The 70,909-nt window shown below is 30.3% G+C and overlaps 7 protein-coding genes across 9 annotated transcripts; 4 read left to right on the top strand and 3 right to left on the bottom strand.

Moving 5' to 3' along the window:
- Nucleotides 1-2,009: 2,009 nt before the first annotated feature.
- Nucleotides 2,010-23,594, bottom strand: LOC108563141 (protein hunchback). Its single transcript, XM_017921735.1, has 5 exons — nucleotides 23,482-23,594; nucleotides 4,228-4,570; nucleotides 4,097-4,149; nucleotides 3,839-4,006; nucleotides 2,010-3,764 (listed from the first exon to the last, which is right to left on the bottom strand). The coding sequence occupies exons 4-5, from the start codon at nucleotides 3,980-3,982 to the stop codon at nucleotides 2,256-2,258; spliced, it is 1,653 nt and encodes a 550-aa protein (XP_017777224.1). The 5' UTR covers nucleotides 3,983-4,006; nucleotides 4,097-4,149; nucleotides 4,228-4,570; nucleotides 23,482-23,594; the 3' UTR covers nucleotides 2,010-2,255.
- A 25,416-nt stretch (nucleotides 23,595-49,010) lies between these two features.
- On the top strand, nucleotides 49,011-53,669 carry LOC108563138. Its single transcript, XM_017921731.1, has 6 exons — nucleotides 49,011-49,053; nucleotides 49,120-49,208; nucleotides 52,395-52,733; nucleotides 52,787-52,960; nucleotides 53,017-53,232; nucleotides 53,293-53,669. The coding sequence occupies exons 1-6, from the start codon at nucleotides 49,011-49,013 to the stop codon at nucleotides 53,593-53,595; spliced, it is 1,164 nt and encodes a 387-aa protein (XP_017777220.1). The 3' UTR covers nucleotides 53,596-53,669.
- A 61-nt stretch (nucleotides 53,670-53,730) lies between these two features.
- LOC108563144 (O-glucosyltransferase rumi homolog) lies at nucleotides 53,731-55,587 on the bottom strand. The gene is made up of 4 exons (XM_017921738.1): nucleotides 55,354-55,587; nucleotides 54,862-55,030; nucleotides 54,516-54,802; nucleotides 53,731-54,460 (listed from the first exon to the last, which is right to left on the bottom strand). The coding sequence occupies exons 1-4, from the start codon at nucleotides 55,487-55,489 to the stop codon at nucleotides 53,841-53,843; spliced, it is 1,212 nt and encodes a 403-aa protein (XP_017777227.1). The 5' UTR covers nucleotides 55,490-55,587; the 3' UTR covers nucleotides 53,731-53,840.
- Nucleotides 55,588-55,621: 34 nt separating this feature from the next.
- LOC108563145 (transmembrane protein 43 homolog) lies at nucleotides 55,622-57,078 on the bottom strand. Its single transcript, XM_017921739.1, has 4 exons — nucleotides 56,954-57,078; nucleotides 56,297-56,893; nucleotides 55,946-56,165; nucleotides 55,622-55,884 (listed from the first exon to the last, which is right to left on the bottom strand). Exons 1-4 carry the CDS (start codon nucleotides 57,053-57,055, stop codon nucleotides 55,664-55,666), a joined length of 1,140 nt encoding a protein of 379 aa, XP_017777228.1. The 5' UTR covers nucleotides 57,056-57,078; the 3' UTR covers nucleotides 55,622-55,663.
- A 48-nt stretch (nucleotides 57,079-57,126) lies between these two features.
- Nucleotides 57,127-59,217, top strand: LOC108563142 (beta-galactoside alpha-2,6-sialyltransferase 1). 2 transcript variants are annotated; one of them, XM_017921737.1, is made up of 4 exons: nucleotides 57,127-57,200; nucleotides 57,728-58,421; nucleotides 58,475-58,849; nucleotides 58,902-59,217. In XM_017921737.1, exons 2-4 carry the CDS (start codon nucleotides 57,731-57,733, stop codon nucleotides 59,141-59,143), a joined length of 1,308 nt encoding a protein of 435 aa, XP_017777226.1. In that variant the 5' UTR covers nucleotides 57,127-57,200; nucleotides 57,728-57,730; the 3' UTR covers nucleotides 59,144-59,217. The 2 variants fall into 2 exon arrangements, with proteins under 2 accessions (XP_017777226.1, XP_017777225.1); XM_017921736.1 differs by having other exon boundaries at nucleotides 57,130-57,200; nucleotides 57,712-58,421.
- An 835-nt stretch (nucleotides 59,218-60,052) lies between these two features.
- LOC108563140 (matrilysin-like) lies at nucleotides 60,053-61,755 on the top strand. Of its 2 annotated transcripts, none has more exons than XM_017921733.1 (5): nucleotides 60,053-60,264; nucleotides 60,317-60,434; nucleotides 60,487-60,806; nucleotides 60,866-61,388; nucleotides 61,441-61,755. In XM_017921733.1, the coding sequence occupies exons 1-5, from the start codon at nucleotides 60,178-60,180 to the stop codon at nucleotides 61,659-61,661; spliced, it is 1,269 nt and encodes a 422-aa protein (XP_017777222.1). In that variant the 5' UTR covers nucleotides 60,053-60,177; the 3' UTR covers nucleotides 61,662-61,755. The 2 variants fall into 2 exon arrangements, with proteins under 2 accessions (XP_017777222.1, XP_017777223.1); XM_017921734.1 differs by having other exon boundaries at nucleotides 60,193-60,264; nucleotides 60,345-60,434.
- Nucleotides 61,756-61,926: 171 nt separating this feature from the next.
- LOC108563139 (neutrophil collagenase) lies at nucleotides 61,927-63,679 on the top strand. Its single transcript, XM_017921732.1, has 5 exons — nucleotides 61,927-62,044; nucleotides 62,149-62,236; nucleotides 62,295-62,378; nucleotides 62,431-63,270; nucleotides 63,322-63,679. Exons 1-5 carry the CDS (start codon nucleotides 61,967-61,969, stop codon nucleotides 63,534-63,536), a joined length of 1,305 nt encoding a protein of 434 aa, XP_017777221.1. The 5' UTR covers nucleotides 61,927-61,966; the 3' UTR covers nucleotides 63,537-63,679.
- Nucleotides 63,680-70,909: the final 7,230 nt, after the last annotated feature.

The raw sequence follows: 70,909 nt of genomic DNA, 5'->3' as shown, positions 1-70,909 counted from the left end.
TTCACAATTTTAAATAGTTAACTTTAAATAATTTAACATGTAAGAATTTCAAAACATTTGAAAAAAAAATCTTGTTATTTTATAAATTTCAGAATTCACAATTTTAAATAGTTAACTTTAAATAATTTAACATGTAAGAATTTTTCTGAAATTTATAAAATAACAATTTACAAAAATTTTTCAAATTTTTTGTAAATTGACTGATGTTAATTTTTTTGCTTTCAAAAAGGGTGAAAATATGCTATGTAAAGAAACTTCGGCTTTGTTGAATCCCATGTATTTTTTTGCAAATGAGGAAGGCCGACGTTGCCTCAACTTTTATTATCCTTTCCAGAAATTTGGTTAAAAGTCACTTTTCAAACATCTCCCCTTTTTTCTTCATGTTATTCATCCTACAATCCGTGTCTTCGTAACGTAATTTACATGTTTCCATGAAGGCCCTAGCTGCCATAAATTATACTTTTAAAGAGCATAACAAAAAACATTAGTAATGTCTGTGGAATAGAAAAAAAGTCAATTTTGCATAGAATCTTTCAAAATGTATTGTGTAATATCAATCAATATGCTCATGTTTTTTTTGATGCACATGCAAATTACTAGTGATATGATATGATTCGAATGAAACTGGTACATTTGACGTTGACAGTTTGACAGGTATAGGGTGTGCGAAAAGGCAAAAGTTAATGCATAAAACCCTTGCACATTTCATTCTGCGCGTTTTATTGCGTAACAAATTTGCGTATATATCGGGGTTCGTAAAATTCATGGCACCCAGAAGCTCGACAATATTTGTTGTAATTTTTACTGCCAAAAAGTAGTCCATCCATTGTAAAATGTTTTCAGGATTTACCCTTTTATTGGGACGGTTTCGTTGGAAGAGGTTATAATTTACATTTTGACGGTTATCCCTCCTTGACTACACAAGCTGTTTAGACGTGCAACGTGTATTGTTACGTAAGCGTATGCATGTAAATGCGAAATAATTGTTCATCCCCTAATGTATGTGTGGTGTTGCCAAGGGGACGCAACGAGCACGCGTCGAAGGGTCGGCCATTTTGTGCGTAAGCGAATCAAAACATTTGCATTGTATGCGAATTGCCTTCTTCGGGGATAAGGGAAGATGATGATGATGAAGCGCGCACGTGGTTCGAACTTGGGGAGGAAATTAAAATATACGCACACGTGCGGCTTTGGTTAAGAGGTTGAAAGTCAACAGGAGGACGCCCTTAACTATTTCCTTAATTGCCTTCAGAAAAGAGCAAGCCGCTCTTTGATTCCAAGCAGTTTTCCTTTTTTTGTATATTTTAAATTGCGTGGAGGAAGTTGTGGTTTTTCGGTAGTAAAATAATGAAAGATTGATTGTTATTTTTTAATATTAAATATAGATTTATTAAAATTTTGGTAAATCGTCACAGCTAGTAAATAGAAGAAGAAAAAAAAACAAATAAATACGATGACTAAAAATGTTACATATACACGCACACTTTCGCTCACCCATACATACTAACAAATTAATATCATCATTCCTTTATGAAATGATAACGTATATATTTTTTTTTTTTGATTAAATCGCTCGAAAGCCTCGATTGTTGCGTTGAGCAACGATCGAGAAGTGATTATTAATAATAATAATAATAGTAATAAAAACTACGAGAATTACGTACTAGATTACATTAAAATTTATTTACATCAGTCTTTGAGATATGGACCCAGAATTCTATACAAAAAATATTAATAATTAAAGGACCGATCACTAAAAACACACTATATATATATAAATTCTTCTTAACGTATAAAAATCTCTTTTATTTCTCTTCTCCGGTGTATCGAATATAAAAAAAAGCGTATGTACATATTTCGTGGTAATCGTTTGAAATGCTTCTAATTCAATTTCATTACATTCGAAGCAAATTCGCAAGCAGGGAATGTAATAAAATTGCAATTTTACATTGAGCTGTGATGAAATCTTTGATTTTTTTTTTGTATAATTGAACATTGATTCAGTTTGAAATAAATAAATATGTTTCTTTTACAAACAAACAATTTCTTTTTTTTTTTATAAAATAATTGCACTACTATCATTTCTGTTCTTTGACTAGCTTTCTGTATGAATACTTACATAATTAACTTGCCGCTGCGGATATTCGCGCGAGATATTCGAACAGAAATGCGGATGGGCGAATATTTCGTGAGGGAATCCGGAACGAAAACGAGTAATCGTAAGGAAATGCTTCTGTTTGGACAGAGACGTCTTCTTACGCGTGCTGCTTCCTGGCAATGTGGTTGTTGAATGATAACCTGTCGTTGCATTGGTCTCCGCACATGTTACAGGTGAACGGATCCTTGAATCCGTGATATCCCATGTGCATGGTGTGAAGGACGGCATCACCGAAGGACATCAGGCAGAATTTGCATCTGAGGTCTTCCTCCGGTTGTGGCTGCGGTTGCACTCTTTCAACTTCCTTGGGTGGATTGGGTACCACCACTGCAGGAGCAACTGGTTCCGGGACTTCCTCGCTATCGCTCTGTCCGTTGTAATGCTGAAGAGCCGCGCGGTCCAGCTTGAAAGCTTTACCTTTCCTGCGGTTCTTCGTTGTAGAAATTTGTTTGCTCAAGTCCAATATTTTTAACGGATTCGATTTGATTTGCTGCTGTTCTTCCATCTTTTCATCATCCTCTTTAATATCCTCCTCGTCCACATCATCCACTGATGACTGTTCAGCCATTTGCGGAGGTAGCTTCGTGAACAAATTGTTGAATGTCGGAGGAATGAATGGGTATGGGAATGGAATAATTTGCTGGCCGAATCCGTTCATTATGGGCGTACTTGGTAGATTCTGTTGTTGTGGACTGACTTGCTGATTATTATTATTTATTTGATGTTGTAATTGCGGCTCCATCATAGTCGGCATCATTGATGTCTTTTGCTTCGGACCACGACGCGTTCCGTAAACATCGATTATCGGAAGAGGATTTGGTGTTCCGTCAGCGTTCAGCACCATAGCGGGTTGATGAAGATACTTTCTCAGATGCAGCTTGAGAGAATGACAGTATTTGGATACGTAATTACAATCGGCGCATCTGTATTGGTACACATTCGAATGCGACTTCTTGTGCGAGTTCAGCATTGATTTGTTGACACATGAATAGTCGCATTCGTTGCACTTGAAAGGCTTCGATCCGGTATGGTTCCTCATGTGATACTCCAGGTGATGTTTGTATTCGGTAACGAATGGACACTTGGTGCACTCGAGGCGTCTATCACTTTTAATGTGCTCGCCACTGTGCGTCCAGAAGCTCAACTTTGTGGTAGCAACGAAATCGCATTGCTTGCATTTGTATTTCTTGACCTTTCCGTGGGAATTCATTTTCGGTGTTTTGATATCTTCCTCCAGGTCATCGACAGGTTCATTTTCTGTCATATTGAGGCTCTTCGGAGACATGAAATTGTTCTTCTCCATAGCACGTTCCAATTTACTCAAATGATCCTGATTGGGTTCTTCCGCGGAGTTCGGAGTCTTCGGTTCTCCTGATGAAGACGACGAAGTTGGACTGGGCTGCGGTGTCATCACCATGTTGGGAGCATTTTGTAACATATTTTGATGCTCGGGATTTGGCGATGAAGATATAGGGAAGCTCATGTTGTAGGCGTATTTAGGCATCTGAGAGTAGAAAGGCGGGTGAACCTGTTCTTGGCTTCGATCGCTTCCTGGGGACGAATTAAATCCAGAATCGTTACGGTCTTCGTCCATAGGTTCTTGTTTCTGCAAAATCAAATAAAATTTAGATTTCTATTCAAATTTAAGAACCACTAATTAATTGGTTTGTATTTAATTACCGGTATAAGATGTGGTTGCCAGGCTTGCGACGGAGAATTTGGCATCATCATATGCGCGTTGCTATATCCAGCAGATGCTATCATTGGGTACGGATGACTTCCTTGAACATATGAAGAAGACACGTCCATACCACCACCTCTCATCGTCTTGTATCAAAGCAATAAAATCTGCAATGGAAATGATCACGTTAATAATCACGATTACAAGGAAATCTACAATCACTGATGTTCCAATGGGACTGAAGACACGAAACTTACCAATTAAATTTGTGTTAAATAATCCAATATTCTAGTATCCACAAAACAAAGCACTAAAAATGTCAAAACTGGTAAGTGTCACTAGTATATTCTCTCTCTCTTTCTCTCTCAATATTATCATCGATGTTCACCTTAGCTATGAGTTGGTTCGACTGCAGAGCTTAAGAAGTGTCCGGTCCTTTTCACGGCGAGCTTCAATTATAGACCGCCCCCCACCACTCCGACGCGGACCAATCGTGGGCCTCACTTTGTGCTGCACTCGCCAATATCATCTCGACCACAAAAAAAGTGCACCGACAATTATAAAATTTCCCAATTTCAGAGCCATTAGGAAACTTATTACCATCGGTCGATTATTATTATCGGCACTTTCTTGTTTCTAATGTAATCTCAGTATTGTTTGCTCTTCGTGTTCGGGTTTCGAAAAAAAAAATAATAACGTGACGACGTATGCCATCACTTGCATCTGAAACACTTAAAGCAAACACAAACAAGAAAAAAAAATTGTTAAATCTAAAGATTATTATGTAACATAAATTTATTTATTTATAAATGGAAATAATGAAAAAAAAATGTAAGATTTTAATAAATAAATAATTTCATGTTTATTATTAGAATAATAACAAAAATATTTATAATTCATATTTTCGCTCAAAAACAAATATTTCTTAACTATAATCATTTTATAATAACAATATAACATATTTTCTATATTAATTAGATTTTGTTAAAAATTACATTTAAAAATGAAGTTATTAAATAAAAACGCTTTAATCTTTCAATTTATATTAATTATTGAAAAAAATAATGTTTTAAATAAATTATAATTATTTTGTTCGGTTAATGAAATTTTTATATACAAAAATTTTAAATAAAGTGCTAAAATTGTAGTACTTTTCTAGTAGGAGAAAATTCAGAATTTAAAGTATTACCTGAAATAATATTGATAATAAAATAATCAAAATTTGTCGCTTATTTTTTCATAACAAAAAAAAGTAGATATCGGCGGAATCATCAAACTATAGAAAAGGGTAAAGATCGTAAAGGTTTATGACAAAAATTTCTTTGTCGGCTCATTTTATAAGAGGCGCAATAGTTAGGTATATAATAGTTATTACATACAAGGACCAAAATATTATGTTTAAAAATATTTCTTTAATTGAATATTTTTACTGATTTTAATTGTTGATTGCTACTGTTTAATAACATGCAGTAAAATTTCCAATTTTAAAGAATCTACCTGAAAATTCATGATTTAAAAAAAATATTTGATGATTATTCAATAATATATTTGGATATAAGCAATTATATAATTGTTATCTTATGTAATAAAATAATCACTTTATAATTCTGTGTTTATCATCAATTAAGTTATAAAAAAAAATGATGTTGATTTTTTGATGGTTTGAAAATGTAGATTCTTGGAAATACGAAAAGGTGGCAGAAATTCCGTCATCGAGTTAAATTCTATCGATTTTGAGTAGAATTAGGTAAAAAGGGTTTTTTCTTTATCCACTTCATCCGTCTGTCATCCGAACGGGTGCATCTGCGAAATGTATCAATAATTTCCCTCTTTTTTTTTTCGTATGTGTTGTGCGTTTTTGCATCAAAACACACCAGATTTTGGGGTGGTTCCATTGTGTCCGCCCCCGTCGCTGCAAGTTTTTGCATAGAGCAGCTGCATACTATAGGGTTACAATCTTTTAACTGACCATCGATTCCGTTTTCGGCCAGAAAGGATGGTAAAAAGGGTAAATATTATAATAAAAATCCTTTACCTACGCCGAAAACCGAAGGTGTACGTTTTTTTCCTTACGCTCATAATTCGGATAGGTTTCAACCAGTTTATAGCACTACGTAAAAACAAGCAAAAAAAATATATTCTTATTTTTTTTTCTGTTAGAATTAGAAACGTACGTATTATTGAAAATTGTTCATTAAAAATTATATTAATACAAGAAATATCAATATTATTGTAGATAATCTGCAAATATTTTTAACTTTGTTATTATGAGATAAAAGCTAACAAATAAACAGTCTTTATTAGTTCTCAAATAAATACAAATTACCCATCGACCGTAGTCATTATGAGAACACAATTTTTTAATTGTTTTTTTTTAATACCTCGAATAGTGCGGATTCGATCATTGTACGGTTTGAAAATTTCAAAACAAACTATTATAAATTTTAATTGACAAAATGAATTCTGAAAAATGAGTCCCTTTTTGTACTGTTTTAATGACCTCGGTTAGTCCGATTTCAAAGAGTGCGGACAAAACCGGGCACTACACGAGATATTACTGTATACATTTTTTGTATCTACATAATAATGATTGATGAACATTTTGATTATCTAACTAATAATATCATGATTATTTTTTTTCAACAATTTTTTTTCTAATTAAAAAAATCTGAAAAATTGATTTATTTCAGTAAATAATTATAAAATTTAGTTAATTAAAATCTATATAATTATTTATTAATTCAATCAATATTTGTATTGAAAATCTGATAAACATCATATGTATTTTTTTTAAATTCGTAGTAAACGATTTACCAAAGTTTCCTATAATCAATAGAAAGCAAGGCAAGAAAAAAATAATAATTCGATGGAAATCGCCACGTTTTTAATAGAAAATTAATTACATTTTAGTGTGTCTCGGTCTCAATTAAACAAAAAAACAGTAACCTTCGAGTATTTTCCTTAACTTCTTATATCAAACTTTTTACCACACAAAATGCAGAAAATTTTTGGTTTTCAATCAATGAAAAGTTTTTTTCTTCCCGATTTAACCTAACAATTATTTTCTCATTTGTAACTAGCTTACATTCATTTAACATTTTTTATGCAGACTTTGTCATGTTTCCTAACTTTATGAAATAAACACAATTTATTTTATATTTATTGAAAAATTTATAATTATTTTTTTTTAATTTTGCCGATTTTAAAATGTTATAGAAAGAAACCTGACTTTTTGTCTAATAATATTTTATGTCTCATAATGATTTAACGTCTACAGTCTGAAATGTAAAGGGTTTTTAATTTTTTCAAAATTATTTTTAAATATCTCCTTTCTTTATCGCCCTTAAACTCTCGTTAACTTTTGGTGTGACTCTCAGAAAGTATTAGTATTTTTTTTTTGTTGAAAATTTCTCTTTTCTTTTCCGTTTTATGGCGCCAGAAAACGGTATGAACATTTATTAATATCATATGATGATTTTTGGACATCGCTTGGTTCTTTTATCTTAAAAAGTTGGTAACCAATTTTGGTAATTCCATGGAATCATTAAGATTGTTTTTCGCAAGTAAACACGATAAAAGAATTATATGATAACCGTTAAAATATGTGATTACAAATGATAAGTAACCATGGAAACGAAAGCATCATTAGAAAAGTTTACTAAATATTAATATGTTCAAGGACAAAGTTTTTCTCATTAAAAATATCTTTTCTAATATTTAGATTAAATTTGTTAAACTTCACTAAAATAAAAAAAGAAATGTTCAGTTATTTCGCAAATTACATAAAAACTTGACTAAAATAAGAATTTTTGTATAAGAAAATAAATCAGACATTTCAAATATAATCATGAAAAAAAATGTTTGTTGAAAGTAATTTCAAAATTTGTTGATCTTTGTCACCAAATTGTTCAAATATTTCATAAATTTTATAAAAACATCACTAAAATAAGATTTTTCGTACAAATAAAAAATTTCAGACATTTCAAATATTTTCATGAAAAAAATTGTCTGTTTAAAGGAATTACAAAATGTATTGATCTTTGCCAACAAATTGTCCAAATATTTAACAAATTTTATAAAAATATCACTAAAATAAAAATTTTGAACAAAAAAAAATTCAGATATTTCAAATATTTTCATGAAAAACTTTGTCTATTAAAAGGAATTACAAAATTTGTTGTTCTTTGCCACCAAATTTCATAAAAACTTCAATAAAATAAGAATTTCTGTACAGGAAAAAAAAATTTCAGACATTTTAAATATTTTATGAAAAAAAAATGTCTGTTGAATCAAATTCATAAATAAATATTTCATAAATTTGATAAAACTTTTTAATGCTTCAAATTTCATTAAGTTTATAAGTTTATATAACATATTAAGTAATAATTAAAAAAATAAATATAATTTCTGAACAATTTGTTTCTTTCTTATTAATAAATCAAAAGAGTTTGCACTAAATACACATTGTCATAAGATGTAAAAGTTCAATGAAAATAATAGCATTAATTGAAAAAGTTATGAAACTTTATGGAAGTTTTCCGTTGAGTTTGGCTGTGTTTTTGTCGGGGGGAGGGAAGAGGAGAATCCTGTAGTATTGATTCTGTGCGATTTTGTTGAAGTGATGAGTGGGCAAGTTTGTTTTTTTTTTAAGAGGGTCGGTGGGTTCTGGAAAAGGCGAAAATAACGCCAAAAATACAGACGCACACACGTACATAAAAGGGTGGTCGGACGGCTGTGGGGTGGCCAATGGAAAACATGCGAGGGTGGAAACGCATTTCAAGGGGGTGAATGCGAATTGCGAGAATGCTAGAGCGTGGAAAGAGAGAGAGAGAGAGAGCTGTTTTAATATATATTTGAGATAGGGGAAAATGAAAATCTATCCCTTCGCTGGCGGCAAAGAGAAAAAAAAGGGGGAGAGAGGAAAAAAAAAAGGGATAAATAGTGGAAACGAGAGACGGAAAAAGCAAATAAATTCTGGTGGGTTTCGAGTATATTACTGCAGGAATAAACAAATAGATGGGATATGGGAAAATGCAGGAGGTTTTGGAATGATACGTAAACAATAGTTAAACACCATGATTGTAATAATAATCAATGAGTTTGTAGAAAAAAGAATATTATTGGATAATAAGACATATTCGAAATACAACAAGTTGTTGACAATTTTTGATATTTTTCATTTTAAATTATTGTTTTTTTTTGGTGCAATTTCTAATATTTACCAAGATTAAACAATAATCATATTTACAATACATTTTGCGAAAAGTTTGAATTTAATAGTGGTATAAAAATTTAGTTAACAAATTTATATGTTTTTGATGTAAAATCTGAATCCATTTTCATAATAAAAAATAACGTAAAATGTATAGAATTTGTCAAATTCATGCATAATATCGTATACAAAAACAAGTCAGTAATTCTTTTTATATAAGAATCAAAATTGTAAAGTAATATTTATAAATTAATCAAATATGTTTCTTACAATTTTTATATTTTTTTTAAAGTTTTTAACATTATAAAAAAATTATAATTGAAAGTGATAAAACATATTTTAATTTCAAAATTAGCAAATTATTGAAAACTGTTGCAACCCTTATGTGAGTTCAAAAAATTGTGCCTTTTGTGTGAAATTTTTTTGACAAAAAAACTCATATAAGATTATTTTTTATTAAATATGACAATTTTACAATAATAAATTATAAATTCACATAATAATTACTAGTTATTAGCAACACATATACAGTGCTACTTTATTTGTTCGGAAACCGAATTTGCATTAACAAAAATGATGTTTCAATGATAGACCGATAGACAAAATCGATGTTAAACTTACGGAAATGCATTATTTTTTAAATACTTGTTATTTGTATATATTGATGGTTTATTTGTTCGAAAACCGAATTTGCATTAAAAAAAATGATATTTCAATAATTATATAGACAAAATCGGTATTAAACTTACCGAAATGCATTATTTTTAAAATACTTGTTATTTGTATATATTGATGATTTATTTGTTCTAAAACCGAATTTGCATTAAAAAAATGATATTTAAATAATTATATAGTTTGGAGAAGATCAGTTATATGGATTGGAGAGGAAAGATCGTAGATTAACTTCCACAATGGCGGCGTTCACAAGTCTCTTTATTCGGATCACGGTCCACCGAGAGAGAGCGAGATACAGGTTACAAGAGAGAGTTACAGGCTGGAGTAGGGCGTACCGTACCGGGTTGGTACGTGACATCATATCCGGGCTGAAGTCAGCGCCACAATAGACAAAATCGGTGTTAAACTTACTGAAATGCATTATTTTTTTAAATACTTGTTATTTGTATATATTGATGGTTTATTTGTTCGGAAACCGAATTTGCATTAAAAAAGTAAACAATTTAAAGAAAAAATATAAATAAAAAGAAACTATTTTTTTTTACTATTTACAATAATTATTGTAAAAATAATTAGAATTACTATTAATTATCATTTCTAAACAATTTGTGACCTACTGAAAAAAGCCACGAATCTGTAAAAAAAAATTGCCCGATATTAGCGAATCCCATAAAAAAAATGTAAAAAGTCAGAGCTACCTGTAGTCAGCACCCTCCCCAAATATGTATGTATAGTACAAAACAGATTCTTTTTTTATATGCGCACCACCCTAAAAAAAGCCACAATAACCTGCTCTTTTTTAAATGAAACGCATCCCCCTCGATCACGAGCAAAACGACAACAACCTGCAAAGATATTTATTTTTTAACGAGGGGTCGTGGTCTCCTTTTTTTTGTGCGGCGTGTAAAACGTTTAGTAAGCTACTTATTTGGGTGTTTTTCTTTCATGCACCCCTCACGAGTTCAGGCATGTATTTTTAGCAGCCCCCGTTTACGGATTTAGATTTAAAAACTTTGTTCGAGGGATGAATTCAGACTGCTTCAATTCTATTCCCAAAACAGAATGAAAACGTCAAGTGAATTTTTCTATAAGAAAAATAGAAGAAAAAAAAAACGTAATTGATTGGTTTGGCGATATTTACGACATTTCCCACATGAAATTACAAGATTTTGTAAAAAAACATTTGGGATTATTCGATTTTACGAAACAAATTTATGAATAGAAATAAATAATAAAGTGTGAATATATTTGGTATAAAAAAAACTAAGAAATTGAACTAATTTTAAGTTGCAGCAAATGCAATAGTCCAGTTATTATGCTTTTCTCACGTGTTTTTGCTTTAAAAATAGTAATCTTATCGAGACAGGAAGATGGTCTTCTTGTTTACGTGAATTATCGCGGTGCCTCTGCTACATTATTATATCTATGTAACTTTGCGAAAGACAGAAAAAAACATATTTGTTATTGGAATAATAATGAGATAGAAGAACAGAAAAAAGAAATAAACGAAGAAATTGATTGCGGGTTGTGTTGTGTCATCTGACGGATTCGTAAACCATAGACAAGTGCAATTAGGAACCACGTGGTTAGGTCCTGAGCACGTGCTGATGAGATCTTGCACGCAGCCTCTTCGAGACTTTCGGTTTCTATTTGGGGCCTCCGGGGGCTTCCGTAAATAAGATTAGACTACTTCAATGTGGGCTTCATTAGATACGCCTACTACAAGTCGTTAAGAAACTGACCTAAGATGATGATCCTCCGGAAAGAGAATACGAAAATATTTTGATACCTTCAACACAACACATCGATAAGATTATCACACATAGTTATATCAAAATCAATTCAAATTTATTAGAAATATTTATATTTTACTTATTTTTTTTTTAATAATATTATTTTTACATTTTATTTTTATTGTAACCGCAATAAATCTTCATGATAAAATAATATGTGGTTTATTTACTGATAAAATTTGGATAAATAAATGCAATAATAAAAGATATCTATTATCAAAGTATTTGCATTTTTTTAAATTTTTTACACAATTTTTTAAATTGGACATTCTGTGTAATAATCAATGATAATAAATTATTATTCATATGTGTATGGACTCTTAAAAGTGATAATAAAAGCACAACACTTGCAAGTACATGTATTCGATATCTATGACAAGTGGTATGCAAAGTAACTTAAAGTGTCAACGCACTATGAGGTACTTGTCTAATAAGATGTCAAGTACATGTAAAGTGCAGCAACAATCACAATTATACCATTAACTATAACATACATGAAAACTTTGACAAGTGTCCTTGGTATGCAAACTAAGTTAAGGTGTCAATGCAATATGGTGTATATGTCAAATAAGATAACAAGTAAATGTAAAGTGTTTTGTGGTATGCAAAATATCTTAAGGTGTCAACGCACTATGAGATACTTGTCAAATAAGATGTCAAGTGCTTATAAAGTGCAGCGATGGAGAACAATGGTATTGTTAAATATCAAACATACTACTGGTCAAGTAACATAATAAGTACATGTATTTGGAAACTTTGACAAGTGTATGGCATGCAAAATAACTTAAGGTGTAAACGCACTATGAGGTACTTTAAGTACATGTAATGTGCAGCAACAATGACAATTTTACCATTAACTATAACATACATGAAAACTTTGACAAGTATGCAAACTAAGTTAAGGTGTCAATGCAGTATGGTGTACATGTCAAATAAGATATCAAGTACATGTGAAATAACAAGTATTTTATGGTATGCAAAATATCTTAATGTGTTAACGCACTATGAGATACTTGTCAAATAAGATGTCAAGTGCTTATAAAGTGCAGCCATGGAGAACAATGGTATTGTTAAATATCAAATATGCTACTGGTCAAGTAATCATAACGAGTACATGTATTTGGAAACTTTGACAAGTGTATGGTATGCAAAATAACTTAAGGTGTAAACGTACTATGAGGTACTTCAAGTACATGTAATGTGCAGCAACAAAGACAATTTTACCATTAACTCTAACAAACATGAAAACTTTGACAAGTATGCAAACTAAGTTGAGGTGTCAATGCAGTATGGTGTACATGTCAAATAAGATAACAAGTACATGTGAATTAACAAGTGTTTTGTGGTATGCAAAATATCTTAAGGTGTCAATGCACTATGAGATACTTGTCAAATAAGATGTCAAGTGCTTATAAAGTGCAGCGATGAAGAACATTGGTATTCTTAAATATCAAATATACTACTGGTCAAGTAACATAACAAGTACATGTATTTAGAAACTTTGACAAGTTTATGGTATGCAAAATAACTTAAGGTGTAATCGAACTATGAGGTACTTCAAGTACATGTAAAGTGCAGCAACAATGACAATTTTACCATTAACTATAACATGCATGAAAACTTTCACAACTATGCTAACTAACTTAAGGTGTCAATGCAGTATGGTGTACATGTCAAATAAGATATCAAGTACACGTAAAGTAACAAGTGTTTTGTGGTATGCAAAATATCTTAAGGTGTCAATGCACTATGAGATACTTGTCAATTAAGCTATCAAGTACTTATAAAGTGCAGCGATGGAGAACAATGGTATTGTTATATATCAAATATACTACTGGTCAAGTAACATAACAAGTACATATATTTGGAAACTTTGACAAGTGTATGATATGCAAAATAACTTAAGGTGTAAACGCGATTGGAAAACTACAAATATACTACTTTCAATAACTACTTTAGATATACAATTATTAATAAAAAATAAAAATATAAATCAATTTGTGTTGGCTAATTATTTTTATGAAAAAAATAATATTGAATATGTTTTTTTTTGTTGAAAATATTGATAATTCTTCATAAATTTGATGAATTATTTCAATCAAAGAAGAAAACATTTGTTGAATTGTTGCTGAAAATATTACTTTTATTTGTGTTAGGAATTGTATGAATTGGAAACTGTGTGAATAGTAAATAATTTACCATTTTTACGATTTGCAACTGACGATAAAATGGAAAAAAGGTGAAACGGTTTTGCTCATCTGTATTGGAAAAGTCGTTATTGGAGCAGAGTAATAAATGCGTTTGAAATGTTAATTTTCGGAAGGAGAGTGTTTTTCGTTTCATTTCAGTACTGTGATTGTGTGCAGTGTGTTGGAGAGAAGGTATTGAAAAATTGTTATGTGTTTTCATCTCAATTTGCACGGGGGGGGTCAAAGCTTTTAACCCCGGCCCGTCATCAAACAAAGAGTTCGAGGGCGCAGATGCCCCAATTTCATCCTCCGATCCATTGTTCCTTGACCATGGGTCAACGTTTTACAATGCATAAGGTCATATAAATCACGTATCGAACAATCGGGATGCGGTTGACTCTTGGCCCCGCATCTGTTCTTCCGTAATAAATCGGAAAACCTTCCGTTTCCTACACAAAAATTATTTTGCTCTGCAATTTTTCAAGTGTTGCAACCGTTGGAATATAAATATTTTTTTTCTCTCTCTCTCTCTCTTCTTATATATAAACGGTGAGTGGGAAACCGTGTTTTTGGCACCTCTCACTCAAGTGGTTGGTGTTTTTGAGGTTTTTGTTGTAAATCACTTCGAGAATTAATGTTTTTCTTCGATGTCCAAATCCCGCATCGGACGGAAGTTGAGAACCCACAGGAGACCGCAGACCTTGTTAGCAAAAAATGTCGGAAGCGTCGCACATTCCGCATGGTTTCGGAATGCGGAGGAGGAAGGTCTCAAGGAGGGACCACTACTAATTATCGTGAGGGTGGAAAATTTGAATTTCTGTTTTTAATCTTAATTAATTCGCTGGATTTCTTCGGAATTAAGGGTGCGATCCGAAGGCGTTCTAATGAAACAGGGTTAGGGAAGTGCGGCCATACATCAGTGGGGAAGAGAGATGAGGGAAGAAGAAAAAAATCCTCCTGAACCCTCCGGAAAAAGGGGGAATCCGAGGGTAAAAAGAGGAGAGGAAAATTTATCTCGCGTTTGTGCTACGTGACCACACCGGGCCAATGGCATCAAATACACGCGGGATGGAATACACTTTTTTTTCTCTCACTCTCGCATAGCAATTCCTTCTTTCTTCATCCTCGAGGGGTCAACGCGAAGGGAGAAAGAATAGGAAACGGACTCGGCTCTGACGACTTTTTTTTTTCTTATTTTCTACTCTACTTCGTTTGGCCTTTCAGACCACCCCAGCCAGCATCGGGGAAAAAATAAGAAAAGGAGAAAAAACGGCGAAGGAGGAAAATCACAATTTATATTAATGCGAGAAGACTAGGAACAGGAAAATAAAAGAGATGAGCTCATATCTTTTTTTTTGTGCAGCTTTTTCTTAGATTGCTTCTGAAATATTTAGAATATCTCTTGAAGTTGTGCTGAAACACGCATCGATATTAGAGGATTATCCGCTTAGGATCAGCATATTTCACTTTCATATTCCATTGATTCCTAAGTCTACAACTTAACTGTTTATTTCCTTTCATCAACGTAAAACATAATATCTTTTATAGTAAAGTAGCTAACTCTGAAATAGTTTCAGATATAATTCTGAAACATATTTTTATTGAAATTATTATTAAAATAAGAAATTGATTTTAAGACAGGAAAAACTTTGTGTTTTTTCATAAAATTGTATATAAAAAATATTTTCACATAGAAAAGTTACAAGTATAAAAAAAACTATTGATTAATAGTAATATCTTTTATAGTAAAATATTCTAATAATTATGATATAAGTAATTTGGTAATTGTACCTGAAACATATTTTTATTGAAATTATTATTAAAAAAGTAATTGATTTTAATATTTTGATACAAAATGCAACACTTCTAAAGCAAATGATGTAAAACTACAAAAAAAATGGTTATTTGTGTTTTTCCAATAAACTTTTCCAGCTGAATTTGTCAAAAAATTGTATACAAAAAAGTTTTTTTCACATAGAAAAGTTACAAGTATTAAAAAAAACTATTGGTTAAATAAAACTGAGCAAAATAAGAAAATATTTCAAAATTTGACATTAATTAGAAAAAACAAATATTATTACATAACAGAAATTATTATTAAAAAATAAAAAAAATAAACCGTTTTGAGTAAAATTCCATTACACATTTCTGCGTATTTGCTGTTAAGAAAATATTCATAATTATTTGTAAAAAAATGATTTATTTTAATTAAAAATTAATAAAATAAAGTAAATTAATCACATTTATTAAAAAAATAAACTTTATTAGAAAATGTTTAGTAAAAACGATAATCATTTGGATTAGGATTAGAAACAAGTTTAGTATAAAAAATATCTACTTTGTGTTTGTGAATTTATACTGAAATATGTTTTTTCTTTGTGCTTTCAGATATTTATTAAAATAACAAACCGAAACTCTATGATCAAAGCAAATTAAAGAATAAATTATTACAAAAAATAAATTAATTGTATCTTAATAAAGTTAAATTTTCTTTGTTTTTGTAATCGAAAAATTTTTAGTCAGTTTTTTCAGTAGTCTTTTTTTGACTACATCGTCCCCCAATCAACAGAAGATTTATATGAATATCTTTCCCGATCTATGGTCGTTAATTGGTCAGGAAATATATGTGTATATGATGTATGCCCTTTGGCCACGCTTCGCTCCTAACCGAAATGCGCGAAATTAACAATCTCTTCCACTGATTTATGGGCCGCATCCAGAACGTATATCATGTGGCCCTTATTTCCTGGTTCGAAACAATACGAATGCAAAGAATTTAAGCTGCTGCACACTCAGAGAGAAAAAAAATCAACACCATCCAACAAAAAAAAAACGAAACATATGGAAGAGATTTCGCATCGACGTTTTTCTTTCCAAGTATCGTTGGGCTCAGGTTCATACCAAAAACTGGTTACAAAATTTTCTTTTTTTTTTGTAAAACTATATACATTTTCTTTTGGCAAATGGTTAATCCTTTTCGCAATAAATGTTCTAAATATTGCGCGTGCCGTGTTTCAGCTGAGAAGAAAAACATTTACATTTTGTAAAGGGCAGTTTATTGCACCGTGATTTAGCTGGAAAGGGGAGTTATTTTGCTTTTATGCGTTACGCAATGAGGGGTTCGTAAAGTTTTGCGACGGGTTTTAATCTCCCAGACAGTAGTTGCGTTGCGGGTGGTTGTTCGGTTTTGTAACAATTTTTTGCGACAGATTTACTTCAAGTGCAATAACCAAGCTTAAAGTGTATTAGCAATATGCAACCTTCAACTTATTGACCTACCTGAAAAGTGATAATAAAATAAGATTTACCTGAATTTTTACAAACAAATTTGAAAATTTTCATTTCAACAATTTTTTTATTTATTAATAATTTCTTTTATGAAAAGTACACTTTTCTGTAAATATTAATTAAAAAACTAGTCTATTTATCATTATTAAAATTCAATTTACACAAATTCGAGTTACAACATATAAAATGTTAACAACTTGTTCGAAATTCACAGATTCATTTTTATTTAATTTTCAAACTAATTTTTTTTTTACAATTTGTTCATTCAAAATCATTTATTTCAAAAATTACAACAAATAAATTCATTGTGTCAAATGTAAATTAACATTTACCTGAAATCGGTTAATGAAAAAGAAAACTGAAATTAATGAAAAGCAAACTGTTATAAAATTTGTTCAAAAACATAAATTTATTTTTATTTCACATTTTCAACAAAAAATAAACCCTAAAATCCATTAAATACACTTTAGATTTTCATTTTCTTTATGAATTGTATTCATTTCTTGTTAAAAAATTAGTTTAAAAACGGAAATTTTGAACACAAACACTAATTTTGTACTTGAATTAAAACTATCAACTTTTCTATGATTATTAACTATTATGATTTTCGTTAATCATTATTATTTGAATATTTATTACGATTTTAATTACTTTTACAACCAAGAATAAAAATAAATTCCGCTAGTTGAATGGAAACTATTAATTACGATTATATAGTCAATAATAAGTAAGTAATTACGTAAACAGTTACCTGGTTCTAATTCAGACCGTTGCTGTAGACTTGCTATTATATTATGCTCCACTGGAAGATTGGTAAGAGTAACTTCTCTTGAAAATAAATACGTCTGAAAGACATCTTTAAACGTTGAAATATTAACAAGAACTACTAGCGTTTGTAACAGAGAATATCCATTATCAAGAACTACTAGCGTTTGTAATAGAGAATCTCCATTATATAGATTTTTCTATATTTTATCGCGCATTGGGAGAATGATAAAACTGTATTTGTTAAATATGTTTATTAATTTTATCATAGACTTTAAGCAACCAGTGATAGTAGGTGCATTCCTAATTATTATTATTATATTATTGTTTTGAATGAACATTTTTTAATTTAATTTAGTATTGTTTTTAAAGAATATTATTATTATTATTATTACTTTAAAATACATAAGATAATTAAATTGTATCAGTTTGAAAATTTTCCACGTTGACAATCACGAAATTCCTTCAGCTATCATTTCTTCTTGTGCTTCTGCGATAATCTATGGACTCTTTTTTTTACATAATTTTCATTGAAATAGTTTGTTAGAAACACTTAAAGATATGCAAAGCTTTCTTTACATATAAGAAATATGTACCAATTGATTGTTACTACAGTTATAGTTATCAGTGGTATAAAGTACTATGGATTCCTGTTTTTTTTTGTTACGTATTTTTTTTTTGTTAATATATTCTGCTTGCGAAATCGGTAAGTATAACTTCATTGGATGCAAGTGAATTTGAAGGACCCACACGGTTTTGAGGGCCCCAGGAAATTTTGATTTTGGGAGGCCACAACCAAATTAGAATTTGTTGAAAAGTTTTCTCTTAGTTTTCGTGTATCAAAAACTAAAAAAACAAATTGCTTTTTTTATATTCTTTAAATGTCGTGGGACCCTTGTAATTTCGATTTCTAGACCTCTATTATGTTCAAATTTTTAAAATCTATGAAATATTTATCAATTTTTACAAATAATTCATATTTTTGCAATTTAAACTAATATAAAAAAATCTAATCTAAAGTAATGTTTGCTATTAATATATTTAACAGTAAAAACAAATTAATTTAGACTTTTTTCAGTTGTTGATTGAGATTACAGTGTGAAGTGTGCTTAGAGTAGAATTGGTGCGAAAAAGTGTAATATTGATGGATGTAAGTGATTAGCGAAGGAAAGCAAACACGTAATGGGGAGAAAGCAAACACGTTCATCCCTTAAAAATAATGCGTTTCTGCGTGTGTTGATGATTTTTTTGAGTGTGAATCATTAGTTTAATTACAAACGAAAATACGCGTGTGTCGCCCTTTCGCCCGTTATTTCGAGCTCCGAAAAACCTGTCAATATGATTGAGACCTGACAGATGTATTATTTCAACCACATGTGCCCAATGCGGATACAATTTTAGAGCGGTAACAAATCGCTTGTTTCCACTGAAGAAAACACGCATCTCGTGTATACAGATAAAATGAAGCATAAATATAGAAAGAAAGAAAAAAGAGAAGAGAGAAAGAGAAATATTTAGTCGGAAATTGTCAATTATTGATATAGTTCATATTGTGTCATAAGCATTTATGTGTTGGATATTGTTTGGTTTCCTGTTGGTGGGAAGGTGGAGGATGTGGAGTGGACGGACACATCGTGTTGCTGACCGTCGTCCGAAATATTCCCCGTCTCTCCCATTGTGCAAAAACGGGGGCAGAACCGGCGGTCATTATTTCAGATTACCACTGCAGAATGATGGGGTGGTTTTTGTTCGATTTTATTTACTCTCGCTCGCCCGCAACTGTATTGATTAGAGACGTTTTCTTTTCTCCGATTCTGACTGATTCTTTTTTCTTCTCTCTCTGTTGCGTTCCGTTCTCCGCCACTTCCGACTACTGCAAAATATTCCATTTTCGTTTCACGTTTCACTTATTGGGTTAAGTGCGAGAGTATGAATTCTATCCTCCATGGGAAACTAAATCACAATGCTCAAATGCGTTACAACACAAATCTTAGTGAATGTCGTTCTGTAATTGTAGCATTTTTCATCTTTCGTACAGTCAAAACTGATATAAGTATAACTTCATTGGACGTAGGAAATTTTGCATTTGAAGAACCCACACGATTTTGAAATTTTCTTGAGATCACAGCCAAATTTGTAGAAAAAAAATTCTCTTAGTTTTCGTATATCATTAAACAAATTGTTTTTTGTTACATTATTTAGATGTCGTGGGCCCTTTATATCTCCGATTTCTAGATCAAACTATAATGTGCAAAATATTCCATTTTTGATTCACGTAATCCAATAAATGCGAGAGTATGAATTCTATCCTCAATGGGAAACTAAATCACAATGCTCAAATGCGTTACATCACAAATCTTAGTGAATGTCGTTCTGTAATTGTAGCATTTTTCATCTTTCGTACAGTCAAAACTGATATAAGTATAACTTCATTGGACGTAGGAAATTTTGCATTTGAAGAACCCACACGATTTTGAAATTTTCTTGAGATCACAGCCAAATTTGCAGAAAAAAATTCTCTTAGTTTTCGTATATCATTAAACAAATTGTTTTTTTTTTACATTATTTATATGTCGTGGGCCCTTTATATTTCCGATTTCTAGATCAAATTATTATGTGCAAAATATTCCATTTTTGATTCACGTAATCCAATAAATGCGAGAGTATGAATTCTATCCTCAATGGGAAACTAAATCACGATGCTCAAATGCGTTACATCACAAATCTTAGTGAATGTCGTTCTGTAATTGTAGCATTTTTAATCTTGTTTACAGTCAAAATTGATAACTTTAAATTTGAAGGACCCATGAAATTTTGATTTTGGTGTACCACAGCCAAATTTAAATGTGTAGAAAAAATGTATCTTACTTTTCGTGTATCAATAAAGAAATTGTTATTTCTACATTACTTGCATGTCGTGGGCCCCTTTTACCTCCGATTTATGAACTGCTAGATCAAACTATTATGTGCAAAATATTGAATTTTTTATTCACGTAATCCAATAAGTGCGAGAGTATGAATTCTATCCTCCATGGGAAACTAAATCACAATGATCAAATGCGTTACAACACAAATCTTAGTGAATGTCGTTCTGTAATTGTAACATTTTCCATCTTGCTTACAGTCAAAATTGATATACAGTACTAATTTCAATCTTTCAATTTTGTTCAAAGTAATTCTATAAAGTATATTAAATATACGTACAATAAGACCTCAATTAACGCTGATTCCATATAATGCAGTCTACTCAATGTCCAAAAAAAGCATTAAATTTATCAACTTGTTCAGCAAAACTGAAGAAATAATTTTTTTGAAAATATTTTTTCGTTTAATTCCTAATTAAGAATAAATTTATTTAAAGCAAAACATATTTCTAATAAACTCGTTTTTGTTGTTGTTGTTAAATTTACATTAGTAAATAAGCATGTTTATATAAAAAGAAATGATACATCTTTCTATCACTATTTTTTTAATACTTTTCTATGGTTAAAAATTGATCAAGTAAATTTTACAAAAAAAATCCAAATTAAAAATGAATTCATTCTTTTATAATTACATATTTATAATAAAATTAAGAAAAATATAAATAATAAAAAAGTTTATATTTTCATTATAAGTTATTATTTATTGATCACTTCATAATTATAGAATATATTGTTACTACCAAATGAATAAAAAAACAACATATTGTTTTTTTAAATGATTATTAATTATTTTTTTTGATGTATAATCAAGCAAAAAAGTTTATTTTTCAAACTTTTCACATAAATTTAATGTGATGAGTAATGACTTTTATCAAAATTTCTATTTATTTCTATTAATTATAAAAAAATCTGTCATTGTTTTACAAAATTGAGAAAATAAATTGTAAAAGTTATTATTTTATTTTTTATAAAATCTTGCTAAAAATTAAAAAAAAATATATTATTTGTTTGTGTTATGGATTCAATATTATTCTCAAGCAAAGAAATTTACAAAAAAAATAATGCAATTTTTTTTTACCTTATGATATAAAATTTATTTATTGACTGTAATTAATCTGGAAGATACAACATAATAGCATAAATTGCCCTTTGGTTACAATTGATGACTAATAAAGATTTTTATTATTATTATTGCATAAATCACTGTCATTGTTATGCCAAATGAAGAACATAATATAGTATTGTATTATGTGTAACTTTAATTAATGTCATAAATAATATCATTTCTATAATATCAATTTCTTTGTTCACTGCAACCTCCGTTTATGATCTATTTATTATGACATTTATTACAAATAAAAAAAGGGCACGAATTTTTATGAATTTAAAGCTATTTTCCATTTATTTTTTATGAAGGGATTAACGTAACATTGTATAAATAAAATGTTCATAATAAAATATGCAAATATTTTAATTTTTCCACGAAAATCCGGAATTAACTTAATCCCTTTAATATAGCCATTATATGGTGTTTAAATATATTTTTTTATTAAAATACCAAGAATTTTATTGAGCAGGTAAATTATATTTCAAGGAAAGGCGTAATAAAAAAAAAACTTGCAAAATAATAGAAAATTTACTCTTTTTTTTTATCCATATCCAAAATTTAACTAAACTTATTAGTAATATTATCAAACATTTTCATATATTATTTTCATTAAATTAAAAATTACAAAAAATATGATCAAATCAAAATTTTCAAAAATTAATGGAAATAATAGTTGTAAAAATGGTAGAAATCACATTTACTTATATTAAATTTTATAAATTAATAAAGATAACATTTTGGATTTATGTCACAAATTAAAAAATTAGAAAGAATTTTGATAATCCAATTAAAATTTGAAAAATTAATGAATTTATTTTTGTATCTTTACGTATTGTTTTTAATTAATTATGTACATTTATGCTTAAATATTAAACAAAATGGACAAAATTGGGATAAAAAGTAAAATTCAATACCCTCTAGTTTTTTGGGTTCAATAATGTCCGTGTTCAATATATTTTCTAATTTTATTAGTTTTCGATTAATTACTTGTTTTGAAACGTATTTGCATATACAAACACTTTAGAATTTAATGAAAAAAAGATTTTTTTTTAAATATGTACATTAAAATATATATAATATTTCAAAACCTCGTTTAACGAGCAAAATTAATTGTTTCGCATAACGAGTGACGATGAGAAGAGAAGTCTGAAATTGCGCATCTTCTACATCATTTTTCAAAATTGAGTACACATATTATGTGTATTTTTTTAATATATTAACCATCTTTTTCTTTGTCAAAGAAATATTAACAGTATAAAGAGTCCTCCACCAAGTTTCACTATACGAGTAATAATCCGGAAATTTTGGAATTGATTTAACGAGTTTAACAGGTTCCACTGTATTGTTATAAATAATTTCTATCTAAATCAAAAATTATACTAATGTCTCTATTATTTCCAATTTAACTAATATTCATAATAATGCATGATTATATCAATTACTTGTGTATTTTCAATGAATCATTGTGATTGTTATTGGTCAAATCCGTATGACGTTTACGGACAAATGAAATATAGTTGTTGCAATTAATGTGAGACCTTTTTTGACATGGTGAAAAACCTATACTATGGCACAATTTTAAATTCATTAAAAGTCAATTATCCATCTAGAGATTTCTATCGTTCATCAGAATCTGGTGGTACGAAATGTTGATATGATGCGGGCGTTCGATTGTCTGTACGACTTACCAGATAACTGGATCCGATGGTCATAGGATCCGATGGTGCGAAACACTCTTTAATTCGCAGATGACAGACACAGATTCGGTAAAACATCTTTACAATAAGAAATGTCGTACATTTTATTTTAAAGCTGTACCATCCACGCTGTCTCTGATAGTCTCAATCACCACCACTGAACTGAAGAACCTTAACGATCGCAAATACACAATTTGGGAACAAGAATAAAAACAAGGTGAAACATATATATTTAAAAAAATGTACATGAAGGAGAGACGATAAGAGAAGTTTATTTATTTCTCTGCACGATCCAAAGAGATACGTTGTTTAGTAGCTTGAAGAGAACGCAACTCCTTTTTTTTATATATAAATATTTTCAATCAATTGAAAAAATGTTATATAATTAAACTTGTCTTAATGATATTTGTTTTAATTATATTTCCTTAATTATATAACTAATTTAATTGAAATTAATTAAAGTAAAACACATTTCAATTTCAATAAAAAATATGAAATTAGTACATTTATATTAAGAAAAAATTAATAAGAAAATAGATACTTTATTAGTATTTTCAAGAGAACAAAACTTTTAATATACGTATTTTAAATAAGAAAGAATTTAATGAAATCAATTTGTTGTATTTTTTTAAGAAGACAACATTTTAATTTTGATGAGAAGATTAGGACAAAAAGCGAATTATAACTCATTCAATTTTTTTGTATTTTATTATAATAAAAATCTTTTCTCAATTTACTAGTTTTCTACAAATTTTTTAAACTTAATAATAATAATAATATTTATTCGTACAAATCAGTCGTACAAAACAAACATATACAGAAATAAAAAGATCAAAATAAATATATATATAATTTCAAAAAAAAATAACTGATACAAAGGGCTATTGACCATAAGTCTTTCCCGGTTTTAAAATTATTATGAAACAATCACTAATACTACGAAAATCACTGATTTCTCATTCTATTCTCTATAGTTTTTTCTTAATATGCATAATCTATATATATTTGAAATTTATTATTAATTATCAAAAACGTGAACAAAAAACATGTTTTAAAAACATAAGATTCTACAAAAACATCAAGAAACAAATAAGAAGAATACAATTATATGAATTTTGTAAATTTAATTAACTATAAATTTAATAAACTTAAAAATAAACTCAATAAAAAAAGATAAGGTTGATTTTTTTTCATATAAATTACTTAAATTGCGTAATTCGTTTATCCACATATTTACTATTTAATATCCATAATCAATATAAGTTTAAAATTTATTAGTTTTCGAGTAATTAAGAAAAACGTGAATGAATGTTAGAAAATTATACTTCAAAAACCTAAATTCTATTATGAACAAAAAAAAATTTAAAAAAAATGTTTTAAAACATAAGATTTTAACATAAACATCTGTGAACATTTGACAAGAATAACTTCAATTAAAAATTTAAAGAAAAAATATTTTTCCAAGGTTGAATTTTTTTTCATATTAATTACTTAAATTACGTAATTCGTAGGTTTACTCTTATATTTTTTTATATTATGTACTGTAAACTGTACTCTTTCAAAAAATAGTACTTTTTTGTAAACTTTTCTAGACAAATTATTAAAAAATTGGGACTGTCTAGCCAAAACAACGGGAAGTATAGTTACCTTTAGCTATAACATAATGTAAAACAGATTTGTGGAATTTCGCTCCTCTTTTACACTCCATACGGTTTTTAAGCTGTTCTGCATATTCTTTTTCATCAACGTATATATATACATTTTTTTTCGATGCTTGAGAAATAATTAAGTTTCCGCCCATTTCCTCCAAAAATTTCGGACTTCTTTTCGGCAACGGCAAAAAAAAAATACACTGCTTGGATGGAAAGAATCATCTGGAATCCCTATTAATTTATTACATAAGTTCTCTCGATGCTTTTTTTCGTTGCTTCCTTATATTCCAGTTCGTTTTTTTTTGTGTTGTTGGGTGCCCTCTTCTTCTTCGGCCTAAAACATGTGTTGGTCACTTTAGCCTAGCGTCGACAAAAGACACGAAACTTCTTTTTTTTTGTCTCCTTCTCCTTCCTCGACTGATGCCATTTGTAACACATTCGAGACTCTTCTCTATCTTTTTTTTTTTGCTGCTGCTGCTCAGTCCACAACGTCCTTTGTTACGGATACATTTCGGCCACTTAATCTTCCAGAAATGACACACGCATAGTGATATATCGAAGCACAAAAAAGCTACTGAATGAATGTACTCAGTATGTGCATTATACACGTTTCCTTTTTTTAAGAAATTCACTACAGTTTTCCTAGAATTTCACGTTATAACTGATCATTCATATATACTTTTTTATAAATCTATAAAATATTACAAAATCTATAATTGAAATATATGGAAAGTCTTCAAAATATTCCAAAAACGCAATGGTAAATCTTGAAAAAAATTACTAATCAATCAAACTTAATTTACAAAAGTAATTTATAAACTTTCGAAGTAATATAAGAAAAATCAATTTCTCTGTATTTTTTTTTACAAATTAATGATAATTCACATATTTTTTAATTTTAAGATTAATAAATTAGAGAAAACACAACGAAACTATAACTGAGAGTGAAAAACTAAAAAATCAATATTTTTATAAATATGTTTTTTAAGTAAAATTATAAAATTTCTATAATTTTTTATTAAAAATTGAAAAAAAGATGATTTACTAATACAAATTTCAGTTTTTTTTTAAATGATAAACTCAATGAAATTGAGGAAAATTAGAAATAATTTGTGAAGAGGTGTAAATAAATAAATTAATCGAATAATATTAGAAATATTTTGAACTTAAAAAAAATTAATGAACAAAATTTTTGAAGAATGTTTCATATTTATTCTATAAAACTTAGTTATAAATAAATATATAATATTGAAGATTATTTTTTAAGATAGAGCAAGTTTCAGATTAAAAATAACATTGATAAATTAAATTAAAAATAGTCCCCGTCATAGAAACAAATAGATAGATATGAAATGTCAGTGATTATACGAAAACATTCAACGTTTGTGTTTGCTTTCAATAAACATATAATTCAGTTTAAAACAAACTATTAGATTATGTTTATTTACATTGTTAATTAACACAAACTTTATATTTAATAGTGGAGAAGACGAGCAAGGAGAAAAAAAAAACGTGCACATTTTTGGCCTAATTACGTCTGCAGGATTAATTTATGGACGCGATGGAATGCACAAAACTATGTTTGTTTATGATCAAATCTCTCTTTCTAACACGTTTTGAGTGTATTAGATTACGTCTCTTTCTTGTGCATTATGTTTGGATGTATTTAGGGCGTAAAAAATAGATTGTTTAGTTTAAGCATCTCCTAGTCTTATAAGTGTGAGAAAGTGATTGAAATGTTATGCAAGGCTCTAGTTGATATAAAACACGTAAGTTTAGTAGAAGAAAAATAACAAGTACAGCAATGCGGCTTCGATTAGTCCGGATTCACTACAGTAAACTAAATTTTTTTGTGCGTTTTGAAAGTTCCTCGATTAGTCCGGTTTCAAATAGAACATAATACCCGGACTATGCGAAGTATTACTGTACATCTATTCAGTATTAATTAATGAACTGTAATTATATAATAATTAGTTTAAAAAGACGATCTTTGGATGAATATTAATACGTTGATAGTTTTGGTAACATAATTAATCAAATTAATATTGACATGTGTGACGAAACTTCGGCAGCCGTGTTTAACATCATTACGGAAAGTTTTCTATTATTAATGGTCACTAACTGAAAGATAAAATGTAGGGTTTGCGGTATAAAACACACAAATACTTAACGATGTTTTGTTCTGAAATATCAACAAACTTTTTAATTGTTTATAAGTGTAGTAAATCCAATTTAAATCGTAAAATCTGCAAAGAAAACCTCGAATAGTGCGGTTTTTAACAGATCTTATCGAAGACTTTAAAACTATAAAAAAATAAACAATACAGAAAACATTTAATTATTTTTATTTTGTCAATTAAAATTTAGTTTGTTTCTTAGTATTAAAATTGGACAATAGTGAATCCGGACTATTCGAAGCAGCATAAATTCTTCGTTATGTATGTAAAGTAAAAAAATACAAAATCCTTGTTAATTATTAAATTATAATTGTTAAAACTTAATTAAAAAAAATAAATTATTTGATTAGTTAATACATTTTGAAACAATTTTTTTTGTCTATAATCATTTGAATTTTTGTATAATTTTAGGAATATTGTTAAAATATATTAATTATTTATGTTTGTATATCATTGTTGTAATAAATAAGTTATTATTAGTAGTGATAATGATTTTATTTACTCCTATAGAAATTTTGTGAATATTTTTACATCTTATTTGTATAGGATTTAAAGTTTTTTATGGTTAGTATTTTTAGTGCTTACCGAATAATCGTATATTGCAAAGTACTGATCACTTTAACAAAAAGATTTTTAGACTGTTTTCTCATTTTTTACGATATTTTGCTGCGATAAATCAACTTTAAAAAAAGGTCCAGACCGACGTTTCGCAATTCTTCCATTCCTTACCCATAAAGTAATCATAATGAAAAGTGAGTGAGGAAAAAAAGCAAGGTCCTTTTTATTGGTGTCCCTTTTTGTACGAACATTTTCACTTTTTTTTCTTTAAGCTTTTTTTTTAGTTTTGCCCACATTGTGCAATCTCGGCTTTAATTTCTAGAGAAAACTTTCACCTCTTGCACCAAATGCGGGACGTTTCTTCTCACTTTTTTTTTGCATATTACGCAAATTGAGGGTAGTCTGAGAAAAAAAGGGACTCCAAAACAAATGCAACAATGAAGGACGAAGGGTATGAGAAAAAAAAATGACCGATAGGAAGAACGAATGTTTTGTAGGGTGGGCGAGCAAACAGAAATTAATTTCTGAACTTTATCTTTTAAGTTAGAAATCGTCGATTTCGCTATTGATATGTTCTTTTTATCGCTGCTAGGACGCGATAAATGTGAGACAATGCAAGAAAAACGGAAAGGCATGTGTCTTTCATCATCTTTATCTGTGTGTTTTTAAATCTTTCCTAGCGTCAAGCGTATTTATACAAGAACCATCCAGTTTTCAGAACTGTTTGTTCACTAATTCAATACACTTCTTAATAGATTATATAATTTATTCATGTTAATTACTCGTTACAGCAATACCTCGCATTGTCCGATTTCTGTTTATCCGAAAAATTATATTTTAAGCTTTTTTCTATGATTTTATGTAATTTCTGAGATATTGGTTTAACCGGAATATGCTGTATTATTAGGTGATTTGAAAAATCTTATCTTTTGTAATTTAAGTATAAAGATTTTGGTTACTTTTGGGTTTAGTGACGACCGAAAAAACTAATTGCAATATAAAGATAACGACATAAACACAGCACGTAATACAATTGTAAATATAATTAAGAAACAATACAAAAATAGTTTAAACTTACTAATGCATTCTTTTATTTGGAAAACTTAATTCGTGAAAATGAAATTATTAAGCGAAACAACAAATATTTAAGACTAATCGTTATTACTTTTTCCTACTGAAATGCAATTTTAAGTGTGTTAATTTTTTTAAACTAAATATATTTAATTTTTATATGAATAACTTGGGTCTATATCGCAAGCCCGACAACCGAATGACCGTCTATCGAAATCCCAAGTGTATCGAAATCCCGACGTTCGAAATCCCGGCTGTATTAAAATCTCGACTCTTGAAATCCCGACTATATCGAAATCCCGACTATATCGAAATCCCGACTACCATAATCCCGACAATCAAAATCCCGACTACCATAAAAAAGTTATTGTAGAAATTTATCCTAAACATAAATAATAAAATAAAGGATACAAAAAAGAAGAAATTTATAATAATTCTTTAATTATTATAACTGTCGGGATTTCGATATAGTCGGGATTTTGATTGTTGGGATTATGGTAGTCGTGATTTTGACATAGTCGTTTATTTATTTTAATATAAGTTTCCCACCATTTTATTAATATTTTTTAAGAATTAGTAAAAAAATATTACTTATTTCTAATAAATATATTCATTTAATTAGGTAGAGAGACTTAGGTCGATAGACTAAAATTGAATAACTTATTATGTAATAGAAAAATCTTCATTTAAATTATATAACTTTCTTTGTTGATTGATGTTGTGCATTAGAAGTTCAAAAACGTTTCCTTTCATTTATACCAAACAATGTTTGTAAACATATTTACCATGTCTACATAGTTTAGTAAATGTATACATATACTGATTTAACTAATTTTTATTATTTAAATATAGATAACAATGAATTTTCCCTTTGTTTTGAATATTTTCTAAATTTTCTAAATTTTCCAAAACAAGATACATTTTTTTTATAATGATCATTTACCAATGATTCTTTTAAATTCTGTCTTATGAATTTAAATATAAATTATTTCAATAATTCGGTTAACGAACATTACGAACATCAAGCAAATTCGGATAACGAACACTTTTGCGAAAATATTTTTATGTTCCGATAACGTACACTTCACCAAACAATTGATATTACTTTTCAAAGCTAATAACAATTGTAATGATATTAAACTTAAGTCGTTTATTAATTCGAACAATTCGGAGAGTGAACATCGTTTTTTTATTAATTAAGTTCGTGAACCGCTCGATAATTGCTTTGTGTTTAGATGTAATTCAAATTCTAGTATAAAATAATTCATTATTCATCTGGATTAATGTGTTATAAATCGTACAAATTTTTTGTTTTGCTTTGTACATAAAAATTATTATTAACTAAATTAGTATAAACATTGACTGGTAAATGTATATATTATATCAAGTTTACAAGTAGTTAGCTTCAAATAATTCTTTCGAAATTTAGCTTTAGTTTTCTGTGCAATTCAATATGATTGAAAGTTAGGCGATGCGAAAGTTTTCGAGCCTCGACGGACATTCGTTTTCTCCTATCGCTGAAGACAACAAAAAAAAAGTATAAGGCAAAACAACGATAAAATAAATAAAAATGGAGGGCGAGGGAGCGTAGTCGCAGTCGAATTAATCTTCTGGCAGTAAAAGCATCTGAAAAATGAGGAAAAAACGCGATATAATATTGCGTATTGGGGAGAGAAAGAGAGCGAGAGATATGATTTATTTGTTATTCTGGAAGCACCGTGAGGGCGAAAAAGCGGAGAACGATATAATGCAATTCCTGGCTACCCTCCAATCCATATCTCCACTATTACTATATCTATATAGATATATAAGCACACGCGGAATCCGGTGACAGTATTCGATATATGTTTTAGTATCGAACGGTAATAAAATCTAAAATGGCCGTCGCACCCCATCGGCCGCCTCCCCATGTTTTTTTCCTCTCGTCAGCTCTCAGCATCCCTGGTCGGTCGTCGTGAGTCATAACGTAGACGGGGGTGGCGTCCGAGAGCTTTCTCTCCTCACCCAGAGGTTCTACACCGACCAACAACCTCCGCCTTTTCCTCTCCCCCACAACCGAAAGCACAGATGGATCTCACAAGCTTCCAATTAAACATTACGTTTTCGCCACAAAAGCCTCGGCAGTTTCTATTTTTTTTTTCTCAATTCGAAACTGGAAGAACAAAAATAACGTCCGGATGGTATAAAGAAACGTATTGGAAACAGGTATAAGGAGATGCAAAAAAAAATCAAATAAACACCGATCAGGTACTTTACTTTACCTGGACGCAGGTTGTGGAGAAAGGAAACCCCTTTTTTTAACCCTTCGATCCTTTCAGCGGGAGAAAGAGAGAAAAAAAGTGCGTGTGAAAACATGGTATATTTGCATGGCGATATTATGTTTCCATGCGAAACTGGTTTTACTCGTTTTGTTAAAATTTTTCTTCGAAATTTCTTTTTTTTTTTTGAAGATTTGACTTTCTTAAAAAGCATTTTGCAAATGGATTTTCTTAATTTTGTTGTTTTTAAGGATTTGCTAGATTACAAATCTTAAAACTACACCAAAATACACGATTGTATTTGATTGTAGGTCGATGGTCATTTTTTAACCCTTCATTCCTTCCTTTCAGCGAGAGAAAAAGAAAAAAAGTGCGCGTGAAAATGGTATATTTGCATGGCGATATTATGTTTCCATGCGAAACTGGTTTTACTCCTTTTGTTAAAGTTTTTCTTCGAAATTTCTTTTTTTTAGAAGATTTGACTTTCTTAATAAGCATTTTGCAAATGGATTTTCTTAATTTTGATGTTTTTAAGGATTTGCTAGATTACAAATCTTAAAACTACACCAAAATACACGAATGTATTTGATTGTAGGTCGATGGTCATTTTTTAACCCTTCATTCCTTCCTTTCAGCGAGAGAAAAAGAAAAAAAGTGCGCGTGAAAATGGTATATTTGCATGGCGATATTATGTTTCCATGCGAAACTGGTTTTACTCCTTTTGTTAAAGTTTTTCTTCGAATTTTCTTTTTTTTTTAGAATATTTGACTTTCTTAATATGCATTTCGCAAATGGATTTTCTTAATGCAACTATTTTTTTTGTTGTTAAGGATTTGCTAGATTACAAATCTTAAAACTACACCAAAATACACGATTGTATTTGATTGTAGGTGGATGGTCATTTTTTAACCCTTCATTCAATTTTAGTTTTTAAATAATATTTTGGAAAAAAAAAATAACTATGAACTAACTAATATGATAGACCCATATTTTATTTTCTAATAAATGTCTTGATGAAAGTAAAATTTCTTTGAAAAACTTATCAAATTAAAATTTAATCAATGCTTTAATACTTCTACAACTAAATCAATTATTGAATTACATTATTTGAAATATCAAATTAAAATTTCCATTTTCCATTAACAAATCGTCTCTTTTGTAACAATTCTATTAATTGTAATAATAAAATAGTGTTAAATTTGTATACATTTTATACAATCATAAAAAATGATTGAATTTTAAACTAATGAATTTGTTTACTTAACAATTACGGTTTAATTTTATACAAAACAACAACTAGTTTGAAGCAACCTAAAACTTGTTCTTAGAAATAGTAGTTTACGCAAGAAGTAAACAAGCATCTTACTAAGTTTATTTATTATATTCCATCCCTGAAATTTTTTCCCTAACACCAACATAATCTCCGTGTTTTTGGTGGAAGGGTACGTAATGAAAATAAAGTAATATTGCGTCTATTCGACTAAGGGCGGCAACCCTTTCAAAGCCTTCCGACCGGCATCGTTGCGTAACATCTCCGCAGTTTATTTTCCTTTTTACAATTGAACACCGTTACTCTCCATCTTAAATAGACATTATTATCATTTTTTGTGTCCTTCTTACTGTTGGGCAATACAGAATTGCGGCATGTAATATCAATAGTTCGTCGGCAACATTGTTTTTATTGCCACCAATTTCTTTGCTTCCTTCCTGTTCGGATCCTTTAATATTTTCTTTATTTTTATTTCATTTTCACAACTACTTTCTACAAAACGGCTTACGGGAAAAAAATGTAAAATAAAAATACACTCTCACACTTTAGGGAATTTTGTAATTCAGTTCATATCGTTTTGTACAAACATTTGCTTTGATAATCTCATCATTACAATTTCTATATTTCTCCTCCTCGTTTTTCGGTCTTAGGGTCCAAACCTGGCGGCACATGTTTTTATCAAGCAATAAAAGAAACAAACCTTTATAAACATTGTAAACTAAGTCTGGAGGAGGAAAAATAATCGTACAATTTTTTTTGCTCTTCCTTTTCCTTCTCCTTCGGGTGCCTCGATTTTGGGCAAAACAACAAATAGTCGATAAGATTTACCATTTTCTTAGGTCACACTGTGTACATTTCAGTTTTTGTATAAGTTTCTTATCTACAAACAACTTTTTTCTTCAATTTCCAAGAAAAGACTTTGGCCGATAGATCTTTTTGTCCAAATTAAGTCTAATAAATATGTGTAAAAAAAATACAAGAAAATGAAAGAATAATAACTTCGATCATACATAATTATTTTCATTATTTCGTAATCATTTAAGCATTACTTAATTCACCGAGATAATCTTACGTTCAAGACTAAGCGGATTAAATTTCTAGCATATCCATTATATTCTGCACATCTGGTAGCATCCGTAGCTTTAGATGTATATCTTCAGAAGATTTCATTATCTATTATCACTTGCTCAGACAACTATTCAATCATACACGAGTACCTCGCATATGTGTGTAATCGATTCCACTATTTGAAACCGGACTAATCGAAGACTTTAACAACTCATAAAAAAAGTACAAAAAGACTTGATTTATTAGCAAAACATAATATTGTGTATTATTTTTTTTACAATCTATTTACTCAATTAATCTTTGCGGACGAGCGGCGGATATCTTTTACACATGATATGCAAAATTGTAATTTTTCAAAAATTTTAAGAGAATTTAGTTTGTTTTGTAATATTCAAACCGTACTATAGTGAATCGGTTCTGATCGAATCCGCACTATGCGAGGTATTACAGTATATTAACTATATAATAACAATCTACAATTAATAAAATTATTTCATAACAACAAAATAAGTTTGATGTTTATTATGGATTCGTTTGAATATCCCTTTATTTCTATAATTGATGAGACAAGTAGACAAAATCCAATTACAATTTTTCTAAATGCTCGCGTTTTTGTTGAGACCTTTTGATTTTGATAAGGTCGACGTCAATCAGAAATGTGAAGGGATTGACTTGACCTTTCAAAAAACGTTGCATTTTTTCTCCGATCCGTTTTGCGGTTTTATTAGCTTTCAGAAAATTATAGGTGATTATCGATTGATAATATATGTTTACTTTACTACTTCAAAATCTCTTGAAAATGTAATACAAAATTTATATATAATTAGGATAATTTATTAAGTAAATATTTCTAAAATAATGTTAAGTCTACTAAATAATCAACTGTCTAGTAAGACTAATCTCATGTTTAATTAATAGTTTTCTATTACAAATAGATTTAATGGACGAGAATATTTGTATAATTAAATTTTCGCGTAACTTTACATACAATTACTATGTTTATATGTTAGATAAGAAATGTAATCAGGTTTAAGTATGGAAAATTTTATAGAAAACTGTTTGTAGTATATGCAACCAAGTTTACGTACATAAGAATTGTATAAGATTTTATAAGGAATAAGGTAATAACGGTGGCAATCGAAATCCCGACGTTCGAAATCCCGGCTGGCTCAAAATCCCGACGTTGGAAATCCCGACTATATCGAAATCCCGACTACCATTATACCGACAATCAAAATCCCGACTATATTGAAATCCCGACTATATCGAAATCCCGACAGTGTTTTTTATTATTATAAATTTCTACAATAACATTTTTATGGTAATAAAGGATACTTGAAATCCCGACTAGCGTAATCCCGACAATCAAAATCCCGACTACCATACAAATGTTATTGTAGAAATTTATAATAATAAAAGACACTGTCGGGATTTCGATATAATCCGGATTCCTATATAGTTGGGATTTTGATAGTCGGGATTATGGTATTCGGGATTTTGACATAGTCGGGATTTTGATATAGTCAGGATGTCAAACGTCGGGATTTTGAGCCAGCCGGGATTTCGAAACTCGGGATTTCGAACGTCGGGATTTCGGTTGTCGGGCTTGCGATTGCCACCGTTTAACCCAAATATATTCATTTACACCAGAATTATCCTATTATGAAAGACGATATTTTATAATTTGAATTGCTAAACGCGAATTAATTTATTTTTACCATATTACACCCAAATGGGGGTAATTTACCCCATCAGTGGCGTACTGAGATAAAACTTATATTTTAGTTTGCAAAAGAAGTTGCCTATATAATATTATGGGGCAGAAAAAGTTTAAATCTTTGATTGGCTAGAAATTCCTAAATTTCTAGACAACTGAATCAGACAACTTCGTCAACTGAATCATCATCGGATGGTATGAACTATCAAAATTCATCCCTTTTGATCAACCAAATTAAATGGTATTTCCTCTTCAAAAGTTACTACATTGCGTGTACCACCGCAAAGAGTTAAATGAGACTAATTATGTAACGATTTAACCGTTACAAATATTAGTTTATTTTTTATTGTTTACTATAAATATTTGCTATTTATATAAGATTTCTTCTATGTTATAACAAAATACACAATCATACTTATAAGATAATACGCATACATCAAATATGTAGAGTACAAGAAAGTACACTTGCACTTAGGATTTATCTTATAACAACAAATATAGGTTTAAGAAAAAAAATGTTCAATTGTCTCAATCTTCATCTACAAAACTATTTTTTCAAATAAAAAAAATGTATATCTCATATTATACAACATTACAAAAACAAATGCAATTGTGGTTTCAGAAATATATTTAATAACAGAGAATATATCGACTTTCACTTAAGAGTTTTTAAACAATTGTTTGAGTTGTTGTTCATGCTTTGCATTTCGTATTGATAATTAAATCGTCAAACATTTATATGAAGAGTGCAGCGTTTGCCACTTTCAAATTAATTAAAATTAAAAAACGCAATTTTTGACCTGATTTACTTTCGTATCGATGCTTGATAATTTTAGGAAAGTCGCGCTGGCTTAAACGTATGAAAAAAAATTGTCGCAATTAAAATTCTTTCTATACGCACTTTAGCACTTTAATTAGAATCAAATTTATGTATACTTAATGAACAAATTAAGTTTATATGTTGTACGCACTAATTATTGTAATTTAAGTGATAAAATCATTAAAAAAATAATTTTAATTAATTAATTCATACACATTAACAATTTATTATTTTTTTGTACAAATTTTCAATATTTGTTTTAATCAATTTTTTTCTTAAAAACATATTTATTTGAGCCAAAATTGGAAATCTTTCTGTCTTTTTAATTTTTGCTAAAGCTCTAAAGTGTTAAAAACTCGGAATTATTGACTTAAATTAAGTTTTATGTAATTAAACAAAATTAATAAAAAAAAAACTCAATTATTATATCAGGAAGATCCAATAAATTATATAATAACTAATAAAAATTCAATATTTTTTTATTATATTGTTTTCTTTCTTATTTTGGACATGAATTTTATCCTAAAAATTTAAAATTTTCAGGTATATTAAAAATAAAATTAAATAAAATAGAAACTGAAAATGATTGGTTAATAAGCAAATATTTAAAAATTGATAAAAAAAAACGTTATTTTTCTTGAATTATCTATGTTTGACTTAATAAAAATTGTATATAAAATAAAACTCAATGACCTGCAAACTCATTACACAACGATTGTAAAGAAAAAAAAAACAATGTTATCAATAGATATTTTAAACATTTATTTTAAAATTTATAAAAACTTGTAAAACAAAATATGTTTACTAATGTTTTGTTTATCAAATTTGTATGTGAATTGTATAAAATCTCAAAGAAAGTAATTATAATAAGTTTCATAATTTCTAAGTCTATACTACAAATATGTATATTTTAATTATATTAATACAGAAATACCTCGATTAGTGCGGGTAATCGGTTTCTGGACTGTTTGAAACCTTGACTAATTGAGAAGTTGAAAACCACATAAATAGAGACTTGACGTTCATTTATGTATAAGAAAATGTCACTACAGTGAATCCGGACAAATCGAAACCGCGATATTCGAGATATTATTTATAATTGAATAATGTATACACAATATGTGAATGAATACAAAATTTAGATTATTCAAATTAAAAAATTTCACAATTGAATTAAAAATTGTTATTAAATTAAAGAAAATTGTCTATTTCCATTTGTTATTATGAAAAAAAAAATTTCATTTGTATAATTTCCTTGCTGCTTTATTTCAAACCTATTAACAAAATTGTGTATCCTGTAAAGGTCAGCAATTTATTTGTACTTAAGCTGTTGAAGAATGCCGCTTCTTCCCAAGCAATCCGCAGCCATTCAAGAATAGTTACCTAACTGTTATTTCCTTAATAACGTAATTTATCGATTCAGATTAGAGCGAGGTATTCTCACTCTGTCCATCAATCAAGGAAAGAATCTCACTCCGCAAAACGAAGATTTCTCTCCACTTTTTCACTCTCACAGCAAGATTCTCAAACAAAATCCCGACAACCATAATCCCGACAGTAACAAAATCCTGAGAGTATCCTTTATTATTTGATATAGACTTATTCATAATAAACCTAACAATAAGAAATAATCTAAAATATTCCTACATTGTTGCTATCAGGATTTTCATACTGTCGGGAATTTGATTGTCGAGACAAAATCTTTATAAATTGATCCTGTTATAAGAAAAACTTTCTTTCGTGGAAAGGGTTTTTTTTTTAAACTCATCCAAATATTGGTTTTTGCTGCCAATTTCGCGCATTGTGTTGCAATTATATTTCCAACCCCCAAAAAAATTTACAAGGTTCGTTTATGCTTTTTTTTGAAGAAATTTGCATGTCGCTCCATTGTGTTTGGTGACAGTCGTAAATCATTGGCAACCCCTTTTTTGACTTTAATGTATTTTACTGCTGCTGCTGTTGCAAAAGGGAAACCTCTGAGAACGAAAAATTGGTTCGGCGCCATCTTTTTCTTCTTGCTGTTGTTGTTGTTGTTGTTGTTTGTGAAAATAGATGTGCGCGAATCAAGGCAATCCTGTAAATTTTCTAACGTCAATGTCAGGTGGTTTTTAGTTTTGTGGGAGACGGGTTGGGTTTTATTCTTCTCCGTGGGGTTTCCAAGTTTACTACTACTACAAAATTGCCTTCGGTGAGTAAAGTTTACATAACGGTGCATCGTTTAGCGTTATACAAAGCGCGTGCATGTTTGAGGCTTCAATTCACGCCTAATCCTCGCCTGGCCCGAACTTTATTGGGTTAAGAACGAGCAATAAATGTGATTAGCATATTCGAATATTACTGAGTCGGTTAAATTATTGTCGTTTTACTGCCAATGCGGGATTAACAATTCTTTACAGTTCAACGAGAATACATAAAACTAATACGAACATATGCAATTATTTTGACCGGAGAAACTGGTATTCTTCCATTCTGCTCGATGCTCGGAACGGTTTTACTCGAAACCCTTCTTACTACTATTTCGAAACAGAAGTAGACCAGAAGACGTGGCAAATAGAACAAGGCATAATGAAGATGAAATGCAGATAACGCGTTTAACGAGAACCATACGAATCCATTGTTATTATTTCTGGTTTTCTCCTATTTTTTTTTAACATTATTATTTGCTTTTTCGACTCAACAAACAATGCTTCTTCTTGCACTAAAAAAGAATTAAATTCACTTACAAAATTTCTCTCACACAAATCATTTTTGTTCACATACATTTCATATTTTATTTTTACTAAAATTCATTTCCTACAATTTAAATTTTTCAAATTTTAACAAAATATAAAAATGTTTTATTCAAATTATTACAATTATAATTTCATATTATTTCTACTTTCAAATAACTATATTCAAGTCTGAATTCAAAATCTATTTTCCTGTATTTTACTAAAAATTAACTAATATTTAAAGTTTTCTCTAACTTATTACAATAATTTCATCTTTCTTTCAGTAATATTTTCTTTTTTTTAACATTTTTTTCGATATTAAAACTATATTTACACTAATTTCCTCTTATTCACTTTAGAGAAAACTAACAATTATTTAAAGTTTTTGTTCACTTCTTACAATTATTTCAGTTGTTTTCAATAAGAATTGCTTTATATTATATACATTTTATTGCAAATATCTAATATTATAAATTTCATTAAACTATTACAATTATTTCATTATTTATTGCCGAAAAAGAACATTTTAAAAATAAATGTTAATGTTGTCTCCTTCAACGATTTTACTAATTTTTTTTATTATTAGTTAGATATTATTTAATTAATTAACAACTATTATTTAATACAATAAGAATATTAACATTTACTGCAACAACAAAAATAAAACAAATTGATTTGCTGCAAAATTTAAAACAATTATTTCAATTTTCTTTCAGTAACAAACGCGTATGGTTATTTTTTTAAATATTATCTTCTAAAACGTTTCTGGGATTTTGTAACCATGGCTGATGATAGCGAAAAGCCTATAATTCCATTGGACAACTGTTTCACAAACACGCCTAGGAGTTGTAAATACTATGACACCAAAATTTTAACGTTTGAAGAACAGATGGAATTGAACGAGTTGAAGTTGAATTTGATGAGAGGGAATGAAACGTATTTATCTGAACATCAAGAAGTTTGTAGATCTTTTATATATGATTATTTCCAGCATAAACTAATTAGTAGTTATTTCTTTTAGGTTCGGGCTGTAATAGCTATGATATTACGACATGTACTGAAAGAAAAGCCTAGGCAATTTATTTGGGATACCATAGTTAGGTATTTTATGAAACCTAAAGATGATATCAGGCGTGATATTGATACATATTTGGAGGAAAATGTATGTTGTTTACATCTTTTAGATAGTTTAGTATTACATAATTTTCATTCATAATTAGAATCGCTTGCCAAAACCACAATCGGATTCTGTTAATGAAGAGGAATTGGGAGAATATTCATCATTTGACGAGAATGTAAGTAGAAAATTGAAAAATTTAGTTTATTATGTGCTTGATTTAGCTTAGTTTCATATATCCTTTATAAAAGGAAATTCTGTATTTGACTCTGAGAAATCAATGTTGATGTTGTTTCAGAAGTCGGAGCATGACAGTGCTTCCACTGTGGATGTTGTCCAAATACAATCTCAGGACACTATCAACTATATTCGTGGTATTTTGTACAGTGCAATAAACAAGATTCCATCTGACACTTGTAGCATGAAATCCGTGTCCGACGTGTCCATCTTCAATAAGTTGAACAGAATGAAATCGAAATTGCTGAAGGAGGAAGTACACGCAGTCCACAGTCCGACCATGCAGGAAATTTTGGAAATACAGAAGCTTCTTGAAAACGTGAGCGGCGAGTCGAGCTACAGCAGCATCATAGACATGCAATTCGTCGCGGATATAATACCACAATGATGACTATCATAATATATCGAACCGAATAAGGGATTTGAATAAGGATGTTTGTTTGTTTTGCTTCCTTTGTCTGTCTTTCTTAGGCTTCTTCAGCTCGATTGGCAGCATCAAATGGGAGTCGGCGCTTCGATAATCATAGAGGACTTTAATGCGTTTCGAATTGGCTCTATAACAACGATGACGAAGAGACAAATTTGAATAGCATTCAATGATTGTAACATAAATCATTTCATTATTCCAATTTCCAATTGTTTTTAAGAGAATTCAGCAATAAGTCAATACTGGTCGAAATTATTTCTTTCCTAAAAGTTGTTCGAAAACTAAAATCATTTTCACCATAAAATTTAATGTGAAATAAATATAATTCGTTCTAGACTCGAGATTGCTTATTCTAAAATCTTTTTTAATAAGTCCATCAAATCCAATTAAAAAAACATACATAATCATAAAGTTTAAAATCAGCAATTTAATTGTGAAGTCATCCTGTAAATATATCCAATTCAAATGTTGTTTAGTCTAAAATGTGGTGTATTTTCATCATTTCATTACATTTGGCTATAATTCTCTCGAAATTATTAAAAATGAACGCTCAAAAAGGCGACAATTCACCACATTTTAGTGATAGAAAGTTGTAGGTATACAAAAGTTGGATATATGTAAAATATATGCTATGGTTTCTCCATTTGGCTGTAATTCGCTTTTAAAAATGAAATTGAGTTTTCTTGGAAACTATAATGGATTGAACATCCAAAAGATGCATGTGAAAGCCGAATGATTAGGGAATGTAACGAGTATTAATTCACTTCTGTGGTTTCATCCGTTTGGCTGTAATTTGCGATCCAATTTGAAAAATTAACGTTATTTTCTCGGAAACTTTATCAATTTTTTAAAATTTTCGTTTAGAACAAAGGTTTTATAATATGTAATAAACAAATCAATATATTACATTATTACAATGCGGTAAAGGTAAAATTGCTAACATTTAACTATCCTTTCTAGGAATTTAAGATTTTTCAGTTCGTTATTATTGATTGTTTAACGCTTAAAGTTTGATGTTTTTACGATACATAAACATGGTACTAAAATCTTAGTTTAACGACACTCTCGCTACATCTTCTTTTGAATACTGTTCTTTTTTTACAAATAAATAAAAAGCGAGAGTAAACAAGCGCATACTATTTACAAAAATATTTTGCGTACAAGAAATACATACATTCTTACATAACTTTTGATATGAAACAGTCAGAAAGTTAGCAGAAAATATGAAATTGAATTTGGAAAAATCTATGTGAACTAGAAAATAAGTTGATTATTTATGAAATGAGATTTAACTCTTTACGAATGGAGATATTTTAAGGGTTTTGCAATATATTTTTACAAAAGCAAAGTTTCCAATGTAAAGTATTATGGCGGATATATCCGCCGTTCGTCTGCAAATGTTTACTACCTTAGAAATCATTAATTTTAACCTATTCTTAAATATTTAAATTAAAATTTTGTTTATATTACTAGAAATTAATTGTAAATAAAATAAGATGACACAGAAAAATGAAAATTGAGGTTGTTGAAAACAAATTGAATAAAAATATCTAGTTAAAGTTTCCTTATTATATGAAATTCTAGCAGTTTTCCGCGGCAATTTTACAGGTAATTAAATTTGCATTCCGACCGAGCGTTAAGCTGCAATGGAACATCCGTAGCAGAAAATCTGTCTGCAAACAATGCTAATCATTTAATTTGGTTTAATTACTTGGCCTGATCTCGTTCTTTCGCGCGTCTGGATAATTAATATCAAATTGAAAAATTGCAACAACAAAAATTAAGTAAATAAACATCAACACGAACAGTAACAAATAAACTGTGTATATTCACTCTGATTCATCGCATTTTAATTTAAAGTTTACAATGAAATTAACAAAAAAAAATAGTAGATTTAAAAAGTTTTATTTCAGTTTTTCAACTATAATTAAAATTGCTAAAATTTTCTCTTTAATTTGATTAAATTTATGAACGAATCATTATACAATTTTCAGTTTGATTTTAATCGTTACTACAGTTGATATTTCTTTAGTTTACTGCATTTACAACAATGTAATCTTGATAGAAAAGTGTTGTATTCAAAGATCTTTCGGTGCAGTTTATTAGACATATAAACGTATAATTTTTCATCACCTCTGCTGATGCCTATCAACAGGAAACATCCCAGGTTGATGAAATAATTGCGCTCTGGAGGAAGAATTACAACTGAAAAAAAAACGCGAGCGTAGCCTTATAATTTTTTACTTTGCTGAATAAAAAAGTAGTTATCTAGCGCGCAAAATATTCTCACCGGCTTTTTCTAGACAATATACATGTGAATTATAATAGTGCGGAGGATGAAGACGAGGATAGAGATTAAAAAAAAGTTGAATAATCACTTAAAAAAGGATTAATTTGATTATGATGATGATAATCATGTGCAGGACGATAATTTTCTATAGAGTAAAAAAAATATTATGTATATGAAATTGGTAGACAGACGGAGAGAAAGATTCTTCTTCGCGCATAATTTGAAGAGATGATGATGATGGCTGTGCCGAAGGAAACGGTTCTTTCCTTTTAAAAGAGTCATTGAATATTCAATACGTTTAATGTTTATTTTTTCGGTAAGGACGTTCAACTTTTGTGAATTGCTTAATTCTGACCAAATCAATCTAATTTTCTAAACTTGATTTGGCTTTTCCATTAAATAAAAACTGTTATTAATATAATTACAATACCAATACCTCGTATAGTGCGAATAATCAGTTTTGACACTGTTTGAAACCGAACTAATCGCAGCCTTTAGTATCACATAAAAATAAATAGTACTGAAAAAGACTTCGGATTGATAATTTATGTGTAAAAAATAATTTAGTGTATTAAAATTATTTTCCTGAATTAAAATATATGCGGACTATGCGAGGTATTATTGTATTAATAAGTAGGTCAAAGATCATTACACACACAAATATTTCCATATTGTCCCATTTTTTTCTTCTAATATTTTCTTTTCGATATTTTTTTAGAAAATGATGAATAATTCATCAAAATTATTTGATTAAAAAATCAATAAAACATCTATTATTTTGTTAACATAATCTGTCACATTAATTAATATGTTTTTCTATGAATCATTCATATTTTTATGTAAACAAACATTACAGTTATTTAGAATTAAATTAATAGCTAAGAAATTTCATAAAGAGGCCCAAAAATATAATTTAATTTTATTATAATATCAATGCTTAATTAATATTTTATTAACTACAATATTTACAATAATTTTTACAAATTTTAAACTTTTTTATAAATGAAAAAATATCAATTCGAAACGAAATTTTATATAACTAGTCAATATTTGTGATTATTGTTAATCATTGCATCAATGGAAATTAATTTCATTAACTAATTAATATATTGAAACCTGATTTATTCAATATTTATAGAAATAATTGTAATAAAAGTAATTCAAACAACTAAACTTTACTTATTCAATAATTGTGATAAATTTATATGTATCAATGAAAATTATGTTTACAATTAAATCAAAAACGTTTTAAGCTTATCCAAAAATTCTAAAATGTTATTGTCTTAAATATTAATTTAATAATAATTTTAATCACAAAACTCAGTAGATTTTTTAATAAATAATAGAAATGGCGGATTTTGAAGTTATTCAATTCCATACAAGTTACAATTAAAGATATAATATAATATGGTATAATTATTTAGCGTGTAGCATTTGAATATACATTTGTGAAGAAGAGAAGCATGTGTTTAAGACTTCTACGACGGACCTTAACTAATGCAGTAATATGCAAATTATACGAGTAACATGCACGAAGTAATTCGAAGAAAACGAGTAATATCAGTGACTTTACATTCAAAGCCAAATTATCGGCAATCACGCTGCCGAGTTTGAAGGCCTTTCTTGAAAACTTAATAGAATACTGAAAATTTATAATTATATACATATTAGATTATGGGTGTCCAACTTTTTAACTTACCTTTTCCACAAAATGGAAAAAGATGAGTTGTTTTAGGCCACATATAAAATATGTTAAATAATAAACAAAAGAAATGTATAATTTATTTTGATGGGCCGCATGCGGCCCGCGGGCTATTGATTTAATAAACCTGTAATAAACGTTGTGTATTTCTACATAATATTTACATACAATACAATAATATCCATTAATGAAGTATTAAAAACGTAATAAACTCAATTAATAGTCATAATTCAGAACTAATTACAAAATATTTCAAGATTTCTAAAGCAAAGCCATTTTTCAATATTTTACTTGTAATTATATTTATAATTGAAGCCCAAATATTTTAATAAACACTTCTAAAAGACAAATAAATCCACATTAAGATTGTCTTCAACCCTAGACACCAGTTAAGTAGATTCTAATTTAAATATTATCTAATTCAACTATTGTTCTTGGGCCCCAAAAGTCTCGTTGGTCCCCTAAAAACCTCGTGGGCTCTAAACACTGTACTAATATATAAGACTAATACTTTCTAAAACAAAGCCATTATTCAATATTTTACTTGTAATTATATTTATAATTGAAGCCTAAACATATTACATAAACACTTCTAAAAGACAAATAAAGCCACATTAAGATTGTCTTCAACCCTAGACCCCAGTTAAGTAGATTCTAATTTAAATATTATTTAATTCAACTATAGTTCGTGGGCCCCAAAAGTCTCGTGGGTCCAATTAAAACCTCGTTGGCTCTAAGCATATAACTACTACTCTAAATAACAATATTGAAAATTAATTTTAAAACTTAAAAACTATTATATTTCCTTTTCATCTTACAAACTTTTTTTTCAATGATTCTTTTTTTTTGCATCGGCTCGTTTGTGAGAGCAATTTGTCGAGTTTCATTAAGTTTTAATACCTTATATTCCCAACGAGATGTTACGGCGATCTCGTTTTGCGGTTTCAAAACTATTTGCATGGAATGAGTTCAGTTCGGCCTTGTACGAGCTGCTCAAACTGGATGGCAGAATAAATGGGAAAACTGTTGTTTTGCTCTTCCTTCTTCTCTCTCTCCCATCATCATCATCATCATCATCTCTAGCGAAAGAGCATATGCTGCCGTATTAGAATCGAAACAACAACAACAAATAACCAAAAAAAAACGAATCGCAGGAAACAAATGCTACAAATCTCCAATTTTCGTTCTTCTGTTACCGAAGATTACGATTAATTACAGCTCTCGTTTACCGAATCAATAAGGCTAATTGATTTTCGTTTGTATTATTAATATTTTTTTATGCTTTTTAATTGATGCCGCTTGATTGGAGTTTCACCTGGGTCTTATAGAAACGGGAACGGTGTTTGCATTGTAATTAAAAAAGTAGTACACGTTTTTTTTTATTTCGTATTTTCGATTGCGGACGGCGACGACGAATCGAAGAATTTAGTGTTTCCGTCGCTGTCTTCGATTGTGTTCCTAAAAATGAACAGTTAGCGTGAGGGTTTTATTGGTTTATTGATTATAAAATAAATGTTCATCGAGTCCGATTGTTACGCTCCAGGTTTTTTCATTCATTATACGAAGATAAAGTAAAAAGAGAAGAGCGGATTCTCGAAAAGAGAGTAAGTAACATGATGTATTATGTACGTGAGGACAATTGAAACTGTTCTGAATACTTCCAGCAAACGAAATGTTTAAACAATAATGGAAACGCGCGCTTGCTTTTATTTCTTTATTTTATTTTTAACGTTTTATTTGCGTTCGAACCGTAAATTAAAATTACGGGATAAATGAACGTATTTCTTTGGCAAATTTCTGAACTCAGTTTACCTCCGAAATTGATCTCTCGAGATTTGTTAACACGACTAGTTGTTCTTGTTTGATGGACAGTTCTAGTTATCTCTGTATCTGTTCCACAGGAAACAAGATACAGACCAACAAATTGTTGATGTGAAAGGCCGAACGTAACAATACAAGAACCTCTTTAACATTTCCTTTACGAAATTGGTACAATTACTTAAGCAAACAAAAAAATATAATATACTTACAACTGTATTTTGCTCAAACATTTTTTTTTGTACTCATATTTAATCAGAAATAATTCAATTGAACAAATCTTATAACTTTATTCATAACAATTGATGAATTATTAGTTTTATAATAATATCCACATTTCTTCAAAGAAGGAGAATTAAAGTAATACCTCGCATAGTCCGGATTCCGCCAATATCCAGGACTGTTTAAAACCGGACAAATCGAGGAAATAAATGCATACAAACAACCAATAAAAAGTATAAAAGGAGTAGAATATTTTGTGTAATATTTTTTAGAATTAATTTTCAAACCGTACTAAAAATCCGGACTGATTGAAGCCTATTCAAAGTATATAAATATGATTTATATATTTAATAGCATAATATTTTTTTTGTATGTTTCCTATATAATTTCATAATTAACTTTTAATGACAAAAATATATTTAAATTTTATATTTTTACATTATTATCCACATTTATTAGAAAGTTTGTCATTAATTAATGAAATAAATCAACACTAAAAGTCTCCCATTTGAGTAATAGGAATTGTACGCATTGCTTAACTGTACTATAAACAACAACATTCATTTAAAATAATACAATTGACATTCAATGTTCTTCATATGTTTGATTATATAGCAATACCTCGAATAGTGCGACTAATCTGTTTCGCCTATATTACGCACTATTGGAAACCGGACTAATCGAAGACTTTAAAAAGCATTACAAGAAACTTGACAAGATGACAAAAACCGATCATTTAGAATTTAGTTTGTTTTTAAATTTTCAAACCGTACTGTAGTGAATCAGCACTAATCAAAACCGCACTATGCGAGATATTTATGCATTTACAAAAGTATAAGTTTTGCTACTCTAGTTTAAAACAATAATTAAATCACTTTAAACCAATCCTATAATATAAATTTTAAAGAAAATAAGTAAATTCGAATCAATAAAAGTTTGTAAAATAATTATAACAATTAACATTAATTTGAATTTAATACTTCTATAATTCTATATATGTTTGGTAAGAGATTTATTTGTCCAAATTGACTCTTAAAATCGTCATAAAACAACATAATTGGAAATGTTCAATAGATAATCAATGTTTCAATAATTCATAAAATGTTTCTACATTTGATTACTACAACAACAATTACATGACTTGTACAAAATTTCATAAATTATTCCAATTAGATAATCATTTTAATATTAAAATTTAGCACGGTATTATGAATAATTACGTTACCAAAAAAAAAAATAATAATTGCAAATGATCATGTAACTAATATGGCTTGAAAATAATTGAGTCAGTTCGAAACAGAGAGAGAGAGAGAGAGAAAAAAAATATTACTTGGATGATTTAGCCGAATGGAATACAGTAATTGAAAATAAAGCGTCACGCTTTTTTCGGTCTTAATTTAATTATTATCCGAGCCAAGAATGGAGATGTTAAAAGATGTTGGAAGGTTCAATGTTACATCTTAGAAGAAAAAAATGAAAAAAGGAAGCAAGAAAACGAGTGGTGAGATCGTAATAAGAGCAAGTTTAAGGGAGTTATCTTGAATGTTAAATCTTCAGTCTATTATTACTGGAACCATACACTTTTGTTGTTGTTAAACAGAAAAATATAGAATTAGTTTGTACTTACTTTTATTTTGTTTATTTCATATAAATTACAAACATTACATTTTTGCTAATTAACTCATGTTAGTTTTTCTATTTTTTAATTACTTTTTTTGTAATTTCTCAAAAATTGCAATTTGATCAATAGAAATTTCATTTAATATAAAATTAGATGATCCAGAATTACAGGAATTATACACATTTTATATTTTTTATTTCTTTATTTTATATAAATTACAATTTGTAAATTCTATTTAAAGTGTAATTAAATATTCTATTATTATTGGAACTATACACATAAATTTGTCAATTTTTCAGTTTTTATTTTTTTAATGTAAAAACGTCAAATTTCTTAATTGTTACATATTTCAAATTAATTGCAATTTAATCCATAGACATGATTATTCATATTTCATTTGTTATTTTATAATTATTAGAATTTTACACATTTCTTGTTTCATGAATTTGTCAATTTATCATAATTTTTTATAATGTATTATAATAAATTACAATTGAATCTATAGAAATGATTCATAAAATGTAATTATATTTTCTATAATTATGAATGTATACACATTTCTTGAAGCAAAATCAAAAGGAGAAATAACAAATTATTAAAAATATTATAAATGAAATTTCTCAATTTTTCTAAATTTTCTATAAAAATCAATTTAATTAATAGAAAATCAATTTGTAAGAACTTTGAATGAACTATAGAAATAAATATTGTAAGGGTTTTTCAAATATATTCGTTGTTTGCATTAGTATGAACTGCATTCGTGGATGTTGCTTCTGGTTTGAGTATGCAAATAGCATGCAATATACCTACGGATTCCGAGGCGAGAAGTATGTGGATGTGCGAGCCCGGAGGATTGTGCGTGGTGTGTTGTACTTGATCTTGACACTAAGAAGCCTTGCTCTTGGCACTCGAGAATCCTCTCCTCGCGCGCGCTTCCCAAAGAAGAGCAAGAAGTAGACGAAGACACGAAGAGGAGGAGGAGGTATAAAGACCACAGCCAGGACCTGTTATAAAGGAGTCGCGAGGAATCTTCGCAACAAGTGTGAATCTCTCCTCAGATCTCAAACATTACACAATTTTAGTACATACACATACACAAAAAAAAGCAATTTTAAAAGAAATAAAAGTATTAAAAAGTCGTGCAATACCAGAAGAAATTTATACGTAAGTTATTTATATTTCTTTAATTTAGGAATTTCAGAAGTATTCAAATATTAATTGTAAATATTAATAAAAATATTTTCAACATGAAATTTAGCTTACAAAGAAATTATTTTATTAATAATTTAAAAATTTAATTATTTTTCTGTAATTTTTTTCATTTTGATTAATTCAAAGATTTGTTGAAGAATTAGAAAAAAAATATTTACTTTATTTTTTCATGAAATATAAAACTGTACTATAGTGAATCAGCACTAATCAAAACCGCACTATTCGAGGTATTGCTGTATTTACAAAAGTCCAGGTATAAGTTTTGCTACTCTAGATTTTTTCCATTTTGATTAATTCAAAAATTTGTTGAAATTTCAAGATTTGTTGAATAATTAGAAAAAAATATTTACTTTATTTTTTCATGAAATACAAAACTGTACTATAGTGAATCAGCACTAATCAAAACCGCACTATTCGAGGTATTGTTGTATTTATAAAAGTCCAGGTACAAGTTTTGCTACCCTAGATTTTTTCCATTTTTATTAATTCAAAGATATGTTGAAATTTCAAGATTTGTGAAATAATATGATTATTCATCTTTATGTTTTAAATAAATTCTCATAACTGAAACAATACTAAATTATAATAATTTTAAATATGAATAAGCTATGATTAAATGTTATGTTGTGTTAAAAAAAATAAGAGTTATTTCTGTTAATTACTGCTTTTGCATGAATGCATTTGATCCTTGTTTTCTTATGGTAGACCGGAGTTCACAGACAAGGTAATAAAATGACTATGAATTTGAGTTACGGCTAATAATTTGATTATTACCAGCTTCGGAATGTCGTTTACTTACAAACAGATTTTTTCTTGGTGAAAACATGTAATTAATTACAAAAGGAAAAAATCTTCATAATTATCAAACTAAACTGAAGAAATAAATATGAAAACGATTCATATTAATATTTCACCTATACAATTGCTTAACTATCAGTTTTTGTGATATAAACTTTATCTAATTGGATTAAAAATTTCATAATTAAGCAAGTCTCCTTTTGTGCGGTTTCTTTGAATCAAATATGTCGGAACGGATTATACGTACTACCTCACATAGTGCGTATAATCTGTTCTGTTGCGGTATTATTGACAATGACTAGATTAATATTTACAAAATACAGAATGTAAATTTTTTGTTAGCGTAAGTTTTTTTTTTATTATATTTGTTTAAAATAGAAATAACAGTAAGCAATGACTTCTTCAATATTTCCAGTTCGGCTACTTCTAATTATTGAGCACGCCCGAAATACGCAAATATTGATGTTGGACATTAACAAACATAACAGAACAAAAAAATCAACAAAAGTTTCACCGAGTTTTACGGTATTGGCTCTATAGTAAACAGACGCTAATAAGATGAATTCCGATTGTATTTACATAAGTTTACTAGTTATCCTACTTTAAATGCACAAATTATTATTGATTTATCAATAATTCGTAATTAAAGCAAATCCATTTTGACAAATGCGACGTGGAAAATGCAATAATTGCAATGAAAGTTCATTAGCATATTGTAATTAAATATGGTGAACAGGAAATTAGGTCTATGTTTCAATTAAATCGATAAGTCGATGAGTTTCACTCAGTTTTAAACGATTTACGTTTAATGAATTATATCCTCGATAATCCGGTAATTTCAATTCCAGTAAACAAATAAATCACGAGTGCTAATAAATTTAACCGTAATTGTACGAAATAATTATAGCGAAATCAGATTTATCTTTAGATTTACCCATCCAATTGCTTAACTATCAGTTTCGACAATCAATTCAATTTAAATTTCACATTTGATCTGAAATATCAAAGTCTCTCAATCATCAATCCAAAGAACACAATTGCTTAACTATCTTCTAATTGGATATTGGTGTATTTTAATAATATAACATTTGTCCTGAGATCTCAAAGATTATAAATCACCCATCCAAATAACATAAGTTGCTTAACTTTCTTAAGTTAAACAGTTTTTCGACGATATAAACGTTACATTATGATTGTATTATGTAAAAAAAAAATACTTTTAACGGTTTACACCGTTCCTCTCTCCATTTTTTTTATGTAACTATTTCTCTTGACTTCCGTTTAATAGATTCTGAATAGATCGACGATTCAGATAAGGCTCATTCACTCGAAATGCCACGGCTCCTTTGATAGCACCTCGAAACCGTTCCACGGATGCGGCTCTCCTCTATTTCTCGTATAAAGTTGCATGTAATTTTCCGATCTGCTTTATTTCTTCTGCCATTAAAATCATTAAAATCCGCGTCGACGAGGAAGAGCAGAAGAGGGATTTACAAAAAAAAAATAGTAGAACGTAATTACAGGAGATGCCACTACCATGAGAGGAAGGCAAAAAACGGCATGGACAGAGCCCGGTCTTCTTCATTAGTTTTAAGTGTATAATAATAATAACAAAAAAAAAATGAAGCAGTGACGAAGCAGAAAGAGGATGACGTTTTTTTTAATGTCCGCGTTTCCTATACGATTTTAACGGCCCACCACTACAAATAATAATGCACGACGTTGCGCAACAAAGTTAATGCATCGAACGATGATAGAAAACTTACCGTTTTTGTAAGCGAAAATCAGTTTCAATTATTTCGTTTAATTCTATTCATTCTCTTATTACCAATTGTAATACTCGATGGAAATCTGCTTGTTGCTGTTGTTATTCCTATTCTTCGTGCGTTACCAAATCTACAGTTAATAATTAAGGTTTTTTTTTTGGATCAATGACCCTAGGTGAGAAATTTTAATTCGAACCGGCGGATTAACGCGTAATTGCATAACATCTCTCTCACGCCAAGTCCAAGGTTATCATCACTTCAATGCGTGTGGTATACATTCATTGAGTATTGCTTCATTAATGAATTCGTCAGGTTCAAATAACCTTCACTTATATTTCAAAATATTTCTATTATGTCTTGTTCTTAATCATTTTTTTCTCTTAATTTTTCAGATTATGTCGCGGGTTTTGCTTCTCGTGGCGATTTCCGCTTTTGCGGTTGCCGTTTCCGGTTTCGGAAGCAGCGAGGATAAGTTTGTGAAGAAGTATGCTATGATGAAGATTTACGAAAGCTGCTTCGGAGCTGATGTTGTTAAGCAGATCAGGAAGGAAATGAAAGCTGCTTGCGCGAAATGCGCCTCCTACGAAGCTCCACCACCACCGAGGACCACGACTCCTCCACCTTTTGAAGCTGAGAAAGACGTGATCACCGATCCTGAAAACACAGTCTACGCCAACCAACAAACCTTCGATCCTGCGAAGCTGCATCAAGCAATTTTATCTTTCAGACCCGTAAGAACTACATTAACAATTCCATCAGTTAGCTCTAATTTTCAAATTTGCAGAATCCTTTCACGGTGCCGCAGGTCAGACCGTATCCTCACAACTTCTACGGTGGATATCAAGGAAATCCGCAATTTGCTGCACCACAAATGTACTATCAGCAACCATCGCCATTCTCAAATCCCTTCGCTTATCCCCTTTTCGCCCAACAATACTTAGGTGGAAATCGCGTTTCTGTAAGTAAAATCTACAATTTGTGGGACAGCAAAAACTAATTGTATAAATTGAACAGCGCGATATGGATTTGAGGAGTCAATTGGAGGCGATTACATCACGCATGAGCGGTCGCGTCAGGAACGTCACTTGCGTGATGCAGGAATTGGGTTACCTGGATGAGAGCTTCGAGCCCAACTTCGAGAAGATCAGTGAAAGAATCGGAAATTTACCAGTTGGAGTCGAGCTCAAGGAAGATATCCAGGAAGGAGTTTCATTCTGCAAACAATTCTCGGTAATATCTCTGAATTAACTTTGGTTACATCGTTTATAACTCTAAATTTGATTGCTGCAGCAATGCGTTCCTGAGGTGAAGAAAGGATCTCCGTTGTCGCGTGAACTCATGCGACCTCTGCTGTTCTTCAAGTGCTACAAGCACAAGAAGTTGGAAGCTTGCATCATGAAGGACGTGAGGGAGAAGTTTTCTGGAGATGCGGACGTCGACGAGGATGATGATGTGGACAACGTCGAGTTCAGGAGGACAGGGAAAGCAGCCAAAGTACAAGGAAGCAACGCGGAAATCGATTATTTGGCCAGCTCCATGTATGATTTCCTTTACGGCAGCGAAAACAATTTAGACTTAGACAACTTATTTTAAGATATCACTGACCATTCTTTATTTATTTCCTTAAATTATTAAAAAAAAAAAACAAACATACACTTTGAATTTTGGCAACGAAAAATAGTAACAGAAAACGTGTATTTTTCATTGCCGAAATTTGAACATCGATATATATATATATAGTTTACATTTTCTTTTTGTATTATCTACTTAAACAAAATACATTTAAGATAAATAGTTATTGTCACGATTATTGTCGATTTCTCTTGTATTTATCACATTTAATTACTTATTTCTATGAGATCCTGATCGCGCGTCACTTGGTATTGCAGCAATTTGGCGTAGCGCTTCAACAGTTTGCTCCAATAACAAGTAACGTCTTTCATCTTTAAGTTGTTCCAAACCATCTTGAATCCATTCTCGGCTATCTTCTTGGCAAGATTTTCATTCTCTAAGAAAAATTCAATCAATATTTTTAGCTCGTCACGGGAAGCGTTCGACTTGACGGGAACGTAATGAACCCATGGTTTTAGCGACGAGTAGAAGAACTCTTGCCAATCGTTGCCCACGTGGAATACAAGCGATTTGCAAAGCAACACATGTTTGAAGCGGAAACTGGCGGCAACGCCGCGGAAGTTGAACAGGAATTTATAGTTACAATGATCTTTGAATGAGATTTCAGTGGCTGGCTGCGCGTGTAAAGTATCCGCCTCGGATTTCCAAGCTTGATTCTTAGTGTACTGCGCGTCGATGAGCTCAGGGAATTCCCTTGATAATAGAACCAGAGGATCGCGTTCTGCGCTTGTCCTAGATCCTCGGAAGAAAGCCAAATTAGATTTATCCACCCATTTAGTTTCGTTCGACTTTTTCCCCAATTCATTCCTATGCTGATCCCAGCGACCTAAAACATCTTCGTGTAATAACGAATTTATTACCATTTACATTTAATCATTTACCGATTCCTCTGGGATAGAGAGAAATAGCGGGTCCGCCCTCCCAGAAGGCCCAAGCCGGATACATGATGTCATAGTAATCGGAAGTCTTACTAAAAGAAAATACAGGTCCAAAGGGACCATAGTTTTTGGCAATCTGAGGCCAATCTCGAGTGTTTATTATCAAATCCATGTCAGGAAGCTTAGGTAAAAGTTGTAAGAGGAAATGCTCTATTCCGATACATCTCGCTGGAAACATACAACTCTTCTCTCGGTATAGGCGGTTATTGATGATTTGATACTTCGTACCCCTATAGTAAAAAAAAATGCATAATTTGAAGGGTATATTACATATTAATCGTGAATTTACTTGGATTTAACATTCTGTATCATAGACTTGGAAATACCAGCTTTGAAGCGTTTCAAATCGGCGGAAATAACACCGGCATGACAATTGCATTTCGTCTCATCGCAATTCTCGTACTCCTCTTGAGCTTTCTTGATGGCATTTTCATATTGTGCATATTTTGTATTGATTTCTATAGATTAAAAAAAATATATTAAAATAGTGCAGAATTATATAAATGTTACAATCCAATATTGAAGTCCTATAGAAGACATGCATATATAGAAAACCATTACAATTTCAATGAAAATATTTTTTACGTTAAGGTAGACAACTCTATATACTTTGAAAAGCTGCAATTTATACAAAGATTTGTATAAAGAACTATGAGGTTTTTAGGAGTTTGTAGCAAAGATCAATGTTTGAAGTAGCTTCTGAGTAAATCAATAAAAACTTTTAACAATATTGGAAGATTACGGTTGCATATATACTACAAGAAACTGAGGTTATGTTTACCTTTGCCGTATTTGTTGTGGTGACCATTGGAGCTTTTATTGCAGACACTCCCGCCGCTCTTTGACGACGTGCACAACTCTTCCTCGCATGCACCCAAAGCGATAACAACAACAAAAACAAATGCCGGGAATACCATGGTAACCCGTAAACTCCCACCGACCCGCAAGGTGGTTTCTGGGCTGCTCCGACTGCTTGTTGATCTACAGGCAAGGTGGGGATAGAAAGGATCGATTATTTGAACAGCAGCAAAAGAAACATTCAGAAGAGGCGTGCGCAAACTGTTTGTTTTATTTCATTCGCTATTATAAACTTATCTATTGTGATGAGCATTAACGTTTGGATTGAAAATAGATAAAAGGCAATAAATAAATGGGCTGAAGGAGGCGGTCAGAAGACCTAAGCCAATCATGGGTCTGTGCGCCAACCAACTCAAGGAAACGACGAAGAGTGCAACGGAGAATGCTAGACCCATGCAACTGGCTGCTCCGATGTCCCCAGAATACACCTGCTTCAGTCTCGGCCATTTCAAACCTTAAAATATGCACATTCATTATACGAACAAAACAATACTCTGATTAGCAATTCATCTTACATAAAACCGCTAACAATCGAGCTAAGCATAAGCTTGATGCGTAGAGAGCGAACAAACCGACAGCTCGGAACTTCCAAGTTTCCAATTTGGCGTCGGAGTGTTCGGCATCGAACATTTGTTTAACCGTAAGAATCCCGTGTCTGACCAAACCCAACTGATGTTTCCTGCTGGTTTCGTATGGCACCAACGTTCCATCTTTCTGAAGAGCAATCACACTGACCTAGTTTGAGAAAACATTTTTCGCTTTACAAATCTGGTCAATCTTTACAACAACAGTTGAGCAAATAAATCATTTTTTTCTCTTTACACGATTCATTGCGCCAATTATCAACTGATGTTCCTGAAAGTTACCGGTTCTCCATTATGTCCCGCATAGTAGAACTGCACTCGGATATCCCCGACTTCAGCATTCCAAACATCATCGCAATGATAGTAGATTCCCAAATGCAATTTGATATCACGCCTTTCCGGTCTCTCGTCGCTGGTCATTTCCGCGTAATCCGTGAATTTATTCTTGATCTCAGATCCCAAATACAGTTGACCAACTCTGACCAAAGGAGAAACGTATACGTGCGTTTTCAGAGGCATCGTGGTCGGATTGTGATGTCCATGCCTAATGTAAAAGCTATTGCTATTGACAAGTTTATCCCTCCATTCAGTGAAATAGTGATATTCCGCGTCGCTCCTATCGTATTCGTCGTGTACGCTGTTAAAATTCAATCCGCTCTTTTCTTCAACCCATTGGAACATCTGCACGCGTCTCTTCAATTTAACAGCTTGGATCGAGACACCGTAATCGGGTTCGGTTAATGGTTCGTCGATCAGAAGAGGTCCAGCGATGTGAACCAACCTTCCGTCATATTCAGGCTGCAAAGGTTCATAAACATTTAACGGAATCACATTTTCATACGCCTCATCCAATGAATGCGCGTGGTGAACAGCCCGACCCTTTAGTTAAAAAAATACTCGAATTACTATTAAATACATCCCTGACATCAACGATTTTACCTCATTCCAAGCCAAAACAAACGTCCCGGCGCATAACAAACCAATACCTATAAGTGACGTAAGCCACGTCTTTTTAAATTCCTCCTGAAAACTTGATTCCATACTTGTAATTTTTGTAAATATTTGAGGGTTTTTTATAGATGACGCATGCTCTGTGGATAGTCTATCCGTCAGGGGTTCACAGGAAGCTTCGTAGCGTGCAGAGAAATTCCTAAAAAATGTGATATATGAGTCACGGCAAAATTACGTAAGTAACACAAAGATCATGCACGAATGCAGTAAAATCGAATATCATTATTAATCAATTAAATCTCACCTAAACAATTCGTGTTTTTCGGTTTCTGCACCTTCACGCCTCTATCGTCTATCGATTTCTTCTGCGCTGGTAACTAGCGCTATCTGCAACTAACTTCAGAACTGTTTCCATTCAGTTCGTCCGCACTTGTAAATAAATACAGTCAATCTATCGTTTACATTATTTTTAATTATTGTTTATTTTGAAATGCCCATTGTAAAATTTATTACTGTTATTTAAGAGTCGACATTATGAAAACCATAGGAAACAATCACTAATATATGAATTTCAAGGCCGAATCAATTTTTTGTTTTAACTAAATTATTATTTTTATTGCTGGTTGCCTACATTAATTAAATAAATTTAAAAAAAATAACAAAATAAAAAAATTGTATCTAAGCAACTAATAGTAAAGTCATGCATCATGTGTACCATAATTGTAATAGATGTTTCTATGTTAAAGGTTTTTTTTTATTTAGAAGATGCGAGCTTTGGCAGTTACGATATGGGTTTTCATCAACTTGATTTTCTTCGGGATGTGCGGTTACATGTACCTTCTGTGGTCGCAATACTGGATGTACATAGAGAAAGACCTGTATTCCAATTCGAACAATTACGAGCAACAGATTTATTATTACAACAGAGGATTTCTGATAAACGATAGTGCGCAAAGCGAGGTGAAGACCAGGACCAAGCATTCGGTGAAGGATTTGCAGAACGTGACGATAATCAAGAATAGCAGACCGAGGTTTCCGAACTTGCAGAGCGAAGATTTCGTTCTGGACACGGTCAAATATAGATGCTCGGAGGACGAGAGTACAAATGAATGTGATAATAAAGTGAAACAGTACAAAGAGAAGATTCTGAACGAACTGAAGCGCGTCTTCTTAGATGAGAGCAACGTTTTGAAGCACGCGACCGATCAGAATCCGTACAATGTGCACTATCAGGGTATTAAAGAGAACCATTTGAACAAATATAGGAACCAATTGGTGTGCGAGTTCAAGCGCATCCAGTTCACGGTGATCAGAAGATCCGATGAACCCTTCAAATCCAATTACCTAAGGGATTTGATTCCGAAGAAGAAGTTTTTGGATAATAGGCAGTACAATTCTTGCGCGGTAGTTTCGAGCGCTGGGTCTCTCACCAATTCGAATTTAGGTCAATTTATTGGTAACAAAAATACTATTCTTGCAATTTATATATTTCACTGATAATTATTGCAGATTCCCATGATCTGGTACTTAGATTCAACCATGCACCGACCGTGGGTTTCGAAAAGGACGTTGGAAGCAAGACGACTGTAAGGATATTGAACTCTCAGGTGGTTTCCAAAAGCGAGTTCAAGTTTCTCGAAGATAATTTGTACAGGAACATCACGCTCTTAGCCTGGGATCCAAGCAATTATACGTCTACCCTTGAAGACTGGTACAGTCGGCCCGAATTCAACGTGTTCACTAATTACGCCGCATATCGAAGGCAGTTCCCTAAATCCAAGTTTTTCTTGTTGAATCCTCGAATCCTGTGGCAACTGTGGGATTTTTTGCAATCGAACTCGCCTAGCCGATTACGTCGGAATCCACCGTCTTCTGGTTTCTTAGGTAGTTACATCACTCGAAGACTACATGCACTAATCCAACTATATACTTGCAGGTTTGGCAGCTCTATTACCGAGATGCGAATATGTGAATGTTTTCGAGTACATGCCTTCAACCAGGGTAACGAAAAGATGTCATTATTACGACACCAAGGATAATCCGGCTTGCACTTTCGGAGTTTGGCATCCTCTAGCCGCAGAGAAGTTACTCACATACAGTTTGAACATCGCCAACGACACGACGACGTTCGACAGAGGATTTATGACTCTGTTAGGATTCAAACGTACCAATTGTTGATTCTCTGTTTTTAAATAATACAGTATTTATTAAATGTTTTCACTTCTGCCTTCTCATTGCTAATGTCATTTAATTATTACCTACTGCACCTTAAACACACAAATATATAGTGTTTTTAGTTGTTAATATGAATGGGATCATATAGTTTTTCAAAGGTTTGTCAATTTGTTTCTAATATTTCAATTCATTATTTCAGGAAGTCAACATTGAGTATTCAATCCCAATTTAAAATTTCACTTGGATTTGCTTTGTAACTTAGAAAAATAGAAAATATGATTGAAAGAAATATGTACACACAAACAATATTACATCACATATTGATTATTTCAGCTGGACAATATTGGGTATTCAATCCGAATAAGTATCCGAGAATCGCAAATACCTATCCAAAATCCATAAGTGATTTCAAATTTCCCGCGGATCTGGACACCGTGTACTATAATGCATATAGAAACATTTTGGTGGCAATTAAAAATAATAAGGTGTACATGTACAACTTCATGACTAAAATATATATTGTTTTTAGTTGTTAATATCAATGGGATCATATAGTTTTTCAAAGGTTTGTCGATTTGTTTCTAATATTTCAATTCATTATTTCAAGAGGTCAACATTGAGTATTCAATCCAAATTTAAAATTTCCCTTGGATTTGCTTTGTAACTTAGAAAAATAGAAAATATGCTTGAAAGAAATATGTACACACAAACTAAGTTAGAAAATTATTTGATTAGAAATTTTCGCGGAATACCTAAGATCCTTTTACAGCTCAACCGGTTGATAATCAATCTAACCGCAGAGAAGATACTCATATCTTTGAAAGGATGGAGATTAGATTTTATTGTTCGTAATTGTTGGTTACGCGCAATATATTTATTGGAACAACATTAGTTTTGTTTTGTTCTGTTAATAACGGTAGAGGTTATCATATAATTACTGAACCAAACACTTCGATAGATATAAATGTTTACTTCTATATTTTACATCACCCTCTTAATTTAGTTCTTAACACTTGTTGAGTGTAACACCTTTCATAATGTTGCTCACGTTTACTCTTGTTTTGTTCACCGCTCATCATTCGTTGTCAGCACCAACAAACCAAAAAGAATTTGATAATGCAGCGGTAAATATATTTATAACAGATATAACAAAAGCTACCCTCTGTTAAATTTAAGAAAACATTGATTAAGTATGGTTACTTAGACAATAACTACAGAAATTCCGAAAACATGGAGGATGCCGTTAAGGAAGCTGTGATGAGATATCAGGAGTTTGCAGGGATAGAAATGAATGGTAATACTTTTTTTTTTATATATTATATTTTTTAGTAATTAATAATTTTAAGGCAATATTGACGATAATGTTAAGATGATGATGGCTTCACCAAGATGCGGTGTTCCGGACGTTCTCAATTATAAAGCAATAACTTCTTGGCCAAAAAATAGCCTCACTTATTCCATCAGAAGCAAATCAAATAAATTGAATTCCGGTGAAGTCAGTCACATTATCAGGTCTGCTTTCGACATTTGGACGAAGTACGTCGATTTGAAGTTCACTGAAAGTGCGAGGTATTCGGACATTAATATACATTTTTTTACTGGTGACCATGCAGATGGTTCACCGTTCGATGGACCTGGCAGTGTGTTAGGTCATGCTCTGTTTCCAGTAATGTTTTCTTTTTAAAGTTATTATTGTGGAAGATTTTGTTTATTATATAATTTCAGCCTTATGGTATTCTACATTTCGACGATGACGAGGATTGGAATAGAAGTATCCAGCTGTTTCAAGTGGCGGCACACGAGATTGGTCATGTTTTAGGATTGGATCACTCCACGGTTAAAGGATCTTTGATGTTTCCTTACTACAATCGCTTTAAAGATTTCACTCAAGATCTCCATCAAGATGATATTGATGGCATACGGTCTTTGTATGATGAGAACCAAAAGAAATGTCGTAGCGTAACGTCGATAGTTTTATTATCAGGGAAGTACACGATATTTTTCGGTGCCGAATACTACCGAAATGGAGTCATCAAGAAGATAATTGATACATGGCCAATCGCAACTAACAACATGAATAAAATGAGGATCAGTCAATATGAAGACTCAATGCTTTTCTTTCACGGATTAAATTATACTAAAATAGAGAACGGCACAACCGTGCAGAGAGTTATCAAAACGCAATTCGGGATTTCAGGACCCGTAGATGCGGTTGTCAATATTAAGGGGCGCTTATATTTCTTCAAATGTATGTTGAAAAGCTTATAAATAATTATAACATCACATATTGATTATTTCAGCTGGACAATATTGGGTATTCAATCCGAATAAGTATCCGAGAATCGCAAATACCTATCCGAAATCCATAAGTGATTTCAAATTTCCCGCGGATCTGGACACCGTGTACTATAATGAAAATAGAAACATTTTGGTGGCAATTAAAAATAATAAGGTGTACATGTACAACTTCATGACTAAATCTGTCAGTATTAGTAATCTCGCAAATATATTTTGTTTCTAAACTTGAATATCGATTTAAAGTTATAAGGAACAGAAAAAATATGTTAACACACGTTTTTAGTGAAATATTATCAAATAAATATAATAATAACATATTTTATAGTCGTATTTATTCAGAAGATGGTTTGGATTTGTTAAATATGTCAACAAAAAAAACAATTTTGATTATTTGAAACTTTTCACTTAATTCATTCATCTCGTGTCATAAATCTGAAGCTGATTACTTGTTTTCAATAAGTTAATATTATGTGCGTTTATCTGGAAGAGTCAAAGGTTAAATCTTTCAGTCTTAAAATTTTCTTCGAGATGCGTGTACAGCTCTTATTAGTTTTGTTACTAAAACTCGTTGAAAATGCACCTGTAGGTCGTCACATTTTAATGAAAGTGAGTAAAATAATAATTTACGTTAAATGTGCAAAAGAAACCACAAAAAATCGACATAGAGGTTATATTTTCAAAAATTGGTATTTCTTTCAATTTTTTTTTAGAAATATCTTAAACAATTTGGATATGATACAGATAACATGCCAATGGCTGTAAAAAACTTTCAGCAGTTTCATCATCTACAAATAAATGGTAATTAACAATAGAATCTTATGATAATTTTATACTGAAGCATTTTCATAAAATATAGGCAAAATGAATGAGGAAACGTTGAGTATGATGGATAAACCTAGATGCGGAATGCCGGATGATATATACAATATGGCTTTTCACGGTATTGTATGTGTTCTAACTAAAACATTGGTACATTATATTTTGACATTTAGGTCCGGTTCTGCAAAATAGAAACCTGTCGTACAAAGTGGAGAATTATGGGTATCTGGTGCCGTCGGAGGTGGACGAAGCGCTGAAAAAAGCGTTTGATATGTGGCAAAACTATACTGAGCTTAATTTCAAGCATTTTAAGCGGATTTACGTTATGAGGGTGAACTTCAATCGATTAAATCACGGCGATAAAAACGATTTTGACGGTCCTGGACAAATGATCGGTCATGCAACACCTCCGGTTAACAACGCCCAAAGCGATATACATTTTGATCTGGATGAGGATTGGACTTGGCGCGGTGATAACGGCATCAACTTCTTCCAAACTGCAGTTCACGAGTTAGGCCACGCATTAGGCTTAAGCCATATCAACGAGACGGATTCGGTCATGTATCCTTACTACACTTACAAAGAGAACTACAGTTTGACTAAATCTGATATAGCGAGAATTCAATATTTGTATGGGGTACGAGATAGAAGCATTGATAATCAGGTTGTGAATCCTACGTGCATAATACTGAACTACAACACTATTTTCGTGTACGAAAACTTGACGTACGTATTTCGCGGAAAATATTATTGGGCCTTCAACGAGGAAGGATATAGGATCGAGGAAATGAGACTGATAAACGAGAAGTGGCCCTTTTTACCATCGAATATCGATGCGGCTTACGTGACGGATTCGAATAAGGTGATCTTTTTCAAGGGATTGCAGTACTGGAAGTATTATAAATCGAGATTGTTAAAAAACTACCCGAAACTCAACTACCACGGTTACAGTGGAGCTCCAGAACGCATCGACGCTGCTGTGAAGTGGAATAACACTCTACTCTTATTCAAAGGTAAGCGAGGAAATGCTTAACACTTCTTGCAATTCATTAACCTTGTTGCAGACACTGAAATCTGGAGCTATGAACCGGGAAAGGGCAGCACATCCATTGGAAAAGTAAATAATATTGTAAACGCAGCCATCGTCAAGGGCAACGACCTAATACTGTTTGGTCACAGAATCTTCTCGAGATGCACTTCCATCAATACAAATTGCATACGGGAAAATATCTCAGCTTATTTCAAGTGCAATATCAGAAATACAACAGCTGTAGCGTAAGGAATGATTAAACCTATGCATCAAGAGCATTTATTCAATTAAGATTTAGAAAAAAAATACTTTTGTTAACTTTTGTTTTGCTCTTTTGTAGTTCTCATGTCATCGAAAGCGTTAAAGAAAATTACATAAAACCGCACCAAAAACTCGACTTTCCCCATTCCCTGTCGCAACAAAATTATTTAATCCGTTTTACGTCACCAGCGATTTCAGCAAAAAACCTTTTTTTCCATGCGGATTTACACATACAAACTTCTTTTTTTTTTCAATTTGTTTTGTTTTTATTCTTTCAGTTGATGCATTTCTACGCTTTTGACGAGTTCCACAGATGGTGGCTCGATCGTGCGCGTGTTCCTCCGCCTTTAAAAGGCAATCATTAAATAATAGAATCCGGCTGAAAAATAACAGCTTTCAGACATGAAAAAGGATGCGCCCAGTAATTACGACATGTGCTCGATCCATACATTTGTTCTTCAATTGAGAAAACTGAAGAGATGGAAAAAAAATCTCTTAATTGCTCTCACGGTCCAATTCATTTACGCAAAACGATTTAAATTGATTCTCTTCGTGACGAAACAGTTTTTTTCTCTCTCATTATATTCTGCATCAACTGAAATTTATATAATTCTTAGTAATAACCAACGAGAAATTATGTTCTGAAAATTTGAATTTAAACAAGAAAAAGCAAATGTTTTGTATTGATTTTGACGTCGTGTAATTCCCCGCAAATGTTGATTGCAACAGAAAAATAGAAAACGTTCATTATCTGCTGTGTGTTTGATTTCAAACAAATGTAATATTTGGGATAGTGGTTCAATGTCGGCGACGAATGATGATTAGGTCAGTATTTACGTCGTGTGAGTAATAATTCAAATGCTATTATCACCTGAAACGAGAATTGTTTCAAATCGGTTTCGTTTATTCAAATTCATCCTTCGAATGTGGCCTAGAAATTTACGCGTTTTCACATTTTACTATATTTTACACAAAAAGTTTATTAAACAAGCACAGATAAAGTCATTTCTGTTCATAAAATATAAACTATTTCTAATTTTAATATATTGTTCTCACGAGTCGTGTAAAACTTTCAAACCGGACTAAACGAGGAACTAAATACAACAAAATGATTCAAATTTAGTTTGAAATTTGGAAATCCGGACTAATATGAAACCGGACTGATGATACTTACAGACAATAAGTAACATCATAAAACTTTTTTTACCTATTACCTCAAAATATATTCATTACATTATGGGATAGGGCAGTAGTTATTAGCCAAAGAGCCAAATCTGCTTCTTTAGTAAAGTTTTATTACACTAAATAAGTAGTACACTAAATAAAACTAAATTTCATACTTAATAAAGTGGTCAGAGCCGCACTTAAGGAGCCGCATCAAAGAACCACATGCTGCTCTGGAGCCGCACTTTGCCGACCACTAGGGGATTAAAATTTCAATATTTTTTATGGTTACTTGCTGAAAGTCCTTATTAACCCCAATTATTCACTTTTACCTCATTTGTGGTAATTTACCCCAGTTCGTCTAGACATATTGAAATTTTTGTAATAAAATTTGTTGAAACATAAAATTTTCAGTTGATATTTACAGATAAAAACTATCGTCAAACTATTTTACTTGATACGTCCAAACATATCAATTTACATACACTACATTACGAGAAGAGTGTAAATTATAATATTTTTCATATAATTTTACTTGTAGACTGTTCTTATTACCGTCAGGAATTCATTTTTAGTCCATTTTGGAGTAAAATACTGAATAATAAGATCACATTGTTATCAAATTTGCTGAAACACACAATGCAACGACCTGTGTAATATAATTTTGATGACAAATGCTTCTGAAAACAATGTAAAACATCGCCACTAGAAATTGACTCATCGTGTGGTTTGCAACATTGGTTATAAAAGGTATCCAGACATTTGTTGGAAATGCATGAATATTATAGAAAATTATATCTAAACTCATTATGAAGTTGCCAAAATATAATTTAATTATTTTTACAAAACATATTTGTAATTGTATTCAACTATTTTAATTCAGACTATATTACATTTTTTAATAGAATTTTAATGATAACGAATTGCTCTGATAATCTAAAATTTGAATTATACTAGTAATAATTTAGTAAAACAAATTACTTTCTACAACTATAATTTCATTAATTTTTTTATAGTTTGATGATAAATTCTTAATATTAATATCATGAATATTATTTATAAGTACAACAATACCTCGTATAGTGCGGCTTCAATCAGTTCAGATTCACTATAGTCCGGTTTGCAAATTTCAATTCAGAAAATAATATAGTTCTTTTTTCTTTTATGTAGTTAAGTTTCTTGATTAGTCCGGTTTCAATAAATAACCGGACTAATCAAGAATTGTAAACATTAAAATATTGTATTTCAACTAATCAAGTGAAAATATAATTTCATTTTGTTGTTTTCGAAAAATTGAATATTTTTTTTACACAAATATTATTTTTCAATGTAAATACATATGTAAATAAAATTTGTGAAATAAAAACAAATGTATTACAAAAAGGTAGACTTTCCTTTAATTGTAAATAAGTTGTTAAAAGTTTGGAACTTTTTTAAAGTATTAATGAAATAAAGTGACAATATTGAAGGTCAATGTAAATGTTGAGTGTGTAGAATCAGCATTTCGTGGTCGTTTACATTAATGCCGTTTTAATATTTATCAGAGTTGTATAAGATGTAGGCTGTTGGTCTTGCGTGAAAAGAGAGAAGAAGCCATTTATATTTCGCACATCCCAAGTCCTTGCGGTCCTTCCACACATATGCTAGCAAAAAGATACATAAATAATCTCAGCGCAAAAGTATATTTACATGGCATTACAATTACGCTGTGCGTGAATATACTGTGTAAAAGAGCAATACCATAGAAATGCGAAAAGCGTTTCAATGTCTTCTCGGATAATATAAATAAATCGGAAGTGAATTATGGTAATTCGTGATCAACCTCTGCGTCGAAAAAAAAAAAACGATTCACGAGCAAAAGACAAGCGAAATAAAGGTAAGAAAACCGCAAGAATCGGTTATTATTAATAGTATTTTCCGTTTTCTTATTATATTCAAATTTCTCTTTATATGATATCGTTTATGAAAGTCGACTCGAATGCGAAATGAGTTTATGAGTGAGTGAGGCTTCATTGTTGTTTCGCCATTTCGTTGTTCCCGAAAAGCGAGAGTAGGAATTTCAATGTCGATTTTGGTCAAGACCAAAGCCCCAGCACAGCACAGCAAGATCACCGTAAAAGAGATGCGTATATGGCGAAGGTCAATCAATGAAATCCCAAAGAGAATACTTATATATTTTATTTTTATTTTTTCTTCTCGTCTTCAGATGAATACGTCTCCGGTTTAAAGGAGGAGATTCGAACGATGAGTCAGGTTGCGTTCCGAGTAAAATGAAGCGTTGTCCTCAGAAGAAAAGAAGCACAGAGGCAACAAACTTACAAAATAAGAATCAAAAGAACCATTTTCGCATCACAATCGTACGTTGGCGTTTTCCCAAATATATTCAATAAGACTGCATTCTTTTCATTTTATTTGATGTTATTATTTACATTTGTATTATTTGTATGCAATTCGAGTAATGCGATCGCCGCTTTTGATGTGTCGTACGATTTTCGATTTGCTTATTTCTTCTAGGTTTGCCCCAATACTATTTTTTTTTCTTTTCCATTAATCATTCGGTTAATGTATTCATGGGATCCACTACATTCGGTGTTTTTCTTTCTTTCCCCGGACAATTTAAAACGTTTTCGTACGTGAATTTATTTCAATTACAACTACATATTATTCACACGGGTTTCCAAATAGTCGAAGAAGAATTGTTTGGAAGAAGCTCCAATGGCCTTGCGTATTTCGAGAAAATGTCTAATGGAATTTTTCTAGTTTCTGTACTCTTTGTATCATAATAAACAAATACATCCAACCAGACTTATTATTCTTGTTAAATCAGATACTTGTTTGCTAATTGCTTAGACTAAACCGGTATTCATCAAAAATAAAACTGTTATCCATGAACAAAATACTTTTACAACTCTGTTGCTAATGCGCAATCATCATCAATCTAGAATTTATATATTCAACTTTTTTTTATATTCAATTTTTTTTGCATCCTAATTATATTCTAGAATAAAATTAACTTTGAAAATGGAATGTCTTTATGTTTCTTTTTTTGTATCACTCGAACACTAAGAAACGTAGAATTTATATTGAAGATGGATTTTAAAGAAAAATCAATGGATAATCGATGACTCACAAGATGATGTTCGTGACGTTAGCGGTTTTCACGTTATAGCTGTCAAAGTATAAGAAACATACTTCAAAATCTATCTTCACTTTTTATTTAATTACACACTAACCGAGCATGATAAATAGAAATATCTATACTCTAATTAAAGTTAAAACTATAGATTTTTTTAATGATTTAATTCCATATTTGTAACTAGTGCTATATTTCTATAATAAGCTGTCAAAGTTACAAATAAAAAATCTACATCTTCACTTTTTATCATTCTACTCAATAATCACACGTGCTAATTACTGTTATAATTACTCTAATTACATTTAATAGACTAGACTATATACTATACACATCCTGATGGATTTGTATCTATCAGTATTTTCTTCATAATGACTCAAATTTCTACTCAAATTAATGTTATACGTGTGCAAAAATATCAAATCTAAACAATTATTTTAGTCAATCACTCAAAAACTAATAAAAATTTAAAATATACTACAATTGAATGTTAATAATTCATTAAAAATGAGTAATTTTTTATGCTAATCGTTGTTCTTATTCAAATAAATGCATTAATTTATTTATATTAAAATTGCATTATAAAATAAAGTAAAGAACAATAAAAAAAAATCAATTTAAGTGAATGTTGTTAGTAGTAAAAATGTGGATTCATACAGTAACCACAATTGTATATGACCTAATACGTAAATCCAGTTTACCAAGTTCTTCCTGTCTCATTTCCTAAATACTGTTATCACTGTATATACTTTTTTTAAAATAAAAAGGTAAACATAATTTTCCACAAAATGTTATTTCTTGAAATTAAATATATTTACATTACAGTGTAAGGCAATATTAGAACAATTTTAATATTGTGTCCTACTACTGTATTGTTGATATTAATAGTTTTTTTGTAATAAGTTATCAAAGTTGAACAAATCAATTTTTAGCCTCTGTCTTCACGTTTTATTTAATTACTTAATAACCAAACATGCTAATTACAAAAATGAGTACTCTAATTAAAGTTAAAACTACAGGCTTTAATATACATGTATTGTTAAATGTGTGTTTACAACCATTTTATTATAATCAGTTGTCAACTTTTTATAAACATATTTTTAATGCATGATAGAGCAAGTAATGCTAATTTATATTATAAATACTTAAAAAAAAAGGTTAAATTGCAAGCTATAGTTTGTATATATTGCTACATTTATAGCTATTACATTTTGCTGCAATAACAGTCAAAGTTAAAAAATATATTTTGTTTCTTCATGTGTCTATTTGTGGTATTTATTTATTATCTGGTTTTAAAATCCTCGATTAGTACGATTTCAAACAGCGCACGATATTGGCAAAACCGATTATCCGTACTAAGCGAGGTATTAGTGTTTATCTCTTAAATATTTGCTGCAATAACTGTCAAAGTTTAAAAAATATATTTTTAAAGAATAGAAGTATCTTTATTCTTCATGGTTTTATTTTTTATGCAGTTTTAAAGACTTCGATTAGTACGGTTTCAATCAGTGCAGGATATTGACGCACCGATTACCAGCACTATGCGAGGTATTACTGTTTATCTTCTACATTTTTGATGCAATAACTGTCAACGTTTAAAAAATATATTTTTGAAGAATAGAAGTATCTTTATTCTTCATGGTTTTATTTTTTATGCAGTTTTAAAGACTTCGATTAGTACGGTTTCAAACAGTACGGGATATTAAAGGAACCGATTACCAACACTATACGAGTTATTCCTGTTTATCTACTACATTTTTGGAGCTATAACTATCAAACTTTAAAAAATATATTTTTGAAGAATAGAAGTATCTTTTTCCTTCATGGTTTTATTAGTGCTCTTTATTTTTTATGCGATTTAAAGACTTCGATTAGCACGGTTTCAAACAGTGCGGGATATTGACGGAACTGATTACCAGCACTATGCAAGTTATTCCTATTTATCTACTACATTTTTGGAGCTATAACTATAAAAGTTTAAAAAATATATTTTTGAAGAATAGAAGTGTTTCTTTTCTTCAGGTCTTTAGTACTGTTTATTTTAAAGACCTCGATTTATAAGGTTTCAAACAGTGCGGGATATTGGCGGAATCGATTACCCGCACTATGCGAGGTATTACTATAAGAAGTTCTAAAAATATTATATATTGAAATATCTTCAAATGATTGAAAGTCAGGTAATGTTAGAACAGTTTGAATAGACTGACTACTCCCTTGAAAGATCCATACGTGCATTCAATTACAAAAGTTTAACTTATTGTAATAAGATTCTCGGGAGTAGTAGAAGTTGTCAATGGTTGGATGGGGGAGTGCACTTATATAAAGTAAAGCATAACAGAGTTGCGTTAGTCTGTGTTGTCGTATCGAAGTTGGTGCACGCCGCGGAAATCTGCTGAACGGAAAACACGTCTTCGAAACTGACCGAAATACAAAATAAAAATCATTTGTATTTGGAACAAAAAAAAATAAATAGAAAGAAGTCAAAGAATCTTTGACCATGTATGTGTGTGTTGCCTTGCTGGTGTCTTGGGCCGTTCTGGCAAGAACAGCCCCTGTCAACGAAAACCGAGCAATGGTAAGTACAGAAATAATTACAATCACATTTTTTTATTTCTCATAAATAAAAAAACGAATTGCATTCATCAAACATCCTGTATAGCAAATAAATTGAGTATAAATAGAATTGTGTGCTCTCAATAGATCCATTGATGGCATTCCGAGAGATCTTCTCAGTTCTACGAAAATGCATTAAATATTTCTTTTTCAACGGAAATGTTAACATATTTTACTTGTTGTACCATTCGGTAGAATTACAAGAAAGGATACAATTTTTTTTATTCAAATTATTATTACAATTGTGATTTTATTAATTAAAAAAAACATCAATGAAAACTTTTTTAACATTTTCTTTTTAATAAATCACAATTTTTATGTAATATTTATTTTAAACTACAATTAATTGCTTTTTTTATATTTTTTCTTTTGATTTCTAAGTAAATAATATAGACTTTAACACAATTATAAATACTTTATAGAAATCTTAATTTATTTTGAAGAAAATTCA

The sequence above is a fragment of the Nicrophorus vespilloides genome, unplaced genomic scaffold, assembly GCF_001412225.1.
Source record: "Nicrophorus vespilloides isolate i.1.1-1 unplaced genomic scaffold, Nicve_v1.0, whole genome shotgun sequence".
In the NCBI taxonomy this organism is placed as follows: Eukaryota; Metazoa; Arthropoda; class Insecta; order Coleoptera; family Silphidae; genus Nicrophorus; species Nicrophorus vespilloides.
The sequence above is the reverse complement of the archived record's forward strand: the minus strand, read 5'-3'. Positions and strand labels throughout refer to the sequence as shown.

Coding starts and splice junctions, on each gene's coding strand:
- LOC108563139 (XM_017921732.1), top strand. CDS start 61,967: ATGCGTGTACAGCTCTTATTAGTTTTGTTACTAAAACTCGTTGAAAAT. Junction 62,045..62,148: donor GTCGTCACATTTTAATGAAA/GTGAGTAAAATA, acceptor ATTTTTTTTTAG/AAATATCTTAAACAATTTGG. Junction 62,237..62,294: donor TCATCATCTACAAATAAATG/GTAATTAACAAT, acceptor CATAAAATATAG/GCAAAATGAATGAGGAAACG.
- LOC108563141 (XM_017921735.1), bottom strand. CDS start 3,982: ATGAGAGGTGGTGGTATGGACGTGTCTTCTTCATATGTTCAAGGAAGT. Junction 3,765..3,838: donor GGCAACCACATCTTATACCG/GTAATTAAATAC, acceptor TTGATTTTGCAG/AAACAAGAACCTATGGACGA.
- LOC108563145 (XM_017921739.1), bottom strand. CDS start 57,055: ATGGAATCAAGTTTTCAGGAGGAATTTAAAAAGACGTGGCTTACGTCA. Junction 56,166..56,296: donor CGGGACATAATGGAGAACCG/GTAACTTTCAGG, acceptor TTCTCAAACTAG/GTCAGTGTGATTGCTCTTCA. Junction 55,885..55,945: donor TCGATTGTTAGCGGTTTTAT/GTAAGATGAATT, acceptor GCATATTTTAAG/GTTTGAAATGGCCGAGACTG.
- LOC108563144 (XM_017921738.1), bottom strand. CDS start 55,489: ATGGTATTCCCGGCATTTGTTTTTGTTGTTGTTATCGCTTTGGGTGCA. Junction 54,803..54,861: donor ATACAGAATGTTAAATCCAA/GTAAATTCACGA, acceptor TTTTTACTATAG/GGGTACGAAGTATCAAATCA. Junction 54,461..54,515: donor TCTCTATCCCAGAGGAATCG/GTAAATGATTAA, acceptor AAGATGTTTTAG/GTCGCTGGGATCAGCATAGG.
- LOC108563142 (XM_017921737.1), top strand. CDS start 57,731: ATGCGAGCTTTGGCAGTTACGATATGGGTTTTCATCAACTTGATTTTC. Junction 58,422..58,474: donor GAATTTAGGTCAATTTATTG/GTAACAAAAATA, acceptor TAATTATTGCAG/ATTCCCATGATCTGGTACTT. Junction 58,850..58,901: donor ACCGTCTTCTGGTTTCTTAG/GTAGTTACATCA, acceptor ATATACTTGCAG/GTTTGGCAGCTCTATTACCG.
- LOC108563140 (XM_017921733.1), top strand. CDS start 60,178: ATGTTGCTCACGTTTACTCTTGTTTTGTTCACCGCTCATCATTCGTTG. Junction 60,265..60,316: donor AAGAATTTGATAATGCAGCG/GTAAATATATTT, acceptor GTTAAATTTAAG/AAAACATTGATTAAGTATGG. Junction 60,435..60,486: donor TGCAGGGATAGAAATGAATG/GTAATACTTTTT, acceptor AATAATTTTAAG/GCAATATTGACGATAATGTT.
- LOC108563138 (XM_017921731.1), top strand. CDS start 49,011: ATGCAAATAGCATGCAATATACCTACGGATTCCGAGGCGAGAA. Junction 49,054..49,119: donor TACGGATTCCGAGGCGAGAA/GTATGTGGATGT, acceptor GACACTAAGAAG/CCTTGCTCTTGGCACTCGAG. Junction 52,734..52,786: donor CAATTTTATCTTTCAGACCC/GTAAGAACTACA, acceptor TCAAATTTGCAG/AATCCTTTCACGGTGCCGCA.